General features: G+C 31.2%; 5 protein-coding genes and 2 pseudogenes across 6 annotated transcripts; 3 read left to right on the forward strand and 4 right to left on the reverse strand.

Moving 5' to 3' along the window:
• Positions 1 to 1,834: 1,834 nt before the first annotated feature.
• Positions 1,835 to 3,323, reverse strand: LOC137835620 (NAC domain-containing protein 90). Its single transcript, XM_068644207.2, has 3 exons — positions 2,976 to 3,323; positions 2,604 to 2,893; positions 1,835 to 2,460 (listed from the first exon to the last, which is right to left on the reverse strand). Exons 1-3 carry the CDS (start codon positions 3,127 to 3,129, stop codon positions 2,140 to 2,142), a joined length of 765 nt encoding a protein of 254 aa, XP_068500308.2. The 5' UTR covers positions 3,130 to 3,323; the 3' UTR covers positions 1,835 to 2,139.
• A 25,321-nt stretch (positions 3,324 to 28,644) lies between these two features.
• LOC137835621 (uncharacterized) lies at positions 28,645 to 29,765 on the reverse strand. The gene is made up of 2 exons (XM_068644208.2): positions 29,582 to 29,765; positions 28,645 to 29,221 (listed from the first exon to the last, which is right to left on the reverse strand). The coding sequence occupies exons 1-2, from the start codon at positions 29,709 to 29,711 to the stop codon at positions 28,827 to 28,829; spliced, it is 525 nt and encodes a 174-aa protein (XP_068500309.2). The 5' UTR covers positions 29,712 to 29,765; the 3' UTR covers positions 28,645 to 28,826.
• Positions 29,766 to 35,416: 5,651 nt separating this feature from the next.
• Positions 35,417 to 35,523, forward strand: LOC137836275 (small nucleolar RNA R71; annotated as a pseudogene).
• Positions 35,524 to 40,756: 5,233 nt separating this feature from the next.
• On the reverse strand, positions 40,757 to 41,684 carry LOC137834395 (protein S40-7). Its single transcript, XM_068642452.2, has one exon. It carries the CDS (start codon positions 41,670 to 41,672, stop codon positions 40,974 to 40,976), a length of 699 nt encoding a protein of 232 aa, XP_068498553.1. The 5' UTR covers positions 41,673 to 41,684; the 3' UTR covers positions 40,757 to 40,973.
• Positions 41,685 to 42,853: 1,169 nt separating this feature from the next.
• On the forward strand, positions 42,854 to 43,559 carry LOC150027615 (protein S40-7-like; annotated as a pseudogene).
• A 3,808-nt stretch (positions 43,560 to 47,367) lies between these two features.
• On the forward strand, positions 47,368 to 50,167 carry LOC137835628 (uncharacterized). 2 transcript variants are annotated; one of them, XM_068644217.2, is made up of 4 exons: positions 47,368 to 47,477; positions 47,560 to 47,642; positions 48,584 to 48,733; positions 49,922 to 50,167. In XM_068644217.2, exons 3-4 carry the CDS (start codon positions 48,611 to 48,613, stop codon positions 49,973 to 49,975), a joined length of 177 nt encoding a protein of 58 aa, XP_068500318.1. In that variant the 5' UTR covers positions 47,368 to 47,477; positions 47,560 to 47,642; positions 48,584 to 48,610; the 3' UTR covers positions 49,976 to 50,167. The 2 variants fall into 2 exon arrangements, with proteins under 2 accessions (XP_068500318.1, XP_068500319.1); XM_068644218.2 differs by lacking the exon at positions 47,368 to 47,477 and having other exon boundaries at positions 47,503 to 47,642.
• Positions 50,168 to 52,773: 2,606 nt separating this feature from the next.
• LOC137834521 (germin-like protein 9-3) lies at positions 52,774 to 53,670 on the reverse strand. The gene has a single exon (XM_068642549.2). The coding sequence runs from the start codon at positions 53,593 to 53,595 to the stop codon at positions 52,981 to 52,983; it is 615 nt and encodes a 204-aa protein (XP_068498650.1). The 5' UTR covers positions 53,596 to 53,670; the 3' UTR covers positions 52,774 to 52,980.
• Positions 53,671 to 59,885: the final 6,215 nt, after the last annotated feature.

Raw genomic sequence — 59,885 nt, forward strand, 5'->3', positions numbered from 1 at the left:
ATGTAACAATAATTAAATAACAATTAATATTAATATAAAATAGTTAATATTTAATATTTAATCAATATACAACATAGGATAAAACAAATATTTTTGAAAGTGATAAATAAAATTCAATACATACAAGAGGCCTCCGAAATATTTATTTTGAAGCAATATAGTTGGCTTTTTTTTTTATTATATTTTAATGAGTAAACATTTTGTGACGTGTTTTATAGCTTCAATTAAAATATTATTTCACATAGCATATATGTGTTTTATAAATTCAACTAAAATGATTATTTTATATAACATATTTCATAGGAAATTTGTTTATTTTTTTATGAAAAAAATATAAAAATTAAATTCAATTAAGTTCTTAAAATTTTAAATAGAATGAGAACCTTATTCGTAATGGAATTTCAAGTTCGAAAATAATACTTCATTGCGTAATTGATCTAAAGATGAAAGTCGAAAGGAAAATCGAGTTATAGAATTAATGCCAATTTTTGTTGGAGAAGAAAACTTTATTTTCGAATTTCTCAATTCGTATACTTTTTTCTAAAAATAATTCATAAGGCCATTAATTTATGTACACACGTCAGAAGGAAATAAATGTGCTAATATGAACAATAGAACATGTGTTTGAAAATCTATGCCTAAGTATATATATTTTTCATCCCATCCCTTTCCCCAGATGCAGGAAAAACAGTCACAATTTGACCAATTTTTCAATAAATTGGTATTAAAAGGTTGGGTCATATGACTGTTGCTTCCATTCCTCTGAAATACGAACTGCTCAAACTTTCCAATTGAAAATCTTATCAGAAGTTTCAATTATTTGAATCAATTGAAGAGACAACACTATGCTTCTTTTTTCTTTCTTTCATCCAAATCAAAGACTTCAAACTTGCATATAAACGAACTAGAATTATAAAAAAAAGTATTACTGATGTCAAACTCTGTGTGCAATATTCACAAATTGAGTATTCCATGGTTTTCAATAGACAAAATCCCTAGATAATTTATTCATAGAAAACAATTACCAATGTTTTTTTTTATAAATAAATGCATTATTGAAAAAAAAAATACTTACAGATAAAATATGAATGCATATATGTTTTGTGAAGATAAACAAACCCTACCCAAGGAAAACCAACAATATACTTGAGACCATATTATAAAAAAGTTTCATGCAAGAATATGATACAAAATGAGGGGAAGGTGTTCTCAAGGAGACAAAAATATGAAAAAAAATATAGTAGAAGGTAATCATAGTTGAACTTAACAAAGTTAATTAAAATATTTTTTTAATTATTTCCACACATAAAAATGAAAACAAAATTATTAATATTAAATATATTAATTAGTTCAATAGTAAATTATTTTTTCAATATTCTAATCTATAACTTCTATAAATCAATAGATAATTTAAATTTAAAGAAAAACTCAAAGTGGTGGATAAAATTAATAGATAGTAATTATTTTTCTTATCAACGAATATAAGTAAAAAAAAAATTATCGATAATAATTTTTTTAATAAATAAGAATACTAGAAATATTTCAATCCATATAAAAAATCAATCAATTAATCCATAACTCAAAACATTATCCAAAATATTATATTCTTAATGAGTAAACAATACTAGGAATCACTTTTAAAAGCCCCTCCTCCCACACATGACACAAAAAATAATTTTTTTATATACATTATTATATCCAATCGAAGATTTTTTTAGAAACAGAATTCGAACGAAAGACACATTTACGTAGACATCAATGAATACTATCAAGTTAATTTCATTTGAACTTCCAAGTAAGAAAGCTTAAAGGGGTGAAAAAAAGGAAATTGCCATGGATGCAAAAACTCACTTTTTCCTTTTATTTTGGATCTTTTTCCCAACTTACTTTCGCGGGAAAAATCAATAACAAATAGCAATAATTAATCTTACAAAAGTTTTAAAAAACTTCCCTACGAGAATAAAACCTATATTTCTAACAAAAAAAGCTCTTAAAAACAATTCTTACTTGTTCCTATGTTACATGTTCCTTGAGATGAAGGAAGTTTAACCCAACTGCACCTAAATTTAGATGATGAATTTCTCATCCTTGCCAACTTAGAATCTAAACATGTTACTGAATTAAGAAGCTTTTCTACGTTTAAGCATGCTTGAGATAAGGGTCATGTCCAATTAACTCTTCCCATTCCCAAAATGGTTCCTCAACCCTATTGCTTGCATTCAAATGTATGCCACTTGACCCTGCTCCAGCTTCATGAATATGAGCATCACCAGAGTGGGAAGTATCAGAAGAACTTGATCCATCCACCACCGCTGCTCTCGGTTGACCACTTGTTGAAGCAGCACCTCTATTCTCATCAGCTCCTAACTCAGCTCTTGCCATCTCCAGAGGTCGTCGATCAAACGATCTAAAGTTTCCCGATATAACATAAACACGACACAAGCTGAACTCGTGCCTCAACTACACGCATAACCAAAACAAAAACTATAAGAATATCAGAATTTGTGTTAACTGTGAAACCAACAACAACTGGCTTAACACGCTCAATATTTATATATTAAAATAAGGTTTTATAATAGTAATGATGATGATGATGAATATACCTCGGGAGAGGTTGTGTTGGATTGATGAGAGTGTTGAATGGCTTTGTACTCATGCATCTTCCATTTGGTTTTCCTTCCAGTTGGAGCCTTCCCTTTGTAAAACACCATGGTTTTCTTCATCCCAATGACTTTGTTGTCGGAAGAGTAAACGTGGCAGGGAGAACCAGTGGCTTTCCAGTACCCACTTGCGGTGGTTCTGCTGGGTCTACCTCCTCTCGTCTCTCTCTCTTGCCTCGGGGAAAAGAAGAACCATTGCTCCGTGTCTCCACGACAACGCTCCCCTGCAAGGGCTGACAAAAAAATAACATTTTAGCTGGTTTGAAACGTACTAGAGAAAGAGTTGAAAAAGGTCAAGGTAATAAGTTCTTTTACTTGGAAGGTTCCAAGGCTCTACGCCATTGATGTCAATGACTGGAATAACCCTGCTTGTGTCGTGTGTTTGTCCCTGGAGCTGGTTGTGCAGATAGAAAGCAACAAGCTCTTCCTCTGTCGGGTAGAATCGAAAACCAGGTGGGAGATCAGCCATGTTTGAATGTTTGAATATTTTGGAATAATGAAGTAAGATAATAGAAATATATATATGGAGAGAAAAGGTTTAATGGCGTGGCGAAAGATGAGTGGGGCAGAGAGGTTCGCCGAGTGAAATGAGAAAAGTGTTTGAGTAGGGATTGGTTGGAAACTTCCACGCGGTTGCAGGGGCAAGAAAACGTCTTTGTGCCCCCAAAACTGTTCTTACCTTTTCATGTATATATATTTATGTTATGTTATTATTATGTTTTTGTGCTGTAAACATGAACTTTGAATTGGTCATCTTGTTCTTGGTTTTGTTGTGTGAGCCCAACCCAATTAAGGTTTTTTGGTATATCCTCATTTGATTTGTATTCGGCCTTGCATCCATGGTGAATAGTGGTTTTCTGCTTATCAGCTGGGCCAAGGGAATCTTATGGGTGGAACAAGTCTTAATTTTCGTGTGTATCCGATAATGTTTGTCCTTTTTTTCATTTGTTTTGTTTTCTATTCATAATGTCACAAGACAAGTATCCAGCTACACTGTCACAACTCTACTTCTACAATACGATGTATAAAGATCTCACATTAACTAAAATTAAAAATATTTTATGATAAATACACTTAAAATTTACTTTTTTAATATTTTTATCATAAAAGTTAGACTATGAGAAAAAAGTTGAGACTTATACATTTTTTTAGTAAATATTTAAGTAAGTTATTATTCTGTGGCGTTATCTATATGTTGAACTTTGTTGATCCTTAACTTTTCTAAACAATTTTGTGATAAACTATTCCACCGTTTTTTTAATAACTTACTTGTATATAATAATGAACATACATATGCTCGTGCTATGTGAAAGGAAGAAAAGTGAAGATACAAAAGTTTAGAACTAGAGACTAAATCAACTTCAACACCGTCACTTCACTCATACTCACCAATATGTGGAAAATAAATTATTATTATTATTAATCACTAGTAATTAAAATATTTTCAACTAGTAATTGTGTTATTTACTTAAATTAAATGTAAATATTTGGATTTAAACCTATCACTAAAATATTCCTACTACAGGGTTATTTGATCATCTATTAAACATATACATATAAAATGTGTTTTTATCATTTTTACCAATTTTTATAATGACCGTGACTTTCTTCAAGATTTTTTTTTTCTTTTAGGCTTTGTTTGGATTAAAGAGTAGAAATGAGGAAGTGGATTTGAGATGATTTAAGAAGAAAGTGTAAAGAAAGTTAGGGTGTTTGGATTAAGGTAAATAGAGTGGAAAGTGTGAGGAAAGTTTATGAAAGTTTGTGAGTGATGTGATATGTGTGATTGAAATTGTATTTTTTTAATTGATAAAATGTAACTTTACATATTTGCCCTTATATTTATTTTTTTTTAAAAATTAATTTAATTAATTAATTTATAAATTATAATTATTTTTAATTAAAATATTATTTAAATATTTATAATTATAAATATTTAATAAAAACTTAATTTTAAATTAAATAAAAAATTATTATTTTTATCTTTATTTTTTCTAATTAATAATTATTATATAAATTTATTTCTTTATTCTTAAATATATATTTATAATTTATTATATATAATATAATTAATTATGCTGTTTTATAATAATTATTTTTTATAATTTTAATTGTATTTTTATATTTAAATTATAATTCTACTTAAATTAAAATAAAAATAATTTAAGTTGAAGATAAAAAAAGTATAAAAAAAGTAATTTACAATTAATTAATTAAATAAATATAGATAGATATAACTTTCTTGCAAATGTGCGAAGAAAGTTTAAGTGGGGAATTTTTTTTTCGATTTTCGTGTTTTAATATATTTTATTACTTTGGTTTTCGCAATTTTTTTTTCTGAACAGTAGAACTTCTCCTTTCTTCTCCTTTCTCCGCTTAAAAACAAACGGACCCTTAGGCTTTGTTTGGATTAAAAAGTAAAAATGAGGGATTGGATTTGAGATGATTTAAGAGGAAAGTGTAAAGAAAGTTAGGGTGTTTGGATTAAGATAAATAGAGTGAAAAGTGTGAAGAAAGTTTATGAAAGTTTGTGAGTGATGTGATAAGTGTGATTGAAATTGTATTTTTTTTAATTGATAAAATCTAACTTTACATATTTGCCCTTATATTTATTTTTTTTTAAAATTAATTTAATTAATTAATTTATAAATTATAATTATTTTTAATTAAAATATTATTTAAATATTTATAATTATAAATATTTAATAAAAACTTAATTTTAAATTAAATAAAAAATTATTATTTTTATCTTTATTTTTTCTAATTAATAATTATTATATAAATTTAAATCTTTATTCTTAAAAATATATTTATAATTTATTATATATAATATAATTAATTATGCTGTTTTATAATAATTATTTTTTATAATTTTAATTGTATTTTTATATTTAAATTATAATTCTACTTAAATTAAAATAAAAATAATTTAAGTTGAAGATAGAAAAGGATAAAAAAGTAATTTACATTTAATTAATTAAATAAATATAGATATATATAACTTTCTTCGCAAATGTGCGAAGAAAGTTTAAGAGCGGAAATTTTTTTCGATTTTCATGTTTTAATATATTTTATTACTTTGGTTTTCGCAATTTTTTTTTCTGAACAGTAGAACTTCTCCTTTCTTCTCTTTTCTCCGTTTAAAAACAAACGGACCCTTAGAAAGTTTTTTCATTTGCATGAGGGATTATTAGCGTGTAGATTTTTCTGTCCAGATGTTTGATATAAGAAACGCTTTGATATTTCTAAAAAGGTTATGTGAATTGAAAATATAAGTTTCTCTTATTTACAAGAAGAAAGTAAAAATATTTTCTAGATATGAAATTCCTTACACTAATTTGGGATTAAGTTGAAATAGAGTTTTGTTATCTTCATAATTGAAAATAATTTTTTGATAGCAATGTAAATACATTATTCCTAAACATGTAGAATCATAATTACATATATTTTACAAAAAAAATATTAAGAATAAAAAATGCTAACATTCATTCTAATTTAAACATTATGATCTCTGTAACAACCAAACATTTTTTGTGAAGTTATAAAATCCATCTCTTCAAATAAAATTGGAGATAAAAATGTCTACATCTTACCATAAATTTGAAAATATATTTTGAATTTTAAAATTTAAAATACAAAAGTGTATTATGATAAATTTTGAAATTTGGAATACTTTTGTATTCTAAATTCTAAAATTTGGAATATATTTTTTGGGTTTAAAAATAAATTTTGAATTATACAATTTAGAAATATGAAAAAAAAATCCTCCACCTTTTGTCAAAGAATAGTTTTGGAAATAAAAGATTTATGAAAGGGTAAGAAGAAATTATGAAGGTGAAGGAAGAAATTGTCTGGAGAATGGTGGACGTGAGCCCATAAAGCCCAAACTGAAAATTACAAGATATTGGGCTAGGTTTCCAACTTTCCTCAACCTATTTTTTTCACCCTCTTTCGTCATGGAATGAATATTCCAATAAGTGTATTTTATTAAAATTTCACAAGTTTTAAAAATGTTTTTTAAAATATCCAATTGTATTCAATAAAAGTTTTTCAAATATATAAGTAATATTTATGGTATTTAATTAAGATAATTGGATTTTTAAAGGAGGACAAAAACATCTTAAGTTATTCATTTATACTACTTATAAAAAAGTCTCATGGTATTAGGAAATATACACATTTTGATGAAATATTTCTTAAGAGGAATTTCGATATATTTCACACAATTTCTTAATAGGATTACATACCACATTTATCAAAAAATTTAATTTAACTCTTTGAGACTTTATTTGATGGAGTTAGAACTAAATTAGCTAATAAAAAAAATTAAAAATTGTGTTAACTTTGTTTTTTTTTTTTTTCTGATACTCATAATTTTTCATGTTTTCTATAACTTAATGAAATTCTTTCAAATATTGTAAATACATGAACTTCTTTCTTCTGTTCTTAATTCTTGCGATATATATTTATTAAAACTCAAATTGAAAAACCTTAATTTTAATATCTTTCAAATAAAATCTCATAAGCAATACCATTTAGAAAGTATTTTTTAATTTCCGTAAGATATTTATATTAAAATAGTATTTTAAACGATTTGTTATGGTGCATAATGAATTACCCATATTACACCTTCCTTTTTTTTATCACTTTGTTGGAAAACTTCTCCTGAATCTTGATGTTACCCTTGCAATTAATTTTTTTAACTAATAGAAATTTTTATATTTTACTTTGTGAGCCTTTTTCTTATAAGTTTTATATTAAAATATTGAGAAACAAGTTTCTTGCAGATTAAAATTTTACAAAATAGAAAAAATCTTATCAAAAATGATTTTTTTTTTAACACTGCATCTCTTATTCAGTTTAAGTTATCATGTTCTTTCTATCTTAGTGAACATATCTACTCACGTATCATCCAATCAAAGGCTGACAAATGAACCAATCATAGGGTGTCACGTAACCCTAACCCTTTGTATTCTCTAAAAACTTTCACTCTCACGTTTCTCTCACCTACTTTGTCTTTCCTTTCACTTTGACAACTACACCTCATTGCAATACCACTTCTGTATTTTTTACAAATCGCGATGGGTTTACGAGAATATATAGGTTGTGAAATAAAGAACAATTCACTGTTTTTATTTGTCATTTCTTCTTTTCATTTTCCAAAGAATAGGTGATTATGTGTTTGTTGGGTTTTGCTGCATTTATTTTTTCGTTTTCTCTAGTATTTTTTTTTTTCTTTGTTTGTTACGTTTTTTAAAACTGATGCAGTTTTTAGGGTTTGATCTTCATAGTTTCTTGGTTTTATCTTTTCTAGTCATTCTTTTCATTTTTTTTTACGGTTTGTTTTCTTATACATTTTTTTTTCTCTATTTGTTAAGATTTTTTGGGTTTTCTCTTCATAGTATCTTCCTTTTATCTTTTATACTCATTTTCTTCATCTCTTTTACAGTTTTTTTTCTGAAGTTCTTTTATACATTTTTTTTTTTCTGTTTGTTACATTTTTCGCAATTGATGCAGTTTTTTTGATTTTCTCTTCACTCATTCTCTTCATCTCTTTAATGGTTTCTTTTCTTAAGCTTTTTTATACATTTTTTTATTATCTGTTTGTTACATTTTTTTCCTTATCTGTTCAGTGTGCCTTGCATTTATCTGTTTTAATCATTTTTTATTTACTCATTCATCTTAGTTTCTAAGTTTTCTGCACCTTTTTAACTTTTCTGCTCAGAGTTTCTTGCATTTTACAACTTTTTTTTTCACATTTTCTTACATTTTTCAGCTCTATCCATTTTGTTCATCTCATTTAGGATTTGTTTTACGCTTTCTGAGTCTTCTTTTTTCTTTCGAGTAATTTGGAGTTCTGATCCAACTTTCGAAATTCCATCATTAATTACATATAATGATGGTTTACTGCTCACGAGTTCCAATATAGTCATAATTCCTTATGTAATTTGCTTCAGGTCATATCACTCCATTTTGCGGAGTTGGGCCTTTGGCCTTAGAATATGACTCCATTTTAATGACTTGGACCTTCTAATATCAATTCATTCTCTGGAGCTAGGCCGAGTCTGGCCTTAGTAATTAGTAATATTATATAACTTAGTAAAATGTGAATTCTCTGTATTGTTTCTTTACTTCTTCGGACCATGTCAAATTCAGATTGGGATGAAATATTAAGGCTGCCAACCAAGGGTAAATTCAACTCCATGAACATCTGCGATGAGGTATGTTGTATTATTTTAAGTTAACTACCATTACTTTTCTACAAAATATGGTTAAAATTAATCATACATTTGTATAAAAATTTGTAAAGATTTTGTGGATCGTGCTTTTGCCATAGAGTTTGCAACCGAACTTCGTGAGATGTGGCATCTTTAAGACAGTAATGGTACTACCAATTATGTGTGGTACAACATGAATTTGTTGTCCGATGATTAAGGATGGGGTCAGATTTAGCAAAGTATTATCAATTTGAACATGATCATCATATAATGTTTCATTATGTTAGTGAGAATAAATTTCATATTACGATTTACACTGGAATGGCTTCACGATCTTCTGTTTTAACATTTTTGGATGCCATTCATCGTGCTTTACCGTTGTCTGACGGACCATTCCATCATTTCATATTAACAACTACTCTTTACCAATTCTATGGACCTTACCGAGTGATAGTTCTTTTTTTTCAAATTTTTATACAATTTATATTTATAATTTGTTTATAATTTTTTTTTTTTTTGAATTGACAATCTGTGGAGGAACTTCCTGCTCTGTTTGGCAAATTTATTTGCTCATGAATGTTCACTATCGTTGTTCTCCATGGTCCTTTAAACGAGTTCACATGCAATGTTTTAATAGATGAATGAGAAATAGGATGTGTAAAATTTAGTAGTGGTTGGAGGGAATTTTGTGAATTACATGTTCTTCAAGAAGGTGACAAACTATTTTTTGAATGTGATAGCGAGAAGCCCTCTAACCACATTCAGATCATTATGGTTAGGGATGAAGCATTCCGTTAAATGTGACCCTTTCATGGGAAGGTTTTTCGGTTATATTTCGTTGTCAGTTAAACCATGTTTGATATAATTATGGTTTTAGCACATTTGGATTGTTCTTTGCATTATACGTATTTATTATTATTATTATTGATTCTTGAATGTGTTAACTTTAGGTATTTCATATATGGATACATGTATTCATATATGGATACATGTATGATTACGTTTTGTCTGGTACGTTTTTGTAGATGTGTTGACCTAGTTTCATATATATAATGCAAATATGTGCTAGTACAGAAATTTTGAAAAAAATATTTATTTCATACCCTCTTTCTGTTGTCTTCTGTGTCCAATTTGAGATGTAATGTGTATTATGCGTATTGAAATTATTTTTGTTGAGTCCAATGTCCAATTTGGATTGTAATTTGTATTTGTATTGATATTGATATTTAGAAAATATTTACAACTCACCTATTTATTGATTTTATTTATTGAGTACTTGGCATAATTTATGTGCCTAACTCAAAATTGAAGTTTTTGTAGACAAACTCAGAGTACTTGAAAAACTTCCAAAACCCAAATGCATGTTTTCAATATTCGGACATATTTTTGTATGTATATTTATTATGGATTTTGTTATATTTGTTATTTTATTCAGTAGTTGGTATAATTTGTTGTGCCCAACTCCATATGCATGTTTCTATACAGTAACCCACATCATTATTTTAATTTGTAGGTAAGCAAAACCAGAAGTCTATGATAGTGTATGTATTTGTTTGATGAAAAAGACATTTTTGTTTGCCGATAGGAATAGGATTAACTTCATTTCTTTTAGAACTTTATTTATTCAAATGTACAATTAAAAAATGTTGTAAAATTTAAATTTTTAAATCTAATGTAATTTCCATTTAATATGTAATGTGTATTTTTTTATTTCTATTTTAATTTTAAAATTGTTGTGAATTATTTATAATTTCTTGAATTGTACATTTGAATAAATAAATAAAGTCCTAAAAATGTTTACAGACTTCGTTTTCTTCGTAACAATTTTGGTAACTACATAGTATCTTTTTGTTAATAAAATCAAATAAATATACAAATTACATATTAAATAAAAATAAGATTAGGGTTTGTTACTGATATTTAAATGAATAGTTGTATGATTGTTGAATTTACACTTCAAGTTACTTTTTCCTCTATTTTGTACTTGAATTAATCGTTGTACACTTATTTTTATCTCTTCATCTTAGTTATTGGCTTTGTGATATTATTTGAACTTCATCTCATTTGTTCATTTAATCCGTCAATGAAAGTGTATATTTGTTTCCATTTGTATAATTTCGTTTTCCAAATTATTTTTATCATTTCTGTTCAGTTCTAAAATACCTTTTTATCATGTGCATTGTGATATATTTTTCTTTCATCTGATTTGTTCATTTGATTTAACTTTCAAAGAGTTTTTTGTTTTCCATCTATTTATGTTATTTACTTTAATCAAAATAATTAATTAATTATTTTATCCGATCAGAGTTGTTACTGTTTGTTGCATTAATTTAAAATTTAGATTTCAACTTCAATTATATTCTTTGTTTATAATTTTTCTTCTCTACCTAGTTTTAGTGTGTGTTTGATGTAGAAAATAACTAGTTTGCTTTGAAGTTTGTAATAGGTTTAGATGATCTTGTATTTAGACGTGTGTATGTGTAAGGTTGCCTTTTGCTACATGACCTATCCTAGATGCCTAACCAAGCCTAGAATAAGCACATGAAGTGGTTAAAAGTTTTTCCAAAAGCTTTCTAGAGGTTTCTTCAAAAATAAGGACTCTGCACAAAAATAAATCTGTTTCTCTGTAAAAGAATAGGTTTATTCTTTGGTTTGCTGAAAGGATTTTCGAAAGTTAGTTAGGGCACCAAAGGTACAACTCAGACAGTTATTTCAGTTAGCTGAGTTGGCAGTTTTCATAAAATAAATCTGTTCAGTTTAAAACTGAATTTGTTGTTTTCATAAGAGCTTTTCAACTGTTTTTTGAAAAGAAGTTAGAAACTGTTTTCTATATAAAGAAAAGTCTCTCTCACATGAAAGGATGCTGAGCAATTACGTTTTTGACAGAGATTAAACACTTTCTATGTGAGAAGAAGGATTGAAAATATTTTTGAAAGGTTTTCCAAAAGGGATTTTGAAGTGTGCTTGTTCTAGGAAAACTTTGATCTTGGTGAAGGTGCTGGTGCAGTTCTGCAGCAAAGTTGAACTACTGGTTTTGAGTTCTTGCATCTTCTTATCAGGTGTTATCTTTCCTTTATTCTGGTTTGTAAAGGTGTAAGTGTTAGTCACTCCTTGATAGAGTTTCTTGGAGTGCAAGGTGTGCTGAAATAGGATTTTTTTAGCATTGGTTGTATAGTTCTTGTAGTGTTTAAGAACTGTTGTGTTTGTAAGTGATTGATACTGTCTTTAGTGGATTCCACCTTGGAGTAAGGTGAAACTGGATGTAGCTCTGTATGAGTGAACCAGTATAAAAACTTGCTTGTCTTTTCCTCTAATCCCTGCACTCGTTTCTGGTTTTGCTTAATTCTGTCAAGAACTAAATCTGTTCTTTTGGAATTGAATCTGTTAATTCTGGGTTTAATAAAAACTGTTCTTCCTGATCTATTAAAGTTCTCTAATCACGAACAAGGTAGTTGTATATGAAGTTTTAATTGGTCTGTGAACAAATTTTCTATTCATTAAAACCTGAGAAAGATTCATTCTCTTTAAAACCTTGTGTTGGATGAACATGGTTGATTTCTTGGCATAACTGTATTCTTCAAACTCGTAAAATCTAACCAATCTGATTTTGTTATACCTCTCTGTTGATTGCAATTTTAATCTGAAAAAATTCAAATTGTGCTAGACTGTTATGAAGAATCAATTTGTTTCCTTTAAAAACAATCTGTTCATTTGTCTCTGATATACTGAAAATTGTTTGTATTTGCGAAAATTTTATAAGCTCAATTCACTCCTCCCCTCTTGAACTTAGACACTAATAGACCCAACAATTGGTATCAGAGCTAGGGCTTGTATTTTGCTCAAGTGTATGCATGATGTCTGAGTTTAAAATGCCCTTTGCTGAAGGTGCGTCTATTAATAGACCTCCTATGTTTGGTGGTGTTAACTATGCTTTCTGGAAAATCAGGATGAAGATCTTTATGGAGTCTATTGACATGGGAATCTGGGATGCAGTGGTCAGTGGACCTTTTATACCTATGCAGGTTGTCAAAGATGAAACAATAAAGAAGCCTTGGTCTGAATGGAGTGAAACCGAGAAGAAGGCCCAATATGACTCCTTAGCCAAGAATATCATCACCTCTACACTGAATATGGATGAGTTCTTTAGAGTCTCTCAATGTAACTCAGCTAAGGAGATGTGGGAAGTACTAGAGGTAACTCATGAATGGACTGATGATGTGAAATGGGCAAGGAAGCACTCACTAATTCAGGAGTACGAGCTGTTCAGAATGCAATCAGAAGAAAGTATTGCAGATGTGCAGAAACGATTTACACATATTGTAAATCACCTCACTGGCCTTGGTAAAGTCTTTGATAAGGAAGAGCTCAACATAAAGGTGCTAAAATGCCTTGATAGGAGCTGGCAGCCTAAGGTAACAGCAATCTCAGAATCTAGAGATTTATCCAAGATGTCCACTGCTGCACTTTTTGGAAAGCTGATAGAGCATGAAATAGAGCTGAAAAGATTGAAAGAACAAGAAACTGTGGAGAAGAAGGCCAAAGGAATTGCTCTGAAAACTACCATGGAACATGATACAAGTGAGGAAGAAGTTGATCCTGAACATGATGAGACTGTGAGTCTGCTCACTAGAAAATTCAGTAGGTTTCTTAGAAAGAAAAACCGTGACAGAACTCAATAAAGAAAGAGGTACTCTAAATCCAATGATTCAAATTCTTCAAATTACACTTGTTTTGGATGTGGTAAACCAGGTCATATAAAGGCTGATTGTCCAAGCAATCAAAACAAAGAAAAATCAGCAAGTAAGAAGAGTGAAAGAAGCAAAGGCAAAAGAGCATACATCTCATGGGAAGAAAATGATGTATCCTCATCTAGTGACTCCTCAACCGAAAGTGAGGAAGCAAATCTGTGCTTTATGGTGAATAATGAAGAATTGAACTCTGATTCAGTAAGTGATTTTTCTACTGATTCTGAAAACTATGATCAGTTGTTAATTGCATTTAAGGAAACACATGATGAAGCAAACAGATTAGCTGTAATTTGCAATAAATTGAATAGAGTAAATAGGGTACTTGAACCTAAGGTCAAAGCTCTTGAAGAAGAACTGCACAAAGCTAAAACTGAATTGGTTAGCCTTGAATTAACATGTTTGCATGCATCAATAAAAACCTGTGATAATTGTAAAAAACTGGAAAAACAGGTTGAGTATTTGTTAAAAACACTTTCAAATTTGACTAAAGGAAGAGAAAATCTTGAAACTTTATTAGGTTCACAGAATGCTGTTTTCAATAAAAATGGTCTAGGATATAATTCTGAAATGAAAAGCAATGTGAAAAAGCTGTCTAGTTTTTTTGTTCCTTCCAAAACAGGTTTTTCTTCTTTTAGTTGTTCAAAAGCAATGCATACTGCAACATGTTTTTACTGTATGAAGTCTTGTCATTTATCTAGAACATGTAAAGCTAGAAGGTACCTTGTTCCTAAAGGATTGGCCAAATGACTTCCTAAGGAAAGGTATTAATCATGCTGGACCCTAGACTAAAAGGGGTACCATATATGCTAAATATGTTTTGTGTCAGAAAAACAGCAGGAAAAACCAGTGGTACCTGGACAGTGGCTGCTCAAAGCACATGACTGGTGATGTGACCCAGTTCATAAATCTGAAACTCAAAGTTGAAGGGCATGTCACATATGGGGACAACAATAGAGGAAAAATCCTTGGAAGAGGAGATGTTGGTACTGAAGATTCAACCACTATTGAGAATGTACTGTATGTTGAAGGGCTAAAACATAGTCTTCTAAGCATTAGCCAGCTGTGTGACAAGGGATACAAGGTCAATTTCAAAGCCAATACTTGTACAATTTCAAATGAAATTTCTGGTAAGGTGCTGTTCACTGGAAAAAGGGTAAACAACATCTATCTCTTAGATATTATAAAGAGTTGTTCTGAAAATGAGTGTTTGTTATCTAAAAATGATGAGTCATGGTTGTGGCATAGGAGGATAGCTCATATTCACACAAATCACTTGAATAAGCTAATGTCTAAGGAACTTGTTTCTAGTTTACCAAACATAAAATTTCAAAATAACAGATTGTGTGATGCTTGTGTAAAGGGCAAACAGATTAGAACTACCTTTAAATCAAAAGATATGGTTTCTACAAATAAAGCTTTGGATGTTTTACATATGGACTTGTTTGGACCATCTAGGACTGCTAGCTTAGCTGGAAATTACTATGCTTTGGTGATTGTTGATGACTTTTCAAGATATACATGGACCTTGTTTCTTGCTTCTAAAAATGATGCATATAAAGCCTTAAAGAAACTTGCTAAGGTTCTGCATAATGAAAATGAAAATAGGATAAAACAGATTCGTAGTGATCATGGAGGAGAATTTCAAAATGCAAAATTTGATAAGTATTGTGTAAAACATGGTATCACACATAGCTATTCTGCTCATAGGACACCCCAACACAATGGTGTAGTTGAAAGGAAGAATAGGTCATTAGAGGAGTTAGCTAGGACAATGTTAAATGAATCTGGTTTACCTAAATATTTTTGGGCTGATGCTGTATACACTGCTTCTTATGTGCTTAACAGAACATTGATTAGACCAATTCTTAAGAAAACTCCCTATGAATTGTATAAAGGTAGAAAGCCTAACATTAGTCATCTTAGGGTTTTTGGCTGCAAATGTTTTGTTCTAAATAATGGTAAAGACAATCTGGGGAAATTTGATCCTAAATCAGATGAAGGAATACATATTGGTTATGCTATAAATGGTCATGCCTATAGAGTGTATAACAAAAGATTACTTGCAGTAGAAGAATCTATACATGTTGTATTTGATGAAACAGATTTTTCTGTGCCCAAATTTGTTCTGGATGAACCTGGTATGGATGATTCAAGAACCATCTTGCAAAAGAATCAATCTAGTGAGCTTGATGCAACTAATCAAAATTCTGTCAAAGAATCTACTGTGAATGCAGGATTACCTAAGGAATGGAAGACACCCAGGGATCTTACACTAGATAATGTAATTGGTAAAATTGAGAAAGGAGTCTCAACAAGGAATTCACTTAATAATTTCTGCAGAACAGTGGCCTTTCTTTCACAGATTGAGCCTAAAAGCCTAGAAGAAGCACTGCAAGACAACAATTGGATAACAACAATGCAGGAAGAACTGAACCAGTTTGAATACAATGAAGTGTGGACTTTGGTTCCAAGAAAACATGAGATGAATATCATAGGAACCAAGTGGGTGTACAGGAACAAGATGGATGAACATAGGGCTATCACTAGAAATAAAGCAAGGCTGGTTGCTAAAGGTTATAACCAAGAAGAGGGAATTGATTTTGGTGAAACCTATGCACCAGTAGCACGTCTTGAAGCTGTCAGATTACTTCTAGCATTTTCCAGCATACAAGGTTTCAAGCTGTTTCAAATGGATGTCAAGAGTGCATTCTTAAATGGTTACATTAATGAAGAGGTGTTTGTATCTCAGCCTCCAGGGTTTGAAGATCACAAAAATCCAGAGCATGTGTACATGCTTAAGAAGGCCTTATATGGATTGAAGCAGGCACCTAAGCAATGGTATGAGAGGCTAAGTGAATTTCTGCTCTCTCAAGGATATAACCGTGACAATTCTGATAAAACTCTCTTTATAAAGAAGAAAAGAGAAGACATTATACTTGTGCAAGTCTATGTGGATCATATTATCTTTGGATCCACAAATGAAGAGATGTGTGAAGACTTTGTGAAAACAAAGAAGAGTGAGTTTGAAATGTCAATGTTAGGAGAAATAATTTTTTTCCTTAGACTACAAGTGAAACAACTCAAGGATGGAATTTTCATAAGCCAAGAAAAATATTGCAAGGAGCTGCTTAAGAGGTTTGATATGGATCAATGCAAAGCAATCAACACTCCTATTTCAACAAGCTACCAGCTGGATCAAGATTCTGCAGGAAAATCAGTGGATCAAACTAAGTACAGGGGTTTAACTGGTTCCTTATTATACTTAACTGCTAGCAGGCCTGACATTATGTTTGTTGTGTGCTTATGTGCTAGATATCAATCTGATCCAAAGGAATCACACTACAATGCAGCCAAGAGAATTCTGAAATACTTGCAAGGATCTAAGGATGTTGTATTATGGTATCCTAACAATGTGTCTTTAAACTTAACTGGTTTTTCATACTCTGACTTTGCAGGTTGCAAGGTTGATAGGAAAAGCACAAGTGGGACTTGTCACATGCTTGGATCAAGTCTAATCTCTTGGCATTGCAAGAAACAGACTTGTGTTGCTCTCTCTACAGCAGAGGCAGAATACATAGCTGCTGGAAGTTGTTGTGCTCAAACCTTATGGCTAAGGCAGCAGCTAAGTGATTTTGGAATTCTATTAAACAAGATACCTATAAATTGTGATAATACTAATGCTATAAATCTGTCTAAGAATCCTGTCATGCACTCAAGGACTAAACATATTGAAATTAGACATCACTTTCTAAGAGAACATATAGCTAATGGAACTTGTGATATAAAATTCATTGGTACTGAATTTCAATTAGCTGATCTATTCACTAAACCACTTGCTAAAGATAGATTTTATTTTCTTCTAAATGAATTGGGTATCATTAGCTTAAATTGTCCTCTGCAGTAAATATTTCAATCTGTTATTTTATATTTTAACATGTTTTGTTCTCTGGTTCAGAATCACAGCTGTGACCAGGAAAGAGAAAGATTTACTTTTTCTCTCTCTCACTTTATCCTTGACTGCTTTTACAGTTATTAACCAGCAGGTCTATGCCAATTAGCTTGTGGGTATCCTAACTGATTGGATTGTGTGTAGGTGCAACAGATTTAGTTTATCAAATTAAAATCTGGTTCCAATATATTTTTGCGCAAATCAACACCTGAATCTGCTACACCACAGGAATAAAATCTGGAGCATATCAAATTGTTTTTTCTTTTAATCCATAATTTCTGAAATCTGATTAATTGATTTCCTTTTAAAATTTGTGATTTTTTGAAATCTGATTTAAAGACTTTATATAAACCGAGCACTAATCAACTTTTCTCTCACACCTTCTCATCTATGCTATAAGCTGTCCAGGTTCAAATCTGCTTCTTTACATGTTTCGTTTCTGTTATTATTGATAATATGAACTGCACATTTTTTTTCTAGCTGGAATTGTCTATTGATAAATAGGTGCAGGTAACAACAGACTGAGCATGGCATCCTCATCACACAGAAAGAAGAAATCCAAAGAGCAATCCAGCAGCAACCAAGGCATCCTGGAAAAATGGTTTGCTGGAGATTCTGAAGCCATGACTAGGTTCATCCATGAGACAAGCAGAAAGTAAGTCAATGCGCCCAAAGTGCTGGAATTCTCTTGGTTGAGGGAAGAAAATCTGACTGAAGCAAAAACTCTGCTCAAGCATCAAAAGCTGAAGAACTTCTTAGAAATGACTGGAAATGTCTATCCAGACTTGGTGAAAGTGTTCTACAGCAATTTGGTTCAAGATGGCAAAAATTTGGTCTCCCATGTGAAAGGTGTGAAGCTGAAAATTACAAGGGAAATATGGAGCAATGTGGGAGGAATCAAGTATTCTGGAATGAAGGTTAGCAAAGGGAATACTGCTGGAATTCAAGGATTCAACAAGATGCAGATTTACAGAAGTTGTGTTAGAAATCCTGCTGAACCAGTAGCTAGATTTCATGCTGGAAATCTGACTTTAATTCCAAGACTCCTAGCCTACATAATTGCTTGGCAGCTTACTGCAAGAGGAAGTAATCATGCGACTCTCCATGAAGAGGACTTGATTCTGCTGTACTGTATCATGAATCAACTCAAGGTAAATTGGGTGAGTACAATGGTGGAGCATATGCTCAAATCCACAAGGCTTCCATATTATCGTTTTCCATATGCTATTTTTGTGTCAAAGCTAATTGATTATTTTGAAGTTGACACTACAAATGAGAGAAATGACACCATTAAGGCAGCAAGTGAAATAGACAACTCTACTCTCTTGAAGATGGGGTTTCAAAAGGTGGATGACAGTTGGGTATTTAGAAGGAATGCTGCAAACAGAGCTGAAAATGAAGCAGCTGATCCAGCAAATGAAGAAGAAGAAAATGCTGATGGAGTGCAGCACATGGATGAATCACCAGTGCACTCTGCTGGAAATGAAGATGTTGTTGCTACAAGCCAAAATGCACTGGTTGCATATGAGGAACCTGAGTACAGAGGTGAACCTCTGTCCATGTTCGAAAGACAAGTACTAAGCAGGCTGGACACATTTACATATGACCAAAAGACACATTATGAAATGACTTACGCCAGGTTTCAACACTTGGATGACCAAATTGAAGGAGTTCAAGTGCAGCTAGTTGAGCTTTACTACAACAACAAGTGATCCTATTTCTTAGTCTTTATCTTTTATATCTTGTTGAACAATTTGAATTCAGTCGGTTTGGTTTTATTCTGCACCAGTTTTAGTTGGTTTTTATTTTGGGTTGTAATAGAACACTATACTGGTTGTTTGTTTGAACTGTTATGAATGTCTTTATCCCATGCCTTATTCTGTTTGATGAATCCAAAGGGGGAGAAGAACTGAGAAACAGCTCACAAAGGTTGATGTTCTTGTTAAAGCTGCAGGGAGGTAGCACAAAACTCACACATTGCTATTTTCTGGTTTTATTTCTAAACGTTGTTGTGCAGGTTTTGGTAGTTAGTACAGTGCAGGTTTTGAACATCAAACTATGCTGTGCAAAGGGGATTTGTCTCCATCAAACAGGGGGAGATTGTTGAAGATGGATGAAGCTTCTTCTCTACCTAGTTTTAGTGTGTGTTTGATGTAGAAAATAACTAGTTTGCTTTGAAGTTTGTAATAGGTTTAAATCATCTTGTATTTAGGCGTGTGTGTGTGTAAGGTTGCCTTTTGCTACATGACCTATCCTAGATGCCTAACCAAACCTAGAATAAGCACATGAAGTGGTTAAAAGTTTTTCCAAAAGCTTTCTAGAGGTTTCTTCAAAAACCAGGACTCTGCACAAAAATAAATCTGTTTCTTTGTAAAAGAATAGGTTTATTCTTTGGTTTGCTGAAAGGATTTTCGAAAGTTAGTTAGGGCACCAAAGGTACAACTCAGACAGTTATTTCAGTTAGCTGAGTTGGCAGTTTTCATAAAATAAATCTGTTCAGTTTAAAACTGAATTTGTTGTTTTCATAAGAGCTTTTCAACTGTTTTTTGAAAAGAAGTTAGAAACTGTTTTCTATATAAAGAAAAGTCTCTCTCACATGAAAGGATGCTGAGCAATTACGTTTTTGACAGAGATTAAACACTTTCTATGTGAGAAGAAGGATTGAAAATATTTTTGAAAGGTTTTCCAAAAGGGATTTTGAAGTGTGCTTGTTCTAGGAAAACTTTGATCTTGGTGAAGGTGCTGGTGCAGTTCTGCAGCAAAGTTGAACTACTGGTTTTGAGTTCTTGCATCTTCTTATCAGGTGTTATCTTTCCTTTATTCTGGTTTGTAAAGGTGTAAGTGTTAGTCACTCCTTGATAGGGTTTCTTGGAGTGCAAGGTGTGCTGAAATAGGGTTTTTTCAGCATTGGTTGTATAGTTCTTGTAGTGTTCAAGAACTGTTGTGTTTGTAAGTGATTGATACTGTCTTTAGTGGATTCCACCTTGGAGTAAGGTGAAACTGGATGTAGCTCTGTATGAGTGAACCAGTATAAAAACTTGCTTGTCTTTTCCTCTCATCCCTGCACTTGTTTCTGGTTTTGCTTAATTCTGTCAAGAACTAAATCTGTTCTTTTGGAATTGAATCTGTTAATTCTGGGTTTAATAAAAACTGTTCTTCCTGATCTATTAAAGTTCTCTAATCACGAACAAGGTAGTTGTATATGAAGTTTTAATTGGTCTGTGAACAAATTGTCTATTCATTAAAACCTGAGAAAGATTCATTCTCTTTAAAACCTTGTGTTGGATGAACATGGTTGATTTCTTGGCATAGCTGTATTCTTCAAACTCGTAAAATCTAACCAATCTGATTCTGTTATACCTCTCTGTTGATTGCAATTTTAATCTGAACAAATTCAAATTGTGCTAGAATGTTATGAAGAATCAATCTGTTTCCTTTAAAAACAATCTGTTCATTTGTCTCTGATATACTCTAAATTGTTTGTATTTGCGAAAATTTTATAAGCTCAATTCACCCCTCCTCTCTTGAACTTAGACACTAATAGACCCAACATAACTTTCTTTTTTCTAGGCCTTTATATTGAGGATTATGAATTATAGAATATATGTCTTATGCAAATAGATGAATTATTAGTTTCAAATGGTAAGTCTTTGAAGGACTTCAACTATCTACCTCAGCCTATTCGTTTAAATTCATATATTTTGGAAAATAGATTTCTTATTGATGAACTGAGTTATGGTAGAACAAGCATGTATGAAATGCATAAATCATTGTTCAGATGTCTTACTACTGAACAACTGAATGTATATGAAAATATAATGATAGCAGTACATACTCAAGTAGGAGGTTTTCTTTTCTTATATGGATATGGCGAAATAGGCAAAACATTTATATGGAAAAATTATCCAGTAGAATAAGATATATAGTATTAAATGTAGCTTCAAGTGGGATTGCTTCCTGGCAGAAAAACAACTCATTCTACCTTTTGTATCCCACTTATTATAAATGAGGAGTCAACCTGTAACATAAGTCATGGAAGCCTTCGCGCTAAGTTATTGATTAAGACAAAGTTGATTATATGGGATGAAGCTCCAATGATGATCAGGTTGTGTTTTGAGGCTTTCGACAAAACATTAAGAGATATTATGAAGGTTATAGATGAACGGAACAATAACAAGTCTTTTGGTGGTAAATTTTTTGTACTGGGAGGTGATTTTAGGTAAATTCTACCTGTTTTCAAGAAGGGATCAAAATACGACATTGTAAAGGCCACTATAAACTATTATGAATTATGGAAATACTGTAAAGTTTTTACACTTTCAGAGAATATGAGATTAGAAAATTAGGAATCAGTTGAAAGTGCTGCAAAGATCAAGGAATTTGTTGAATGGATTCTAAAGATTGGTGATGGAAATATGAACTTAAATGAAATTGGGGAAGGCATAATTGAAATACCCAAACATCTGTTAATCGAACAAAGTGATTCACCTCTACTCAACTTAGTTGAATTTGTGTATCATTAATTCTTGGATAATATGAGCAATGCTAACTATTTTGATGACGGTGCAACATTTTTTCGAAGACTGAATGTGTAGATGAAGTTAATGAGTTTATCCTATGTTTAATGTCTGGAAAAGAAGTTACTTACTTAAGTTCAGACACACCTTGCCAATCCGATGAACAGGAAGAGATTCAAGCTCAATGGTTTACATAAGGGTTTTTAAACGATATTAGATGCTTAGGAATTCTTAATCATTGCCTAAAACTCAAAACTGGTTATCTAATAATGCTTTTAAGAAATATTGATCAAGCTAATGGATTATGTAATGACACCATATTACAAGTTAATGAGTTGACAAAGAATGTTATTGGTGCTACAATGATTAGAGGAAAAAACATTGGACATAAAATACTCATTCTAGAATGGACTTGATTCTTTCTTATTCAGGACTGTCTTTCAAGTTTCAAAGAAGACAATTCCCAGTATCCATGTGCTTTGCAATGACTATAAATAAAAGTCAAGGTCAAACACTTTCCAAAGTTGGGCTTTATCTTCCAAGACCTGTATTTACACATGGGCAGTTATATGTTGCTGTTTCTCGAGAAAAAATCTAAAAAATGTTTGAAAATCTTAATTTTGGATGAAGAGGACAACAAACTACTTCAACAATTAATGTTGTTTACAAGGAAGTATTTCAAAATATTTAAAATACGATGTTACATCACACATATGAGGTATCAACAACTAATGTTGTTTTATTTTTTTACATATAAAAAAGGTTACTCTTCTGATAACAAATGTGATTGTGTACCAGTATATGTTATTTGTGGAAGATTATGTTGCTAAGCTTGCTTGTCTTTATTTTATTTATGTTATAGTCAAACTTTGTATTTGATATGGATATGAAATATGAATATTGGTGGTTGAAATGATGCTATTTTGGTATAGGAAAATAATTGAAAGACTGTATACAAAGAAAAAAGATTCAAAGATCATCAGTTAGATATGCTTCATTCATATTCACATACACAATTGTTGAGGCATCAAAATCTTAATTTCATGTTAAGGAAGATGGAAAGCAAGATTGATTAGGGATGAACATGTTGTAATAGTCTCAATGTTATGATGATATTTAAAAATATTTTGTGTTTTCTTTATTTTTGAACAATTATGTATCAACTTTGTTCTAATTTTCAATACAATGAATGAATACTTATAACTTTCTATAGTATTTAATTTTATTATTATTTAATTTTTTTTATTATGAAAACATATTTAATTAAATGATATTATAATTAAATATGTTTAGTTGTTTAATTATGCAAACGAGATTGTAAAAAGTGGTGACTTAATTTGATTTATTTAGAATTAAAGTTGAAACTGACGTATTATTTTTTACAATTTTATTATAATACTGATAATTAAAATTGTCACATTATACTGTATATAATGACGTTTACATGTGCTATGTTTTGCAGTGAAATCTTTTTCAATAAAATAAATTGTGACAATTTTGACTGACATTAATTACATACAAAAATCGTCACTTTATACAAAACGTTAAATGACGGTTAGTTCTATAAGGATTTAAGGAACCGCCACACACGTATATTGTGACGTTTATAAACGTCACTTCATACAAAAATAACCGCTAACGCTGCATTCACGATTTTTTTTGTAGTGATTCTTTATTTATTGATATTGAGGTTGCATTGCATAATCTATTTTATTTCTTAATATTATAGTCTTTTAGTTATTTTATTCCTTTATTTTTTATTTTTTATTATTGTACCACTACAAGAAAACAGTCATTTTGCGTGGGCCAAAAACGGACGCAAAAGCTAAAAAACGGACGCTTATGCGTCGGATTATCGTCCGTTCCACATCCCACGAAAAAAGCCTGGAAGCAAATGAAAACTAGCGTGGGCCAGAAAGTTGGACGCATCTTGCATGGGCCAAGCCCACGCAAAACGGACGCAACATGCAGAAGCTGGGTAGACGCAAAATGGACGCATATGCGACGACTTTTGCGTGGGAAGATCCGACATAAATTTCGCTTATGCGTCGGTCTGGCCGACGAAAATGATAAAAATATATATTTAAAAAATATCAGATTTTGCGTGGGCTTGGCCCACGCAAAAGCGGACGCATGTTTTAAAAAAAACTTGCGTGGGCCTGTGGCTGATGCATGTGATGAAGAAAAAAAAACATTTTATTCTGCTTTCTAACCAGATTACCTGTAAAAATTAAATACCAACCAAATCACATTCAAACAAATTACTATCATTCACAATACATCCATAAACACCCAAATCCACAAACACATCCAAAGTATGAAATCAAAATCCACAAACACATCCAAAGTACAAAAGTAATAGAAATAGTTAAACAAAAGATATGAATACTTAAAAAAAATATTACAACTAAAATTGTACATTACAAATTTAACTAGAAGTAGCAAAATGAATCTCATAGTGATGTGATAAACCTGTAAAAAAATATAAACAATATAAATAAATAAATCAAATAATTTTCTGGCCCAATATGTTGCCCAAAGTTTTTGCTCTCTGCAGCCCTTATTTAATTTACACACCCTACATCACTTTTTCTAATTTTCTGGTCCAATATGCTGCCCAATTTTTTTACTCTCTGCAGCCCTATTTCATTTTAAACCCACGTCACTAAATGAACTTTATTGTTTCAATCATCAATATTTTTTTTAACACTACAAAAATTAAAAACTTCATAATTTTTAAGAATTCTAAATAAATAAAAATTTAAATTATTTAAACCATGGAAGTTAGCCTTACTATAGTTTTCTCTACTGGAAGACCAATTTAATATTGAGAAGGACCCAATCACACGGTTGAAAATCAAATTTCTACTATTCTAATAATTCATGTATAAGTAAAATGATTTGGGCTAACAACCCAGGAAGTAGATTAAAGAAAAATAGTTTTCGAAACTCAATTTTACAAAACAGTTTGATTTAAATTATAAATAAAGTTGTCAACTTAGATGAAACATTCACTAATTTTGATAAGAAATGACTTCAAAAAGGCGTATGCAAAAGTGTATGAATGATCAAGTTTTGTTGTAAAGAAACAGAAAAGAAAAGACCCTAAACAAGCAATCATGTATCTGTACACAAATATCCAATTGTGAAGACAAAAACGAGATGGTATTTGTCTATTTCATTAAACATTGCACTATCAATTATTATAAGGAAAAAGAGAAGTGAAGACAAAAACTATTTGGTAGAATAATTAAGTTTCATTGACGGGATTCGTTTAATAATTTTATCTAGTGGCTTGAGAAAAGAATTATTTACAACAAATCTTCAATACAACAAAAGTGGATGAATCCAAATTCAAAATCGGAAAGACGAAATTTAACATCTTTAAGAACCTGCGAGTGACCCACGAGGCTCATATAAACGCGCGACATCACAATAATCCAAACCAGCAATAATCCAAACCAGCAACCACAACTCAATATCCAAATAAAAAATTGGTAAAATGTGAACCTGAGGAGGAGGCAGAGCTGGACTGGAGGTAGAGCAGGACACGGAAGGAGAGCTGCACGCGCGGAGGAAGCTCGACGCGAAAGGGAAGCTCGACGCGGAGGGAGAACTTGATGCAGAGGAAGCTCGACACGGTGGAAGCTGGACGCATAGGGGAAGCTCGAAGAGGAAGCTGAACGCGGAGGAAGCTCGCGCGCGGAGGGAACTTAAATTGGAAAATTAGATTTTCAGAGATTTGGGGATTTTGAAAAACCGGAAACACAAAAAAAATTCTATATACTCCCAGTATGCGTCGCCGACGCATACTTTAAAATATTTAATTTTATTTTAATTTAAAATCGAATTCAAAATTTAATAAATAAATTAAAACATTTTTTATATAAAAAAAATTTAAATTTAATATAAAAAAAATTAATTTCATTATATAACAAAAACTTTTATTAATTTATAAAAAACAATTTAATTTAATTTATACAATACAAAAATTAATTAAATTTACACAAAAATATTTAATTTAATTTATACAATAAATATTTACTTTAATTTATATAAAATAATTTAATTTAATTTCGACAACATAAAATTAATTTAAATTGTAAAAAAATAATATTTAATTTATATTAAATTTATAAAAAATATTTAATTTAATTTATACAATAAAAAATAACTTTAACATCTACTACCGCAAATATCAATGAATCCTATTATTGAAATTGCTCATGATACCCTCATCATCCCTTCTAACTTATAATCCAAAATCTAATAATCAACTATATTCCATGATTCTAAGTTAATTCTATAACTATCACGAAATGACTCATATTTCTCAAATTGCTTATGATACTCTCTTTCAGCCTTTACAATGCACTTCTTAGTTCAACTCTTACCTTGACAATGGACTACGGTTATTAACTTCTTCCTGCTAGGGAGATGAGACCTAGACAACTATTGAAGTCTTCGTCTTCTTCCCTCGGTCAGGCAGATTGTTGGGTGCTTGACTGGGGTCCTTCTCATCTTCGTGCTTCTTTCCTCGGCTCTCGGTCTATGGCGAACATCGATGGGGGGTACCTGCGAGGCACTATGACGCTCAAGTCAGTGAAGCGGGTGATCAGTATTCTGGTAGGTGAACAGTAATAAATGACGTACCTTTCTTCTTGGAATGTGTGCTATGTATATTATTTTAATGGGCTGACCTTATTGGGTCTGATTAGTGGAGTGGATCTCTTAGGGTTGTATTACCTTATCCTTAATGACGGATTAGCTTCACTGACCTTAGTTTCAGCGTTAACGGTAGTATGGGTCGGCCGACCGTGATGATTCCACTCGTCTCGGCCAACCTTCCATGGTCTCGACCAAGTCTCTCAGGTCTCGGTTGCCTCGGTCGCCTCAGTCAAGTCTCTCAAGTCTCGGCCAGGTTCCCCTTGGTCTCAGTCAGGTACACCAGGTCTCGAACAGCCAGGTGGGTCTCGGTCAAGGAGACCAAGTGTCGGTCTTGCCCATACCGGCACATAACTTATAATCCAAAATGTAATCATGAACTCTATTCCATGATTTTAAGTTCATTCTATATCACACCCAGTCGAAACTTACTTATTTATGTTACATTTATTAAAAACTAAGTATACTAAATTTACTATGTCAAAGACCTATTATTTAGTATATTGGGAAACTATATTAACACACTTATAAGGAATATTGCATATGTATCATCTCGTTACTTACTACATTATTATGTGCTTCAGTTGGAAAACATTAATTTCTTTTCGAAATCATACTCAGTAACTATAACAATGACATTTATAGAGCATGTAGTCAACTTTGGAACACTTTGGAAATTGTATCAATCTAACAATTAAGAATAAGTTACTTACTCACGCACTTAATCTTAATATGTTTGTATCATATACATTTTCGCTAATTCATTAAGATGATCTTATGATTCATTTATGAGAAATAACATCTTCAAAACTATAATGGATATCAAAACAAAAATCCTAATTCATTCATCCATTGCACACATATAACATTTAAATTTATTTAAGTTACTAATCAAAAGTTTTATCTAACTTTTTTTTTCTTAAACTAAATAAAACATTTTTAGATCAAATTTATTCTCTATTTTTAAATACATCCATTACCATTTGCATTAATTAATTACTTCATCTTGAATTTATGTTCTTAAATTTATGTATATTTTATATAATATTTACAAAATTTAAATACACATTTTATTTTTATTTTTTTTTACTATTTTTTAATTAATTATTATTTTTCTATATGTTTTCAAATCTTTATAAACTTTTTAAGATAACTTCTTTTAAATAATTTTAAAATTAAACACTTCATCAATTTAATAAATGTAATTTAACTAATTTATATCATAATTTCAAAAATAAAATAGTTATAACAATATATAAATAAAATAAATTTAAAATAAATAATTTTTGAAATAATAAAATATTTTATATAACATTTAAATAATTTAAATATATATTTTCTTTTACTCAATTAATTTTAAATCAAACACTTATTTAATTTAATAAATTTAATTTAACTAATTTATATTCAAAATTGATAAATTAAATAATTTATTATAATATTAAATAAATAATTTTAAAATAAATATAATAAAGAATTAAATATTAAAATATTTATTATACATTAAATAAATTTAAATTTTAAAATCCTAAAAATGCGTGGGCCATTGCGGACGCATATGCGTGGGCTTTGTGGCCGACGCAAAGCCGACGCATATGCGTGGGCCGCGGCCGACGCAAACTGATTTTTTCTTAAAAAAATAAATTAAATCCATTTGTGCGTCCATTTTGCGTCCAAGGTCATTCTTATGTGGACTTTTAACCATTTTGACCGATGAGAGTAGCGTCCGCTACTGCGCACGCAAGATTTTGGAAGCTAATTGTTACTTGTAGTGTTCCTTTATTATGGACATGTACAGGGCTACTTTCCTACAATTCTTTCTCACTCTTGAGATGTATTAGTGCACAAGAATAAAATTATGTTATTGAGAAACTCACATTACTCATAGGTCAAATTTAAAAAGATATTTTATTTCTGTGCCTGAAGTTCATTCTTCTTCCAGCTGAGAAATCAACTTCCTTCATGACATGCATTGATATTATATGACATTCTTTCATGTTACACACATGATATGCATATATGAACACTATTTTCTTTTCTTCCCAGCTATTATATGTTAAACGTACACACTAAGGTATTCCAATGATGGGGTAGAAAGGAAAAGGAAGATAGTAGCTAGAGGGTGCCAAACCCCACTCTGGAGGAAGAGGAAAATCCAAGGTTTTGGACGAACCGAACTGGTTTTTAGTAGCCTTGCATTCTGTGTTTTGAGGACAAGATGTCAAGAAACTAAGAGGAGTGGAGATTGTATAAGTGTTTTTCTCTTTTCCCTTCACAATTTCAGAGACCTTGTTCTTCTTTGTAGCATAGAGATGATTTGGCCCCCCAAGAAGTTTTACAACACAGTTCACCGAGGGAGGTTTTGTATGGTCTCTGGGAAGGTCAACCTTAAAGAAACCCTTCTCTTCTGTTATCGCCGTAGCCAGGTTTTTTACACCTTCACACTTCACTGAGATCATAATGCCTGAAAACATAAAAAGTTGTAGAATCTGCACAAAATATGCTTTTGATGTAGTACTCTTAATACCTAAACGTGTTTCAATATAATTATTATAGTTTAAACTTTAAGTTCTTTGTCATTTTATGAACACTATATATCCATTTATACTACTATATATACAGTGTTACCTAATCACAAGTTGTGATATATAACACGTTTGCATTATCAGAATTTGTTCAAAAATCATATTGATAATAAAAATTGAAGTCTCATATCAAATCAAGAAGACATGAATTACAATTTTTCAGTTTTATCATAATCTTTTGGTATTTTCTTTCAAGTGAGAGTAGATTATAAGTGTGAGAATTGAGAGTGGATACAAACCAGAGAAATCATAGTTGTGAGTGCAGTCAGTGCAAGAGACTTTGCCCTCTAGTGTTTGGCATGCTGAGGGTATAATTCTGGCCATAGTCAATGCAAAAAGAAGTGCTGTGATAACCTGAGCAAACACCATACTGTTAAAGCTGTAGCTGTTGAGATAAGAGAGACAAAGAAGTTGAAAGAGAAGAAGATAAATTGAAGGTTATATATAGTGGGAGTTTGAGACACAAACCTATTAAATGTAGGGAGGTAGAGCTTATGTAGTAGTTGGTGTCAACTGTCAACAACTGTAGTTATGTTATGTTTACCTACATAGGGTTTGTTACAATGGACAAGATGTCCAAGCTACTCCCCTACATTATTTCAAAGTGATCAACAACACAGGCAAGATTTATAAGGTCCCTTTCAACTAGATTTTTTCATAGTCTTATTTCATAAAATTACATAATTTCTCTAATATATATAAGATAATTTTAAATATTTTTTTCATTTAATTTCTCTAAGTTTTTAGATTTTAATAACTTATACATGCTAGTTTAAATTATGGAAAGTTTTGTTTCTTCTTATTCTTCTTTTATAATAAATATTGGTTAAAATAAATCCTTTAATCCTTTAGAATTTATTTAGAAACTATGATTTTTGGACACCCTTTACTAACTAAAGTGATAAAAAGGAAAAAATATTAACAATGATATAATATGATGAAAAATGACTAATAGAGTTTGGAATGTGTGTATGGGTAGGGCTAGTGCACTAACTTCCTAATATGATATGATGGTAGATTTAATTTTACAAACAATAATCCATCATCTAATTTTACTAAAATTCATCTAAACACATATATTGCAAAGACTAGTTAATTAATTTGCGCAATGTTTAATGAGCATGTTCAAAGATGTCTGCAATTAATGCATTAATGGGTGGTACAAGAGCACCGATTGTTCTCCATTATTAAGCAGGATAAAGTAGCTTTGTTGTAGGTAAGAAAGCTCTTGCTACAAGGAATCCATAACAACCACCGATTAACTAAGAACTTGAACGTGGAAGAAGACCATGCATTTCAATGTTGCCATGATATTTAAGGTAAACCCTAGAACTATACAATGACAGATGACACTAATTTGCTATCATATTAATGAACCGTATCTGGTTGGTGATGAACAGTCATCATCGTCTCTTTCATGTAGCTGATAAACATCCCAAATTAAAATCACAAAGGTTGTTCCAACTATGTATCTCATCATATGTATATTTTTTAATAAATAATAATCTAACTTTCTTCTCATTAATTCGCAATTAATTGTTTTCTATGAGATATGGTAAAACCAGAGTAAGAGTAACTACATTGAAGATTCTTTTTTGAAGAACAACTCAGCTTGCCCATTCAATATTTTAACACTTGCAAGATTTTAATTGAATGCTTTCACATGGAAAAAGAAAAATTGTTATCAATGGAAGAAGAAATGCACAACCACTTACAAAAAGTAGCTTGCTTTTCTGCTGTTCCTTTCAACTGCACCTCCAACAAATTCTTTTATCAGAAAAAAAGAAATCTCCAACAATTATACTCACAAATTCTTGTGTATCGAATTATTAAAACAAGAAAAAAGTTGCTATTTAGTACGAACTTATATAGTGGTAAAGATATTGACAGAATTGTTCTTTTATTTGCCAATTTTTGAATTCATGATAATTGTTCAGAATACAAGTTTATGCCTCAGTTTCTTAAAATTAGCATCGATGGCAAACATAAGTTACCATATGTCATTCTTTTATTATCTATTTTATTTTCATGAGTTATAAATTTTAATATTTATACTGGTTTTAATTTTATGTGTCTTTAAATAAATTTATGTATTATTATTTTCGTTGTAAGTTATAGTTTAAATGAAAATAATGTGGAAAGACCCTTATAAACTATAGAATTTTGTGAAAGAGAAAAAAAAAAGTGTAAATGTAATATGAAAAAGTGAAAATGTCACTACAAGAAAATATTGAATGGAAACTGAATTAGAAAAAAAAATTATAGTAACTAATTAAAATACCATTTTATAAATAAAAAGTATTGGATACTAAAATGGTATCTATTTGTACCGACCGGTCCTTGGGTGTCGTTGACCACTAGTGATGTTGGAGTCACGTAAGCGGGGTCCCACGAGCGGCTTGGGTCAGTGTCTCACGAGGCACGAGCGCCAAGGAACCAAAGAGTGGTTAGACATCGGGGCTCGAATAGCAGAGCTAGGCCACGAGAGGTGGATCCTACACCACACACCAGTTATCAGTAAGGGAGAAGCCTAGGTCACGGGAGTCCATGCGTGTGGAGGGGATGACGCGCTTAGGCGTAATACAAGCATAGGGCCACTGGAAAGGATACGACCTATGAGGGTCACGTTCCAGTGGTGAGTTGCATGCATGACACGTGAATAGCTAGGGCGCTCCCAAGACGGGCGACCACAAAGATCAGGTGCACAAGGAGGCATCCAGGTGGTCATCCTGTCAGAGGTTGCACTCCAGTTAGGGAACCCCACGCGCTAGATTATCCTAAGAGTGGGTAATTGTGGCGTTGGGGCCCACCCCCTCAGGAAGCCCATTTTGGGTAATGAAAACAGTGGAAACCCTAGTTTCAGTCTATATAAAGGGAAGTAACAAACTTAGCAAGGTACGCTATTCATTTGCGCCACTTAACACACATAGTTACAGTCTTACGTTAAATAGTTTTGGTATTTCCTAGCCCTAAGATTGACTTGAGCGTCGGGAGTGCAAACGGCCTCTAGGGCATTCCTTGTCTTTGTGTTTTCAGGCATTCAATCAAAGGGACAGCACGTGCAAGCGCAGGGATTCTGGACGTGAGAGTGACGTAGACGCATGAAGACGTATTTGGTCAACCAGCAGGAACACTATTATTAATAAAAAGTTATAATATAATTAGATACAATATTTTTAGTAGCTAATAATAAAAATAAAGAAATAAATTAGAGATAATTTTTTTAGTCTCTTGTTAATATGTAATTGAAAACCATTTCTCAAGTCACTTTTAATCTATTTTAGAGACTAATTTTTAGTCTATAAAAATAATAAAATTAATCATATAATTAGATACTTAAATTTTTAGTCACTATTATTTAAATTTAGATACTAATTTTAAAGTAATTAAATTTTATAAAATTAATTATTAATTTTTAATTTATAAAATATTTTAAATTAATATGAATAAATTTACTAATTTATTAATTTTAGTATAATATTAAAATAATTAATATCATTTTAAAAATTACATTTAAAATAATATTTTAACCTTTTAATTTTATTTAAACATAAAATTAAATTAATAATAAATTCAAAATTATTTAAATTAAAAATTTTATGAACTAATTTAAATAAATATACATACTTTTTTAAAACTTATTTAATTTTTTTAAATTTGAACAAATAGTTCAAGGTTTGAATTTGTAACTTTATCTCTCTCTTTAACCCTTTCTACTCATCTCTTACTCAACAAACTCACCCCGCAAATGTAGTATGCAACACTCTGCAACGGCAAAAACAATGCACCATGCAACAACGACAACGACGACAATAACGCACTTTGCACAATGGTGCTTCTTTGCTCCAAAGGAGATCAACGTCTTCAATTTATCATCGTAAGTTTCGATTCATGCTCCATTCTCACCATTTGTCCTTTAATTTTATGTTTACTCATTGAAACTCTGCATAACTTTACTCACTATGTATCTTCCCCATCTTGAAACCCTAGATTCTGTTATGATGTTGTATTTTACCTTGAAGATCTAGACCTATAAATAGAGAAAAGATTTAATAAAAAAGATATGGAAATATTTTTTTTACTCATTATTTGTGTCTTGTTCGCATTAAGTATAAAAAAAGAGAGATTCATGGTACTTCAGCTAGTATCCAAAAACGTAGTTGAAGCATAACAATTAGAAACTTAAATGCGTGTTGTAGTAATTCCAATAACCAATACGCAGATTCTAGCAATGAGATGTACTCCTGTACATGTTGTGTGGATTAAGCCCCAGGATGTTAATTAGTCTGAAAATTGTTCTTTGTTTTTTTAATGTTGAGATTTTGTTATTGAGTAGTATAACAACCTAAGCACCATTTGTATTGGTAGTGTTGGAAGCACATGATATATTGGGGTATTTTTTACCACAAAGGGCCTTTTTTTTTCTTTTTACCAAAATGGGATCGCTTTTAAAAAATTTACAAATTTGGACAAGTCGTACCAACTTGGCATGACTTCATATGTAGAAGTCATGTCAATTTGGCACGACTTTTGTCACATCAACCTAAAGTCGTGCCAAGTTGACATGAATTATGCCACGTCAACCTAAAGTTGTGCCAAGTTGGCACGATTTTATCCACGCCATATATTAGAATTATTAAACTATAATTAAAATTATAAGTTATGTAATATTTGAAATTAATTTGATAAATAATTTTTTTATGACGGAATAAATGCATAGGTAAAGAAAATGAGGAAATTAATAATCAAACTTGAAATTAAATTTTATTATCAAGCTTGTCTGTGCGGACAATTGCTTCTATTGTGACATTCGGTTCTACAATATGAATATTTTTTTGGTTTATTTGAAATTGAATCATCCATTTCGTTACAAATACGTTAAGTGTTAGGTCTTCCTGATTGATGTCGACACATCATGGGGTTAGGTAAGAAATTTGGTCCCGTGTAAGTAGAACAATAATCCTTATATCAAATTGGATTAAATTGATTTGTAACTATTCCATGTGGGTAGTTTATTGATCTGTAAGCTAATTGCAATGTCATCATTGTAGGCAAAATTTCAACATCTCCAACTTTTTTCAACATAGATAGCGGCATGAGATTAATGCTTGCCCCAAGATCTAACAATGTTTTACCCAATGTAAAATTTCCTATTGTGACTGGCAAAGTAAAACTCCCAGGATCTTTAGACTTTTGTGGTAATAATTTTTTAATAATGGCACTACATCCCGCTTCTAGTTCCACACTTCCTTGGTCCTTTAATCTTTTCTTTGATCAACAGATCCTTCATAAATCTGGCATAAGTAGGCATTTGTTCTAAAGCTTCGGTGAAAGGAATACTTATTTCCAATTGTTTTAGAATTTCACAAAATCTAATAAACTGTCCTTCTATATTGTATCCTCTCATTTTTTTTTTCTTTCTCTTCTCCCTCTTCACTTTTGTTTTTTTCTTCCTTCTCTTCTTTTTTCTCTTCCCTCTCAATTTTTCTTTCCTCACTTTCTAGATTATCATCAATTCTCCTTCCTAGAACTATTCCACTTCTAGTAGTGACTAACTCACATTTCTTCCTGAGTTTCATCAACTCTTGTACAAAGTTGCCCAACTTGTGTCTCCAAATTCTCAACATTCTTCTATCTAGTAGTTGGTGTTGTTGAAAAGTACCTTGTTCTCCTTGATCTTCCGTGTAAAAAACTTTTTCTTCATAAGAAGTACTATGATAAGCACAGTGCCCATTGGAATGATCACTTTCACACAATTCACACCTTAGTTCTTGACTCTGACTTTGAGATGAATGAACAACATGTAATTGTTGAGATAATTTAAACATTTGTGTAGTTAGTTGCTTAATCTATTGTGTCAACATTTTATTTTGACCTAATAGTGCATCTTCTAACCACCCTTTCTTCTGAATACTTTGTTCATCATATTGGGCTTGAGAATCAGTTGATGCCAATGCATCAATAATCCTCGTTGCTTGTTCTCCATCAAGAGTCATCATTGTGCCACCAGTTGCAGCATCTTTGTGACAGATCTGAGACCATTCAGGAATATGCTCAATTGAGCAATATCCTCAAACCCATGATTTGGGCACTTTCTTAATATTATCTTGAATCTTTCTCATGTTTCACAGAAAGATTTTCCTGCTCCTTGTCAGAACATAGAGATTTCAGACTTTACTTTGATGTAGCAAGAGATTGGAAAAAATCTTTGCAGAAATTTTTCCTCTACATCCTCCCAACTAGTGAGACTCTGATTTGGAAGTGATTTGAGTCATTCTTTTCCTGCTAATGAGAAAGGAAGCAAGCACATATAAACATTTTCAATATCATCTTATTGAAAGTCCATGGTTCCCACCAATTCATAAAATGTATCCAAATATGTATATGGATCCTCGCAATCTATTGATGTGAATTGCTGGGTACTGATGAGAGTAAGGAAAGCGGATTTTATCTCCAAGGCCCTGGTGGTAGTAGGTATTACAATACTAGAAAAATGTTTTGGTCCCTAGTAGGTGATGCTTGTTCTTTTGCCATGTTGTTTTCCTCCTGAAAAAAATATTAGTGGACAAGAAAAAATAAATACAAAATAAAAAAAAAGATATAAAATAAAACAGAAACTTAAATAGCTAACTAAAATAAAATCAATAACTTCCTACACTAAAAAATAAAACTTAAAAATAAAATAAAACATTAAAATGACACTAAGAAAAAAAATAACAAAAATATTCAGAAAAAAAATATAAACAAAATAAAAACTAAAGACAAGATAAAAAAACAAAAAAAATGAATAAATTAAAAATATAAAACAAAAATAAATAAAAACTTAAAAATACAGTATAACAACGTACTTAAAATAACAAATAAATACTAGGAGAAAAATAAAAATAAAATAAAATAAAACAGAAAATTATAATTGTAAACAACTAACTATAATAATTTAAAGATGACTACGTAAACTTACGTAAAAAAAACTAAAATAAAATATAACAAAACAAAACAAAATCTAAAAAAATCTAAAAATAATAGAAACAAATAAAATAAATTAAAAAAAATAAGAATTAAAACAATAAAAACAGAATAACAAATCACTAAAAATAAACACAATAAAAACAAATCAAAACAATTAAAATATTAACAATATTTAGGAAACTATACACAACAACTCAATCTTATCTGCCAAAAACTTGATAATTTTTTACGACGAGTGCATCACAGTGGTTGTGTTGGCGATGATCAATAAGGAAACAAACAAAGAATTAGTTGCTTCAAGTTGAAAAAATAGGGATTGGGTTTCATCTGTCCCACTTTTTTGTATTTTGATTAGCATGTCGTTATGTTCTTGGATTGAAATTGATGTCCGTATAAAAGTCATTTATATCGATTTCTCGCATATAAAATTCTTAAGAATGTCTCCCTAAGTATCGATCATTCACATATTTATAATAATAACTTAAAATCAAACTTAAAACGTTAATAACAATTAACATTTCAAGTCTATTCCTAGCACTCAAATATGTTAAGTATGGTTGTTTAGGTCAGAACCCTAAAAATACTTTCTAGTCGAATTTAAGATTCTCAAACATATCACAAATATTTAGAAGCAAAACAACGATACCAATAATCAATCAATAACAAATATTATATCATAATTAAATATCACCTCAATACATAAGAGTTTGAACAAATTACTCAATCCAAAATTTAGGGTAGACTTAGCCACGCATACTTCTAACATTTTCCATTCTCCCAAATGGTTAAAATTTACTCAATGGTGTTTTCCTCTCAATCTAGCACACTAGGATTGTGCCTCTAGCCTCCTATTTAACCTAAATTTCTAGGGTTAGGTGACTTCCTACGTCGCGCTCATGGGCTTAATGATAAAAACATAAAAATAGCTCAATTAATATGATGCGTTCTCACTGTTGAGTTGGACTTTTTTCTCTCTTTTGTGCGTTGTGAGCCTTTGAGATTTCTCCTTTTAGCTTATATCATTCTTCTTTAGTCCAAATTTCCATTCTTCCCTAAAAACTGAAATTAACACCTAATTTGAAAATAAAATGCTCTTATTCTAATAAAGATCATAAAAAATGTAAAAATACATAAATTCATAAATTAAAAATTATTTTATAGGTAAATTAGCAATTAAATACTCTTAAGTGTCTATATTTTAATATGAAATATTAGTGAAATTAGACACTTATTAAATATGTACGCAAAATTGAAAATCTCGTCATATATTATTATAGATAATATTTTTAAAATAAGACAGCACTAAGTATAATGCAAGGTAAATTAAATGGAAAATATGAGAAAAATGTGTTGATTGATTGATTAATTGATTGGTTAATGCCCATTAAAAAAACTTTTCATATCGGAAATATTAAACAAAAAAGTCTCCATATGCTATATCATAGTATCAAATCTGAACTTGCTAACTTCCTAAAGTTTAAGCACCAACTCTTAAAATTGTTGGGATGTGTATTAATAGAAGCTTTTTTATCTTTGTTTCTTTATTGGTGAACTTCATTCACCTTATCGTTTGTTCATGGAGCAATAAAGAACTTTAAAGTACATCAAAGCGTAAAAATTAAGTTGAGCATATCTTCTTCATTGAATCCAAATATGTTTGGAAGTGTCTTTGCAAAGAATATAGTTTTCAAGATAAAGCTAAAATAATTGTTGACTTTCATGTCTTTCAATTATTGCATCAAACTTTTTAATATCTCTAAATAAGCTTTTTTTTATAAGAAAAACATTACACAAAAGAACTCCTTATTTATTATATCACAACATTAATCTAAACGTATTTCTCCAAATATTCAGACACTAACTCCTAAAGTCTTTATTGATCGAGTAAAAAAATATTATAATAGCTAAAAACATAATAATAATAATAATAATAATAATAATAATAATAATAATAATAATTAAACACTCTACACTCACATGTTGTGAAAATGATCATATTTTGGATCTAGTTTATTAATAAGGAAAACCTATTACCAGAATTCTAATTTAACTTTTTCATAAAATAAAATTTTAAATTTATTTTTATTTAAAATAAAATGATAACATTTCTGAAGATGCACTAACCAAACTCCTCACTAACATAATAAAAAACTTGAATCACTAAATAAAATACAATAAACCCTCAACTTACGCTTAGACATGTGTTAAAACCTCATTAAAATGTGATTAGATTAACCTTCTGTCATAGTTGGAGTTCTTATAAGTTTTACAGACAGATTCTCTACTACAAAACACCTTCAAGTATAGTAGAAGTCATTTGAGATATTTTTATGTTGTATTGCTATGTAACTAAATTAAAAACTATTTTAGAGACTAACTAATAAATATTTTGGTTTCTAAATTAGTTTCTATTATTTTTAAACAGTTTTTAAATTGTTATTTAATTAACAATTAAGAATTTTGTTACCAATTTATGTGGTTTATCACCAATTTCACAAGAAAATTTGATCTTGGATGTTTACAGTGTATAGTGATATTTTTAAGAAGTATTTTAAAGATACAAATTGTAATGGTTAAGAAGATTGTTTGAATGGACGAAGCAGGTTTTGGATTCCATTTCATGAATGTAACCTAGTTATATAAACTCTTTAACAAACATTTAGAAGACAAGAAAATAAATTAAACTTACTTTACATGTGAAACTTAATTTGTACAAGCTTATTCATTTAACTAATAAAAAATCAGAGTACATGTATGATTACTTTGACAAATTAGAAATTTTTGAGGACCCGTTTTATCCTAGTGCACATGAAAAGCTAAGAAGGAGGCTTTCTTTGAACATTGTTAATTAATAATAGGCCATTTTTAGAAAGAAAAAACTGTAGCACATGATACAGAACAAAGTGTTTATTTACAAATTTATGAGGGCAAGCTGCTAGCATCTCCATCTGCAACAGTATTTAATAATGAAGGCAAATTGTTTGGTTGAATGTGAACTGAAAAAAAGAGGGACCATTGAAAAGATCCACCATGGCACAAATCAACATGGTATAGTATGATTGATACTAACAGGTAATCATGAATTCCAAGATAATATGTTCCCAGACATCTTTAATTAAAATTATAGATATATTAATATTTGTTTGTGATAAAAAAAATATTAATCTTGGTTTTTAAAATTTTAATCTCACATCTTATATAATAATTAAAATTTTAAGAAACATGTTAACTTCATTTCTAGTTTATGGGAATAATCATTTCGAATAGGCAACTCCCTTGTCATTATGCAGTGATCATAAAATTGTTGGATGCTTTATATAAGATTGTTGTTGTTGTTTGATTTTGCTTGATAAAATAGATGCATAAAGAAAGTTTGTGAGATTCATTTCAAAAAGAATGACTTGAAAGGCTACCTCTAACAGAAATTATAATGACTTAAAAAAAAGTTATAACAGAAATTTATTTATAAATATGTTAGTATATTTTTATTATTATTATTTTTATTATCAAGTATAATTTATTATTATTATTATTCATCAACTTTTTATTTACTGATATTTTAATTTTAATTTTTCTATTCCTGAGAATTTCACTCTTCTAGTATGATAGAACAGAATGAAGTTATTAATCATTTTCTTTAGGTATATTCCTTGCATAACATGTTGCAATTGCATTTATACATAAAACCAAACTCAAATTTTACAACTTGAACTTTACAAAAAAAGCCAGCACTAACTTCATGTAAATCAAAGGCAACACCAAAAAAAATGAAAAAAAAAATGATACCATTGAATATTTGGTTTCAGACCTCAACAAAGCAATGTTGAAATAAGGGTGCCCATATAAATGTCTGACAACTGCAGCCAAGTGTGTCCAAGTTTTCAGATATTCATTTGAAGATGTTCTATGGTTCATCAAGATCTTAGTACAGAAAGGTTCTCCAATTAGTAAACTAATTTAACTGGAACTTCTGCCTCCTCATGCAAACCTGGAACTTCGTACCCGATTGCAGCTCACATAATCGATTAAATTTAGAATTTCACAATCACATGATAAAGTATCTTTTCACATATTTGATTATTTCGGTATCAGAAGTAATCAAATTGGTATAACTACTAATAATTCGTTATAACCTTAACACAAATAATTATATGTAACAAAAAAGTAAAAAACCGTTTCAAATAATTATATGTAACTACTAACTGTACACAAATTTCAATTAATATACTTTATAAGAAATATAACAAGTTAATATATCTATTTCCATTCATTCACTTATGTTCTCTTTCTTCTTAAACTAATCTTTGTTAATGTGTAATCTTTATCTTAAATCATAGTCACTTTTAATATATATAATTTGATATGAAGAAAATTATAATAATAATAAATTAAACTGTACTACTAGGACACGAAAAACTGAAATACCTTCCAGTTCCAATGGGAAATCTATTTTTTTGCTAGTTTCAATGACTAGACATTTACCAAACACTAAGTACATTCAACAAGACTCTGGAAAAGATGTGGTTTGAACCAATGACTATTGACTAATTCTTCAACTTTACAATCAAATGAGGTTTTAGGGTTTTAGTATTTCCTAAAAGATGAGAAAAGATATCTAAAGAATGAAAACGAAAACCCGAAAAGCTTTGGTTTGTTCATTGTTCAATCATCGAGAAAACCTGTTTGCCGCAAAACTGCATTCCGAACCTGACGCAAGTCTCTCCCCTTCAGCGTCCTCCCCCGTCCTTCAAGAACCGAATATGCCATTACCGGCCTCTGCGCCGAATTCCGCGCCACAATCTCGTGCGGCGGCAGCCTTTCTTCCACCACCACCGCGTCATCCTCCATGAACTCGCGGCGCCTCCTTATCGGCAAATCCCGAGAGTTCACCGGTGCGGACTGGTAAAACTTGACAGAGGAGGAGGAGGAAAACTCGTGCTGCGGTGGCTTCGGAATGAGGCGCGCGGAGGAGGAGGAAAAGGAGGAGAGCGAGACGGATATTTTGTGGTGGAAGAAGTGTGAGGCATTGGAGGAGGTGTGGTCGTTCTCCGGCAGCGCAGCGCGGATGCCTAACGACTCGTCCGGGGGACCGAAGGCGAATGCCTTGTGGTTATGAGAGTGAGAGTTGTTCGGAATTGGAGAAGTAGGAGAAGAGGGTTCGGCAGAGTCTTCTTCGTCGTTGTTATGGTCATTATTGGAGAAAAGAACGTCATCTTCAAGTAGGTCTTCGTCTTCGGTGCCGGTGGCCGCCGTACTGGAGGAAGGATTTTGGAACCCCTGCCCATGAGATGGAACTCCGAGGAAACGCTCCTTAGGGGAGAGATTACGGTTGAGGAACCGGTTCGGGTCGTTTAGATCCATTTGGAGGTTCAGTTCGGAGCTAAAGAACGGCTAGGCGAGTCTTGAAGGAGAAAGGCAGAGGAAATTAAATAATAACGGTTATGTTTTTTCTGTTAATTCTGTTGGCATTACTATAATACACGTGCCTTTCACTTTTTTCATATGAAAATAAAAAATTAAATTAAAATGAAAATAAAATATTATCAAAATAATTATTAAATTAGAAAAATTCAGCCTGAGTCGTGCTAAAAAAATTATCTTTGATCATCTTAATACCTAATTAATAGGTTCGGTCATAAATAAAAAAGAATTAAGTTAATGGTCGATGATAGAATCTGAATTGATAAATGCCAAATTAATAAGTTATATATGTGTGAAAACCAAATTGAGTAAATAGTTATATTTGTAGGGATTAAATTATATGTTTAACCTAAATAAATAAAAAATTATTTTTGATCACCTAGTGGGAAAAGTACATGAGAGAAATTGCAAGAGATGTCTTGTTGAATCCTCCTCTTGATAGGATTTTGGTATTACATGAAAAGTCATAAATATATGAAATATATTTCATTGAGACCTTGCATTCAACATATATAAGAAATGTTGTTTTGTTGTTCAATTAAAATAATCATATATAAAAAAAGGATGGAAACATATTCTTGATATATATTGAACTTTATTTAATTGGAAATTTAACATATATTTGTAAGCAAAACATATATTATATATACAACAACTTTTCAAATTATAATTATAATATAAGCAAAACATATATCATGTCTTTACAAATTAACCTCTACTTCCCCACTACCAACTGAAAGAACAAGATAATTTACTTTTTAAATTCAAATAAGTAAATTTACTCTGAAAAATAATTTAAACACTTTGATATTTTGAGTAGATCTCGAAATTTATAGCTTCTTTGAAATCTTTATCTTAAATAAAATCATTTGGTATTTTCTAATACATATTTCATTAAAATTATGAAATTGTTTTATAATTTTATAAGATTTTCTAATTTAATAATTATTATGATAATATTTTTTTATTTTTTTTTATTTTGATATGAAAAAAGTTGAAGGCACGTGTATAGTAAGGCAACAGAATTACCAGAAAAAGCATAACCGTTATTATTTAATTTCCTTTTTCTTTCTCCTTCAAGAATCGCCTAGCCGTTCTTTATCTCCGAACCGAACCTGCAAAATGGATCTTAATGACCCGAACCGGTTCCTCAACCGTAATCTCTACCTTAGGGAGCGTTTCTTCGGAGTTTCATCTCATGGACAGGGTTCCAAAATCCTTCCTCCGGTACGGCGGCCACGGGCACCGAAGACGAAGACCTACTCGAAGATGATGTCCTTTTCTCCAATAATGACCATAACAACGACGAAGAAGACTCTGCCGAACCCTCTTCTCCCACTTCTCCAATTCCGAACAACTACCACTCACTCTCATAACCACAAGGCATTCGCCTTCGGTCTCCCGGACGTGTCCTTAGGTATCCGCGCTGCGTTGCCGGAGAACGGCCACCCCTCCCCAATGGTTCACACATCTTCCAACACAAAATATCCGTCTATCTCTCCTCCTTTTCCTCCTACTCCGCAGGGTTCATTCCGGTGATCCCGAAGCCACCGCAACACCGTTTTCCTCCTCCTCTGTCAAGTTTTACCAGTCCGCGCCGGTGAACTCTCGGATTTTGCCGATAAGGAGGCGCCGCAAGTTCATGGAGGGCGATGCGATGGTGGTTGAAGAAAGGCTGCCGCCGCACGAGATTGTGGCGCGGAATTCGGCGTAGAGGCCGGTAATGGCATATTCGGTTCTTGAAGAACGCTGAAGGGGAGAGAATTGCGTCAGGTTCGGAATGCAGTTTTTCGGAAAACAGATTTTCTCGATGATTGTGAACAATGAACAAACCAAAGTTTTTCGGGTTTTCGTTTTCATTCTTTAGATATCTTTTCTTATCTTTTAGGAAATACTAAAACCTCAATTGATTGTAAAATTGAAGAATTGGTCAATAGTAATTGGTTCAAACCACATCTTTTCCAGAGTCTTGTTGAATGTACGTAGTGTTTGGTAATGTCTAGTAATTGAAACTAACAAAAAAAAAAAAAGAATTTCCCATTAGAACGGGAAGGTATTTTCCTAAATTTATTTCTATCTTTTAAATATCAAATATCACTAAAAATAATATAAAAATATTTTTTTTTCATCATCTATGAGTTTCAACATACAAATTCAAATTAACACAATAAAAAAAAAGAATTAGAAGATGAGAAACTCCAATAACAAACCTAACCTTAAGAAAATATATATTTTCTAAATTATTTTCTTTTCTCTACAATAATGTCGGATCGCATTTCCCGTTGATGTCAAAATAACTATGTATGAATGCTATGTATTCCACCTTCCATGTACGAAATTAAAAAAACAGAGTAAAAGAATTAAAAAATAGGAGTATTAACACAATTAAACAATCAAGAAAATAAAAACACTTACGAAGACTAATGAGGTGCGTGCTCTTCTTCTAGTTCTTATCTTGAAGAATGAATCTTTTTATCAAATGTAAGTAAGATGAACAAGAGGAATGGAAAGATTCGACATAGAGAGAAGTAAGAAAGTGAGTTAGGAGTGTGTGTTGTGCTAGGAAATGTATGTTGGGACAAAAAAGAAATGTGTGGAATGAAAGAATATATATATGTGAGAGAGAACATGAGAGTCATGTCATTGAATTTCAAAAAATTTGAGAAAGAAAAAAAATAATGTGAAGAGGGAAAAGAGAAAAGGATAATAAAATTCAAATTGAAAAGAAACTATGCGAGGAAATAAAGATTATTCCAAAAACTAAAACTTTTTTTAAAATAAAATGTTGATATAAAAATAAAATTAATTTTAAATTTTAAAATTTTCATATTTTTTAAATTTTAAAATTTTCAAAGTTTTAATCTTAAATTTTTCAAAATTTCAAACCCTAAAGCCCCTTTTTTTTAAACATTTCAAAATTTTAAACTTTATATTTTTAAATTTTTTAAATTTTCAAAATTTTTAATCTTAAATTTTTCAAATCCTAAAGGCTTTTCGAAACATTTAAATTTCAAAATTTTAAATTTTCATACTTTTAACTTTTAAAATTTTAAATTTTCAAAATTTTTAATCTTAAATTTTTCAAATTTTCAAACTATTTTCAAAACACTTCAAATTTCAAAATTTTAAATTTTCTACTTTTTAAAATTTCAAATATCAAAGTTTCGAATATTTAAATTTTTTAAAATATTTTACTCTTTAACTTCCTTCATTTTTTTCTTTTTTTATCATTATATCAATATTTGATTTTAATTCATTATTTGGGCATTCCGCCATTTTCTATATTTTCAAAATTTGTAAATTTGTAAATTTTCAAAAAATATCAAAATTTTAAATTTTTAAATTTTTAAATTTTCAAACTTTTAAATTTTATTTTTTCAAAATTTTAAATTTTCAAAACTTTTAACCTAAAGTCTTTTTGAAACACTTCAAATTTCGAATTTTCAAAATTTTGAAATTTTCAAAAGTTTTAAATTTAAAAATTCAAAATTTGTAAATTTGAAAATAAATTTTGAAATTTGAAGTGTTTCAAATTTTTAAATTTCAAACTAAATTAAAGGATTTATAAACCCATCAAATCTTTTTTTCCTTTTCTATTTTCATATTTTCATTTGATATATACAACAATTTTCTGCAGTTTGAAAAGCGAGGGTGCAGTATTCCATTTGATATAAGGAGCAATTTTCTATTTAATTTACAGATTAGTTTTTTTCCACTAGATATAATGAAAAAATTTTCATTTGATATAATGAGAAATTTTTTATTTGATTTACTAATCAGTTTTCCATTTGATTTCGCTATTTCTTTCCATTTTAGTTAGTTTAATCAAAGAAATTACTATCTTATTAACACATGTTCCTTTTCTCTCTCTTTTTTATTTTTATCTTTTGTTGAGTGAAAATTAGTGTTGTACTTTTTTGTTGTTGATTGGTTGTGGATGTTCGGGGTTTTCTACATTTGTTACGGGAACATCTCTCCAAGGTTGTCTTTTTTTTTTCAAGTAACAAAAGAAGTTTACAATTTATTGGCTTTGATTTTGTTTCAGTTTTTTTTCGATGTAAGTATTGGGAAAAAGAATTTGTTGAAGACCATCTTGAGCATCATAAGAGGTAATTAGTTTAGCATTTTTTTCTTTAAAAATGAAAAAAAAAATATCTTCTACAATAAAAAAAACAATTGGTGATGATTTTCCACTGCAGAGACTTCATGAGAAACTGCAGACACTTAAGGAGAAATGAGATCCGGTTGTATTTGAAATTATTAATGTTCGAGAAAAAAGATGAACATGTATCATGCTGGTGTATGTGTGATTTCCTCAGCAATTAAAATTGTATTTCTAATGTAATTTCAGAAGTTATCAAAGACCATTATTGAGGAATGGAGACCCATATTGGATGCTTTTGACATGAATGCTAGCAATGAGAATTCCTTGGAAGCTCATTCATTTTTACAACTAATAGCAAGTTTTGGTATTGCATCTGGTTTTAATGGGGAGGAGTTATCCAGACTAATTCCAGTGGTATCTCCACGTCGTCAAGTGTTGATTTGTGTAGTTACCTTCCTTGGGTATACATATTTGAGTTATTTACAAATTAAAATATTTGTATACAATATATGCACCATAAATTAGAGTCAATGGTCATGTTGTGTTCTAGATATTACTTGAAAATTGTGACTTTAGCAACTACTTCTTTTTTTATTCTCATTATTATAACATTTTGAAAAAAAAAAATTTATAAGTCTTGGATCCTCCCTAAACCATCATATATGTGAAGTTGGAATGAAATAATAATTGGTGAGGATGATAGCAGTGGACCTAAAAAATCAGGTGTGAATAATCATTGAACATAGATCTATAACTAGAAACTCACACTCAAACCAATATATGTCCAACTGTTTTAGTTTTGTAAATCAATTTTCAGTGTCTTTTTAGTTTTTTCATCAAAATTCAACTACATTTCAAATTTTATAATAGAAACACTAAATGTGTTTATTTTAAAATGAGAATACCAAAGTTATAGATTCAACAAAATAGAAGGCAAAAGTTATATATTTTAAAATATTATGTATATTGCAATTTTTACACTATCAATTAATTAATTACACTGTTATTTTAAATAACTTTAAAAAACTTAAATATGATTATAATATTTTTTTTAGTACATAATAGAGGACAAAAGTTATATATTTTAAAATATTACATACATAATAACAATAAAATACTGATTAATAATAATAATAAAATACAAATATACATTAAAAATAAAAAGAAAAAATGCAAATGAAAAAGCAAAATATTGTCCTATGTTCCCGTAATATATAGTGACTATGATTTGAGAAGTGATAAAAGAGTATAAGTGAATCAAGATATATATTAGCCAAAAATATAATATATATATATATATATATATATATAATAAAATATAGTAATAGAACTTTACGTATTTATTAATATTGAACAAATATTTTTATAAAGTTTTCAAAAATAATAATCCAAAAATAAACTTTAGTCATTCTTAAAAACCCAATTTTTACAAATAATTATTTATAATTAAATATAAATTATTATATTTTTCTAAAATTAGTTTATTAATTAATTAAAGAACACAATAACATAAATAAAAAAGATGATAATTTTATAACTTACAAATCCCTAATTCTCCTAATAGCTCCAGGTGAACACTGAAATCTGCTCCTCCAACACTTCGAAGCATTCCTGAGACTGAAGCAATTTCGACGTGGCTCGTGGGGATCGAAACGCTATCTGTATTAAGTTTCCTATTTTTCCATGTTTCAATTGGTGAAGTTGACAAACCCTAATATGCAGGTGAGACATTTGTAATCGCGTGTGAGCTGCAATCGGGTACGAAGTTCCAGGTTTGCGTGAGGAGGCAGAAGCTTCGTCCTCGGGTCAGTTGGTGTGGTGGTTCATTATGTTGAAACTGATAGCTCTTGTGAATGCAATGGTTTATTATTTGTTTTGATTGTGTTGATTTTGGTTGGGCCTTCATTGTTCATCTCTGTCTATATTTGTTTTCTGGTTCTAATCTATGTTCTGATGAGTAGTTTGTAACTGAGTATAACATTTTGTTAAATACCCATTCTTTCTGATTTGTTGCTTCCTGTTTCAAATTTAGTTAAATAATATATACACACACACTGCTAAAAGTTATTCCATGTACTGTTCCTATTTTCTCTGTATTTTTGCCACATTCAATTAGGTGATTTTGGTTGCTAGTGAGTTGATTTTTTTGGTTGATGCTGATAGAGAGTTCTAGGCGATGATTTGTTCACATCCTTTTTCTGACCACAGGATTTGTCTAATACTTTTCATTCTGAACTCTGAAAACTTGTTCTAACATGTGCTTTAGGAATTTTTAAGTTCATATGCTTCTCATGCCTAGTATGGTATTCATTAATTATATAGATAAGTTTTTCAGATTCTTTCATGATTATTTTGTAAACATAAAATGTGTTTATGGACTTATGGTTAAATCAATATTTGATTCTGTTGGTATGGTAAATTGGTGATCATTATGTTCTCCCAACTGTCCTAGGTAGAATTGTAGTTTAGTGCGCAAGGTAATTTATACTTTATTTCATGTCAATATATACGCTATCTCGAAGGCTGAAATCTTAAAATTTTAAATATCTTTGTTTTAAAAAAAATGTCAAAATGTTTTTTATTTCAGTTTTCTGACCCTAAAGCCACAATTTGGGCTTTTTTATTTATGGCTTTTATGAGCATGATCTGTTTGATTTGTTTGATCCAACAATAATATTAATACCAATATATGTATTTATCTCTAGTTAAATGCTCTTTACTTTGAACTGCATTAATATGATTGCAGGGCTTTTTCGCTCTATAAGAAAGCAGTATGCCGCATAGAACCCGACCCATGACAGCACTCTTGTTGTTCACTGCACTAAATACAGTTTTATGTGCAACCATCACTCCAGTCTATGATTTTGTTTGCTTTCTTCCCTACTGGGAAAGAAGGGTGAGATTTTTGCTCATCTCTTTTTCTTTTTTGTTCCTTTGTTCCATTCCATCATCTGGTTCCTTATGTTGATGAAAAATGATGTGAGTGAGATTACCCTAGTTCGGTTGGAGCCCTGTTGTTATTGCCCTAATACTCTGCAGATAAGATCTCAATTTCATTAATTCTTGAACTTGGTCATCGACTATGATGACTTTTTTTTATGTTAAACTTCAAGCAAAAGAAAACTCTAACAATGATCTTATAATACCCTCTTATGGTGCAATGTGAGGAAATTATCAGCGTGTACTTTCAGATTGAGTATGTTTGGGGTTTGTAATCATGTAGAATTTTTTTTTCTTAATAATGGCTTCTGATCTTGAAGGTGGTCTTAATGTGAACAGTAAGGTTGTTGCCTTGTGACCTATATAACATCACAGATTCAAACCCTCCCCATGTTCCTCTTTTCAATGGCTTTTGATCCTGGATTGACCTTAATGATAGTTGGATGTTTGTTCATGACCTGTTTAACTGGAGCTGAACATAAGTAAATCAACTCAGATTTCTACTTTTAATTGCCCGCTGTTTTGAAAATATACATTAGAACCAGCAAAATATCTCTTTTGGAACCATATCTAGTTCATAGGTGTTGGGTCTTTTGAGGGGATTCACGTTAAATATGAGGGGATTAACACCACTTCCAACTCAAAACCTTAATGCAATGGGGTTTATGAGTTTTCTTCCTTATATGGTGTTCAACTTTCTCATTTTGACTCAATGTGTGAGACTTAGCCTCGCATTTTAATTCCTAACAATTTCTTCTTCAAGTGTGTTTGAACCGGTCACCAACACAAATTATGGGCTCTCATACCACTCTTGGGTCTTTCGAGGGGGAATTTACTGGAGAGATTCAACAAAATGAAACACGAGTCAAACCCATACAAGGGACTAATACACCCCAATCCAAAACCTTAAGACAATGAGTTTAAGGATGTTTATCCCTGGCGTTCAACTTTTTTCATTTCTATTCAACATAGCACTTAGACTCAAACATAGACTCCTATCAAGAAGAAATATTGAATAATGTCATCTAAATGGTATGTAGTGAATAGTGACAGTCATTGCTATGTCATATTGGTAATGTTTTGCTTGGGGTTGACTAGTTTTGAAATAGTGTTTGTTAAATAGGCTATTTGGCTAATGTTACAGAGGGAAAGGCGTCGCCAGCAACGTGAAGCTACTATAGCTAACAGTACGAATTAGCTATGACCGGATCTAATTGGAGAACCTTTCTGTACTAAGATCTTGATGAACCATAGAACATCTTGAAATGAAAATCTGAAAACTTGGACAGACTTGGCTGCAGTTGTCAGACATTTATATGCGCACCCTTATTGCAACATTGCTTTGTTGAGGTCTGAAACCAAATATTCAATGGTATCATTTTTTTTTTAATTTTTTTTCGTGTGGCCTTTGATTTACATGAAAGTTAGTGCTGGCTATTTTTGTAAAGTTTAAGTTGTAAAATTTGAGTTTGGTTTTATGTACAAATGCAATTGCAACATGTTATGCAAGGAATATACCTAAGAAAATGATTAATAACTTCATTCTCTTCTATCATACTAGAAGAGTGAAATTCTCAGGAATAGAAAAATTAAAATAAAAATATCAGTAAATAAAAAGTTGATGAATAATAATAATAAATTATACTTGATAATAAAAATAATTTTATTAATTATTAATAAGTATTTTTAAATATAATATTTATTATCTTAATTCTTATTTTGTTTAATTTTTAATATTATTATTATAATGCATATATAAACATTGAATTAAATTTAAATAATAAAAATAAAAATATACTAACATATTTGGAGAAATTGAGCACGTTTAGATTAATGTTGTGATATAATAAATAAGGAGTTCTTTTGTGTAATGTTTTTCTTATAAAAAAGCTGATTTAAGAGATATTAAAAAGTTTGATGCAATAATTGAAAGACATGAAAGTCAACAATTAAGTACGCTTTATCTTGAAAACTATATTCTTTGCAAAACATATTTGGATCCAATGAAGAAGATATATATACTCATGAGTTAAATATAAGCTCAACTTCAAACTTTTGAGAGGCGATTTTAAAATTTTGAGATTAAAAAAGATTATTCCATTTATGGCTACTTTGCAAGAGCTCTTGGAATTGCAAATAAAATATGATTCCATGGTGAAAAGATGGTAGACATAACAATTGATAAAAAAAAAATGTGTTCAGTAACACCAAAATACAATTATGTCATGTGTTTAATTGAAAATTCCAATGAAATGGATAAACTATCTTTTGATGTACTTTAAAGTTCTTTATTGCTCCACGAACAAACGATAAGGTGAATGAAGTTCACCAATAAAGAAACAAAGATTAAAAAGCTTCTATTAATACACATCCCAACAATTTTAAGAGTTGGTGCTTAAACTTTAAGAAGTTAGCAAGTTCAGATTTGATACTATGATATAGCTCGCATATGGAGACTTTTTTGTTTAATATTTCCGACATGAAAGTTTTTTTAATGGGCATCAATCAATCAATGACCACATTTTTCTCATATTTTCTGTTTAATTTACTTGCATTATTTATTGCTGTCTTATTTTAAAAATATTATCTACAACAATGACGAGATTTTTCTTATTTTGCGTACATGTTTGATAAGTGTCAAATTTCAATAATATTTCATATTAAAATATAAGTACTTATGAATATTAATTGTTAATTTACATATAAAATGATTCATAATTTATGAATTTATACCTTTTTATATTTTTTATTATCTTTATTTGAATAAGAACATTTTATTTCCAAATTTGATGTTAATTTCATGTTTGTAGGGAAGAATGAAGATTTGGACTAAGAAGAATGATATAAGTTAAAAGGAAAAAGTGAGAAAGTTCGGAACGCACAAAAATAGATAAAAAAAGTCCAACTCAACAGCAACGAGAATGCATCAGATTAATTTGGCTATTTTTTATGTTTTTATCATTAAGTCAGCACGATGCAGGAAGTCACCTAACCATATCAAATTAAGTTAAATAGGGGTTAGATGCACAACCCTAGTGTGTCAGATTAATATGAAAACACTATTAAATGATTTGTAACTAATTGAGAAAATGAAAGATGTTAGAAGTATACGTGGATAAGTCTACCTTTAGGATTAAGAGGAAAACCCCATTGAGTTAGTTATTTGTAACCAATTGAGAGAATGGAAGGTGTTAGAAATATGCATGGATAAGTCTACCCTTTAGGATTGAAGTAATCTCTTAAAACCTCTCATGTATTAAGGTGATAATTATCTTATGTATTAATATATTAAGTGATATTTAATTATGATATAATATCATACTGTATTGATTAAATATTCATTAATTTCATATATTTATGACTTTTCATGTAATGCTAAAATCCTATCAACAGGAGGATTTGATAAATAATTTCATCTGCGTAACTAATTATATCTAATACTGAAACATTTAAATAAAATAAACACATATTTATAACATTTTAAAATAATGAAATATATATTTTACATTAGTTTAATATCTTTTTTGTAAATGAAAAAATATATCCCACTAATAAATTCGTAACAAATATTATTGTTAGATTAAGATTAACCAACAAGATAAATCAGTGTTTCCGTGACACTAAGATATGCTATTTGATGGGGAAAAAAATCATTTATCTCTGAAGGTTTAAAAGAGATCATTATCTATATTTAAAGACTTCACCATCATTGGAGTGCATAACTTTTATAAATATAAAACCTTTTAAATATCTTCATTATACAAGTTTCTCATTTTTTAAAAAATATTCAATGTATAATTCAAACAAAACTTTTTTTCTTCCCAAATCCTTTTATCTTAAATTACTTTTTAAACAATCAATTACCTTGTATAAGTTCTTTAAGAAGATTTAAAAATGTTTAACTCATCAAAATAAACAACAATTATAAAAAAAAAAATCTGTTTTTAGATTCCCCCACCCCCAAAATCCTTCTTAAAATCCATTTGATAAACTGTTAACAAAAGAAAGTTCTTTATTGCATCTGGGGTGATTACAATTACAGCAATAATTGGATGAAACATTTTGCATCTCACACGCCTTTATAGAACTACTTGTTATTGAACTGCAAAACACAAGCAGTGCTGTTAATTAACAAAGCAGGAAAAATGTCACAATGGTGAAGCTAAAGGTGGTAATTAGTTGATTCTATGCATCAGCACACGCTTAGGGAGCAAAGCCTTTCTTCAAAGTTTGAATGGTGGCAACATTAGTCTTGAAGGCCAAAGCCAAGACATTGTCATCAATGGTGGTGTTAAAGAGAGTGCTAGGAATTGACACAGTCCCAGCACTGGCACTTCCAAAGGCAGATATAGCCACTGCAGGCTTCTGGGTATCCGAATTGTATTGGAAGTGCACGAGACCCTTTGGGAACACAAACACGTCTCCTGTTTGTAGTGTCTGAGTGAAGAGCTTATTGGTTGTGTCCACAAACCCCACTTGAAGGGAGCCCTGAACGGTGAAGAGTAGCTCTGCAGAACGAGGGTGTGTGTGTGGAGGGTTGATGCTGCCACCTGGGAATTCAAGGACTGCATATGAGACACTTTGTCCATCAAGAGCAGGAAATTCTGCCTTGCTTGCCTTCTGCACTTTGAAAGCCGAGAGAGTGTTGGGTGAAAATATGGAACGGAAGCCTGTGAAGGTGAAGAAGTTGCCATCAAGTGTGGTGTTGGGAGGGACTATGAAGTCAGTGAGGATGTCAGGGTCACCCGCAGATGATATCTGCATGATGGTGAAAACAGATATGATCAGTGTGAGTACTTTAAAGGTGGTGGAAGACATGGTTATTATTACTATCAGAGGTTAGAAGTTTGAGTAGAGGAAAACTTGAAGAAGGTGTGTTTCAAGTTTCATGAACATTTATATTTATAGGGATTTCTACCCTGTGTGTTGGTCGTTTGTATCATAGCAACTATGAAGTTTTCAAAGCAGTTAACCTCTATAGAGGTCTGCAATTATTGGGGACGTAGGCAACAAGAATGTTTGCATGAGTAGCTCTTCAATGCCCAATTCCAATCAAATAGAGACAAAGTTACTTGTAGTTTTTCTTTTGTTTGAACCTATGAAAATGGATAATTGCTCTATATGTAGAGTGGTTGTGATATCCTTGAGAAACATCACAGAATAACAGATCCAGCTTTAATCTTCACTTTCTTGATTAAAAACAACAGAATAATACAAAAGGAGGACTCTAAGTTCATCGCAGTATACTATTTGGGTAGAATAATTAAAAGAATGTTATACTCTTTATCCAAAAAAAGAAGAGAGTATATTCTACTTGCTTTTAGCTGTTGTTAAATTTTGCAGACGGCCAAAATGAAAACAAGAATGAGCTTAGTAAACATCATCCAGCTGCATATTAGGTATCACTCATTGCAGCAGCTAATACTTACAAATTAACCCCACTAAATTCATTCCGTCAGTTTTTTTAGTGCAAATTGTCAATAACTCGATACAGAAATGCTATAATGTGCCTGATGAGAAAACCAAGTGCAGGAATGTAACTTGTAAAAATCGTTGAAATGAGAAGGTTGCATGTTATATTACAAAACATCTCTTGCAAAATTTCTCTCATGTCCTTTTCCCATTGATAAGTGCCTAATTTCAGTTTTTTTAATATATTTTTTATGATCTTTATTTGAATAAGAGTATTTTATTTCCAAAATTGGTGTTAATTGCAAGTTTCTAGGAAAAAATGGAGATTTGGATTAAAAAAGGATGATCTAAGCTAAAAAGAGAAAGTTGGACGGTCTCATAATGCATAAAAGCGTCGAAAAAGTCAACTTTGCAACAAGAATTCTCGCTCAAGCGAGAATGTTCCAGTAACATTTTCGGAAATCACCACCCTTCTCACTCAAGCGAGATATTCTCGCTAAAGCGAGGATGCGTTATACAGATTGAGCCTTTTTTTATGTTTTATCACTTAGCCCATTAGCGCGATGTAGGAAGTCACTTAACCCTTGTAAATTAGGTTAAATGAGAGCTAAAGGAACAACCTTAAGGTGCTAGATTAAGAGGAAAACACCATAAAGTGAATTGTAACCCAATTAGGAGAATGAAAGGTACTATGTGTGGCTAATTCTACCCTTTAGGTTTGGGAGTAATATGCCCGAACTCGTATGTATTGAGATGATATTTAATATGATATAATATTTTGTTCTTGATTGATTATTGGTATTGTTGTTTTACTTCTAAATTTTCATGACAAATTGAGAATCTTAAATATGACAGAAAGGTATTTTTAGGGTTCTGACCTAAACAACAATACTTAACATATTTGAGTGCTAAAAATAGACTTGAAATGTTAATTGTCATTAACGTCCGGATGTGATTTTAAGTTATTTTTATAAATATGCGAGAAATTGATATTTAGGATACATTCTTAAGAATTTTATATGCGAGACATCGATATAAATGAACTTTTTATGAGCATCAATTTCAATCAAAGAACTTAAAGTTGACATGCTAATCAAAATACATGAGAGTGAGAGAGATAAAACCTAATCCCTATTTTTCCACTTGAAGCAATCAATTCTTTGTCTGTTTTCTTATTGATCATTGCCAACACAATCAATTCAACACTCTTTTTATTATTTTGTTTTATATTTAGTGATTATTGTACTTGATAATTCACTGTTCCTTGTGGGATTGATATCCGTCCTTAAGGACAAATTATTACTTCTGACAACGTTGTGCACTTGTCCTAGAAAGTCATCACTGATCAAAGATAATTTTTGTTCAATTTTGTTTTCATACATAACTTATTAATTTGGTGTTTATCAATTTATATTCTCTCATTGAACATTGACTTAATTTCTTTCTGAGTCGTTCAGGTTCATAGTCAAACCTATTATTTAGGGTATTAAGATGATTCTTGATAAACCTTTTCTTATTCCTCAACTCGAGACTGGGGGACTGTGAGTCGTCCAGATTCATGGACGGATTGATCATCGGTAGCCTCAGTCATATAGCGAGTCTTAATTGATCATCTTAACTACGAATGCCTTAACTATCACTGCCTATTAATGGGGAATGTAGGCACTACCATTTATGATCTGATACAATTCAAGCGTTAAAAAATATCATTAATAGCCCATTAATATAGCTGACAATCAGGATTGATGGCCAGAATATAAGGAGAAATAAAGGTAATGTATCCAGACAATAACAAGGGCAATTACATCCTTAAGAACAAGAAAGATGATTGTATAAAGGGGTAAGAGGATGAAACCGAGACAAAAAAAAAAAAAATGATGAGTGACTGGCCTAGGCACCTAAGATTCTTATAGTAGATCATTTTGGTATCCACCGTGGTGCCCGTAAAATCTTTCCTATCTCCACAAGAGAGTCGTGGGAGAGCTTTTGCTTGGTTCCAACACCATCTTTATAGAAACATGAGGAGTAGAAGATAAACACTACAACAGGAGGAAGTTGCCCACACTCCCACAATGCAGAAGATATTACAAACCATACGACAATTATAACAGGATAACGAGGAGGCAAGAAGGAGAGCGGAAAAGGCTAGAGGAGAGCAGGAGCGATTGTGAGAGGAAGCAAATATGTCCCGTCATTTCATGGAAGAAAATTTAAAAGCTCATGAGGAGTTGTAAAAAGTTAGTGAGGAATTGCAGACTTCAGTCCGAAAGCATATGACACAACATGGACATCATTTCCAATTCACCCTCTAGCTGATCCACAACCTTTAACGCATAACATTATAGATGAACATGTGTCGTCCAGTTTCATGGTACCGAAAGTCACTCCATTCTTGAGAATCGAGGACCCAAAGCTTCATCTTAAGGCTTTTAAAGTACAAATGCTCATTTTAAGTGGCTCAGACGCATTCCAATGTAAAATGTTTGTCGGGGCCTTCACTAGAATTGCTTTATAGTAGTTCAGTAATGTATTGGATGGGTTGATCTTTTCATTCTAGGTCTTCTCTCAAAAGTTTTTAAAGCAATTTGCGACCAACAAAGTGAAGCCCCCTAAAATTATTGATTTGTTTGACGTCAAATACCAAGAAGGCGAACCCCTCAAGAACTATCTCAATCGTTTCTCTGAAATATTCGTTAAGATAAACCCTCCTAGTGAGGATTATTTGTTGATGCCTTCCTAAATGAGCTTAGAGCAAATCCTTTCAGCGAGTCGCTAATACGAAATAAGGCCGAGTCCATGACCGAAGTACGAGTCAGGGCAACATCCCATATTGAAGCAAAGGAAGTGATGCAGTTTAAGAGGACAAAAGAAAAGCGGCAGCAACCGCAAAAATTCAAAGAAACTAGTGGCGAAAGGAAGACAAGATGGAAACCTAGAGAGGACGAGAACGGTCAGGGAAGACATGGTGATCGCCGTTATGTACCATATGTGGCCCAAAAGAGTAGGCAAGATCTGAGATGGCCTAAGTATCTCCCATTGATAGTTCCCAAAATATAGATTCTAGCAGATGCGAAAATTACAAGAAAATTAAAGTTTTCATAGAAGACTAATTGTTCCCTCAGGCATAATAAAGGAGTTTGGTGCGAGTTCCATCAGAGGCACAATCGTGATACCGAAACATGTTACATGCTAACCAATCAACTTGCAAAGTTGGCGGTAGATGGACGATTACAGTGATACGTGAGGTCGACAAAGGCCAAAAAGGCACATGATCGCCCGACAAGTGTGTCCGAGCACGAGACTCTTATACTAGGAGATTTCAAAATGATTGCAAGAGGATTTCTGAGTGGAGGTGTAACCGGCTCATGTCGAAATAGGTACTCGAGGGTGATGTTATCGGTAAACACAGTAGAAATGTCCCCTTCACCTACAATTTACTTATTGAACACTGACCTAGAAGGTGTTGTTGAACATGAAGATGATCCCATAGTGCTTTATGTAATCATGATGGGAAGAAATGTCCATAAAGTCCTTGTGGACCAAGAAAACTCCGTGAATGCCATGTTTTAAGATACGTTTCCAAGGCTTCAAATACCTCGAGAACAATTACAAACATTTAACAGGGTTCTGGTGGGATTTGCGGGCGATCAAGTGGAAGTTCAGGGGTATGTGGAGTTGAGGACTATTTTTTCATAAGGTAATTTGGTTAGTATAATAATAGTAAAATATATAGTTGTTAATGCCTTTTTGCCATACAACCTCTTGATAGGGAAACCTTCTTTCAATAGGTTGGGGGCGGTAATCTCTACAAAGCATTTGAAAATGAAATTTCCTAGCTTAGATGTAAGGGTGGCAACAATGAAGGTAGACCAAAAGGTAGCAAGAAAGTGTTATGAAAATAGCCTCCAGGCCCGAAGAGGCACTTACTCAATTTCTACTCTTTCGGAGGATCGAGATAGAGATATGGACCCAATGATTATGCATGGAGATAGAAATCCAATACCGGTAAGAGACATCAAAGAAGTTGACATGGGCGAGGGAAGGAAACTTCGAGTTGATGTGGTCATTATAAAAGCCATGGAAAAGAGGATTTTAGAAGTGCTGCAAAGGAACCTTCCTACTTTCACCTGGTCGATTATCGATATAACAAACATCGATCTAAACTTCCCATGTCACCACCTATCCGTTGATCCAAGAGAAAAAACTGTTGCTCAAAGGCAGAGATGATTTGGGGAGGAGAAGCGAGAGGTGTTGAAGGAAGAAACAAGGAAGTTTTGGAAGGAAAACACATATGGGAGATCCAATACCTGGAATAGTTAGCTAATGTTGTTATGATTAAAAAGGTGAACGGGAAATGGAGAATCTGTGAGGACATCACAAACCTAAACAATGTTTGTCTGAAGGACACCCATCCCCTTCTTAACATAGATGCGCTGGTAGACAATGTCTCAGTTTGAGTATAACTAGATACGCCTCCATCTCGAGGATGAGGAAAATACAACATTTATGGTTGAGGTAACCAACTATTGCTATAAGGTAATGCCTATTGGGTTGAAGAACGTTGAGGCAATATATTAGGGTTTAATGGACAAGATCTTACAACCAATGTTGGACAGGAACAAGAAAGCACATGTGGATAACATGGTAGTAATATCTTTGGAGTCCGAGTGACACAATTCCGATCTAGAGGAATTCTTCTCCACAATTAGTAAGTATCACTTAAAGTTGAATCCAGAAAAATGTGTGTTTGGTGTTAAGGCTAGAAAGTTCCTAGGGTTGTTACTCAATGAGCGTGGTATAAAGGCAAATCCATATAAGTGTTTGATAATTATTAACATGAGGAGCTCCACTAATATTGGGGAAGTCCTCTTGTAAATCAAACGCGAGAAACATATATATTGCAGAAGTCGAAGAAGAAGTTGTAGAAATCTCAGAACATTGTGGAAGAATTTGTGATTTTTTAGATGACTTTGGTTTTCCATTTGCCTTCAATTTCGGTTCCAAATTTGGTGCCATTGAGATCGGAACAAATCTCTGGAACATTGCAAGTCCATGTTCCACGTTCCTCCTCTGATTCTGAACATTGCAAGTCCATGTTCCATGTTCTTCCTCCGATTCTAGCGATCAATCTCAAGGAACTGTTCCATTTTGGTTGTTGGGTTGGGTTCTTCTCCCTTTATAAATAGGGGTTTCCTATGCCTATTCAATATTATCTCTCTCACGTCTTCTTCTCTTCTTTTTCACTTCTTTATTCTTTTCTTTAACTTTCTAGTGTTTTGGGTTTTTACTCTAAAGGAGTTTACTTGTTAGTTCTAATCTTTGGTATTATCCAAAAAGTTCTTGTTGTATCCTCGAAAACTTGTACAATACATTGTGGATAAGTCCTTATAGACAGTGATCACTAACATTTGTTTGCCTCAGGAAACCAATCTTTGTTCGTATTTTCAGCCTTTTATTTACTACAAGTCTAGCAATTGACTGATTGTATGGCGACCTTATCTCATTTTCTCTCCACAAGAGGAGATAAAAGCTTTCCATACTTTCATTGTCTAAAGAATAATGATTGCTTCATTTGGACGGATGAATGTGAATAAGCTTTTATTAGATTAAAGGACTACTTGTCCAATCCATCCATCTTGAGCAAACTAGTTCAGGAGAAGCCTTTGCAGTTATACGTCACAATGACCGACCATGCT

This window comes from Phaseolus vulgaris, chromosome 5, assembly GCF_051622355.1.
Source record: "Phaseolus vulgaris cultivar YP4 chromosome 5, ASM5162235v1, whole genome shotgun sequence".
NCBI lineage: Eukaryota > Viridiplantae > Streptophyta > Magnoliopsida > Fabales > Fabaceae > Phaseolus > Phaseolus vulgaris.

Coding starts and splice junctions, on each gene's coding strand:
- LOC137835620 (XM_068644207.2), bottom strand. CDS start 3,129: ATGGCTGATCTCCCACCTGGTTTTCGATTCTACCCGACAGAGGAAGAG. Junction 2,894..2,975: donor AGAGCCTTGGAACCTTCCAA/GTAAAAGAACTT, acceptor TTTTTTTGTCAG/CCCTTGCAGGGGAGCGTTGT. Junction 2,461..2,603: donor CCAACACAACCTCTCCCGAG/GTATATTCATCA, acceptor TTATGCGTGTAG/TTGAGGCACGAGTTCAGCTT.
- LOC137835621 (XM_068644208.2), bottom strand. CDS start 29,711: ATGGTGTTTGCTCAGGTTATCACAGCACTTCTTTTTGCATTGACTATG. Junction 29,222..29,581: donor TCACAACTATGATTTCTCTG/GTTTGTATCCAC, acceptor TTATGTTTTCAG/GCATTATGATCTCAGTGAAG.
- LOC137834395 (XM_068642452.2), bottom strand. CDS start 41,672: ATGGATCTAAACGACCCGAACCGGTTCCTCAACCGTAATCTCTCCCCT.
- LOC137835628 (XM_068644217.2), top strand. CDS start 48,611: ATGCCGCATAGAACCCGACCCATGACAGCACTCTTGTTGTTCACTGCA. Junction 48,734..49,921: donor TTCCCTACTGGGAAAGAAGG/GTGAGATTTTTG, acceptor CTAATGTTACAG/AGGGAAAGGCGTCGCCAGCA.
- LOC137834521 (XM_068642549.2), bottom strand. CDS start 53,595: ATGTCTTCCACCACCTTTAAAGTACTCACACTGATCATATCTGTTTTC.